The sequence below is a fragment of the Melanotaenia boesemani genome, chromosome 11, assembly GCF_017639745.1.
Source record: "Melanotaenia boesemani isolate fMelBoe1 chromosome 11, fMelBoe1.pri, whole genome shotgun sequence".
Classification (NCBI taxonomy): Eukaryota; Metazoa; Chordata; class Actinopteri; order Atheriniformes; family Melanotaeniidae; genus Melanotaenia; species Melanotaenia boesemani.
Window position 1 is genome coordinate 1,070,032 of NC_055692.1, and position 69,618 is coordinate 1,139,649.

Below are 69,618 nucleotides of genomic sequence, written 5' to 3' on the forward strand. Positions count from 1 at the left end.
ACCCACAACGACTGTGTCGGCCGTGAACTTCTGTACTGAAGTCGGACGTAATGAAACCGTCTCCAGACGCACAGACCAGAAACCTTCTCTAGACATGAGGATCGAGATCTTTTGCAGCAGGACTGTTTTCAGGTTCTGGTTCCTGACCGGTTCCCTGTTGTGGTTCCATGCTCTGGTTTCAGGTTCTGGTTCCAGCTGGTCAGAATCACTTCTTCTCTGCTTTTCAGCTTCTTAAACTTTATCTGACGAGGTTTCCATGACGCCGAGCTGCAGCAGTCATCCGCTGTGGTAATCACACCTCGTTGCTATGGATACAGTCTGTCATCCTGCTCAAGGTCAGGAGTGGGCTGCAGCCCAACATGCAGACAGGCTGCTGAACGCAGATCAGTCAGGTTCTGGTTCCAGGTTCTGGTTCTGGAGAAAGAGGTACAGGATGACGATAATAATGAGGAGGATGGAAATGAGGATGGGAAAAGATGGATAAAGGAGGAAGGGATGGAGAGATGAGTGAGGGGATGGAGGGAGGATAAATGGATGATAGAGATGGAGAATATTGATGGATTAGGAAGAACAGAGGGATGAATGATAAAAGAGGAAGAGGGGTGATGAAGGAAGGGAGGGAGAGAAGATAAAAGGTGGCTGAATGAGGGTGAGGATGGAAGGAAGAAGGGGAGAGGAAGAGGATGGAAGTGAAATGGTGAGGACGGTAAAGGAAGCTGAGCAGGCGCCTCGTTTCTAAAGCTGGCGTACGTACAGAAACCAGCAGTTCTACTCAGCTTCTGGGACTTCTGAAAACCAGAGCTGGTGGGAGAAGGTCCCTCCCTCCACGGCTGCTCTGATCTGCTGTAAACACATCTGGAGAAACAGGAAACTGCGACACCAACGGTCCAGAATAAAACCAGAGATGATGAGACATTTGTTCAGAATCCAGCATTACCTTTCACACCAGGTTAGATATTCAAGCTGTTTGCAGACTCCAATAAAGACGCACATTAGATATTAACTCTCCTATGAGTACACGCTCACATGTACCAGACAGATTAATAATCATTACTATTAAATAACATGGTCGCCATGGAAACCTGCTCCTCAGTCAGGCTACAATCAGGTGTTTCCACCTGTAGCTGCTCAGAACATCGATGGTTGGATATAAAACGGCTCCCCAGAGCGTAAAGACCTACAACGGCTGATCTGGCTCTGCTGGACCACATGGAGCCAGACTCCAGAGGGACCAGGTTTACAGAGACCAGCAAGACTTCCTGCCTGGCTCATGACCCGGTTCCGACTGCCCTGTGCTGTGATGTTGGACCTCTGTGATGCTTTGGGCCCGGTGTTAGGGAGAACACCAGGAGAAACCAGGCCATGCTAGTCCTCTGCTAGTGCTAACTGGGTTTTCTGGCAACCGGCACCTTCCAGACGGACCCGACAGCCAGGTTGGAGATTTCACAGCCGACCTTCAGCCATGTTAGACGGCATCATCGGTTCGTCCCAACTTTACATGAACTTTCCTCTCTGGAGGAGAACAGGAAACAAAACGATGCAGTTTGCAGCAACGTCCGGTTTCTCCGATGGAATCACTGCAGGTGAAGCTTTAAAGCTGCATGAAGAACCAGGACCTGCTGTCATTAACCAAAACATTTTCATTCTCTAAAGGTCCAGATCATGTGTGGCTCATCGACCTGGGTCCACTAACTGAGGCGACTGCTTCATCTGCAGGATCTGCTCTTTATTCCGTTGTTGGAAACGAGGCTTCAGGCGGGTGATGGAAGCACCGGCCCGCTCTAGGTTCTGGTGTCTGCAGACGTCTTTCTGAACCAGTCGTCCAGCATATAGCAGCCAGTAAAAGAACAGGTGGAAAGTAGCTCCGGTCCTTCATTCTAAGGCCCAGCAGAGCGGGACCAGACTGGAGGCTGGAGGTCTAGAAGTGATGCAACGCTTAGGAAACACGTAGAAGAGTTTTTATTTCTCCACAAAGCTTTTTAGTGGCGTCCCAGTTTCCCTCCAGCCTTCATCTCCTGCAGCTCCTTGTCCACCTGGTTAATAGCGGTGATGGTTCCCTCTGCACCTGCAGGACTTCCTCTGAGGACACGGCTTCTCTGTGCTGGGTGGAGTCTCTGGCCTCACCCTCTCCACCCACAGCTGTAGCCCCGCCCACCCAGCTGTAGCCCCGCCCATCCAGCTGGAACACCAGGAACTAGAAAGAAATACTAAATAAACACTAAATAAACTGCTAGCAGTCTCAGGTGTATCTGTACATGTTCGTTTTCTAGATGAAAACAAAGGAATAAATGAGCTGGTCCTCTCTGGCGTGTCTTCCGGCGTTGACAGCATCTCCACCTGCTGCCTCCACCTTTCTGACCTGGTGATGACCACGGTGTCCCCACCAGATAAAACCTGGTCTAGTTTTCCAACGTGGTCCATCAGGACCTCAGTCCCACATTCTGGAGAAATCCTCTTCTTCCCTCTTTTTCCTCCTGAGCCAGCATGGAAATGATGTGATGAATATTTATTACAGGCGGTCACCTGACCTTTTGTAGCACCATGTGGGCGGGGCAAGGCGTTTCCTCACGTGCTCCAACTTTACAGTTGATTCTGATTTATGAACAGATGTGGGACGTGCGTGTATGCTTTTATAAATCTGGAAGTTTTTGTGTTTTCCCTGCGTACGCCTCCTATAGACTGCTTTGCTACGCTCAGGTTTAGACATGAGGACCCTGGAGATTAGAGGTGGAGGTGTGGCCTGTTAACCAGTTAACTAAGTTATTTAAAGTGAATGAATAGCAGTCATGCAGCAGTTTCCTCCCTCCAGGTTTCAGTGTTGTGATGACCCAGAAGGAAGTGTCTCAGATTGTCTTCTGATTGGTGAATACTCTCTGTCTCTTCCTCCTTGCAGGAGCTAAACTTGATCATCTTCAAGCGAAGGTCAGTGAGATGGATGAACCACCAGAGGTTCAGACAGATTGTAATTCCCTGCTGAGAGCCGTCTACCTGAGTCGATTGCGTCTCACCCGGCTGCTCCTGGAGGGCGGGGCTTACATCAACGAGAGTAACGAACATGGAGAAACTCCCCTGATGATCGCCTGCAAGACCCGACACACAGACCCGCAGAGTGTTCCGAAGATCAAGATGGTTCGGTGAGTCCTGGAAAGACAGAAATGCAGCCGAATCGAGTAAAGACGAGTCTCTGTAAAATGTAAATAAAGCAGAATCTCATCATCTTCTATTCCCAGTAGAAGATCAGCAACATGTCAGAGGATGAAACCGAGACGTTTCACCGTGTGATGGAAAATATGAGCTGATAGTGAATCTGATGCAGCAACACGTCTGTAAAAAGTAGTTCCAGGGTGGTGTTCAGCATGGTGTAAAAAGTAGTTCCAGGGTGATGTTCAGCATGGTGTAAAAAGTAGTTCCAGGGTGGTGTTCAGCATGGTGTAAAAAGTAGTTCCAGGGTGATGTTCAGCATGGTGTAAAAAGTAGTTCCAGGGTGATGTTCAGCATGGTGTAAAAAGTAGTTCCAGGGTGATGTTCAGCATGGTGTGAAAAGTAGTTCCAGGGTGATGTTCAGCACGGTGAAAAAAGTAGTTCCAGGGTGGCGTTCGGCATGGTGTAAAAAGTAGTTCCAGGGTGATGTTCGGCATGGTGTAAAAAGTAGTTCCAGGGTGATGTTCGGCATGGTGTAAAAAGTAGTTCCAGGGTGATGTTCAGCATGGTGTGAAAAGTAGTTCCAGGGTGATGTTCAGCACGGTGAAAAAAGTAGTTCCAGGGTGGCGTTCAGCATGGTGTAAAAAGTAGTTCCAGGGTGATGTTCAGCATGGTGTAAAAAGTAGTTCCAGGGTGACGTTCAGCATGGTGTAAAAAGTAGTTCCAGGGTGATGTTCAGCATGGTGTAAAAAGTAGTTCCAGGGTGGTGTTCAGCACGGTGTAAAAAGTAGTTCCAGGGTGATGTTCAGCATGGTGTAAAAAGTAGTTCCAGGGTGGTGTTCAGCATGGTGTAAAAAGTAGTTCCAGGGTGATGTTCAGCATGGTGTAAAAAGTAGTTCCAGGGTGATGTTAAGCATGGTGTAAAAAGTAGTTCCAGGGTGGCGTTCAGCATGGTGTAAAAAGTAGTTCCAGGGTCGTGTTCGGCACGGTGTAAAAAGTAGTTCCAGGGTGATGTTCAGCATGGTGTAAAAAGTAGTTCCAGGGTGGTGTTCAGCGTGGTGTAAAAAGTAGTTCCAGGGTGATGTTCAGCATGGTGTAAAAAGTAGTTCCAGGGTGGTGTTCAGCACGGTGTAAAAAGTAGTTCCAGGGTGGTGTTCAGCATGGTGTAAAAAGTAGTTCCAGGGTGATGTTCAGCACGGTGTAAAAAGTAGTTCCAGGTTGGTGTTCAGCATGGTGTAAAAAGTAGTTCCAGGGTGGTGTTCAGCATGGTGTAAAAAGTAGTTCCAGGGTGGTGTTCAGCATGGTGTAAAAAGTAGTTCCAGGGTGATGTTCAGCACGGTGTAAAAAGTAGTTCCAGGTTGGTGTTCAGCATGGTGTAAAAAGTAGTTCCAGGGTGGTGTTCAGCACGGTGTAAAAAGTAGTTCCAGGGTGGTGTTCAGCATGGTGTAAAAAGTAGTTCCAGGGTGATGTTCAGCACGGTGTAAAAAGTAGTTCCAGGTTGGTGTTCAGCATGGTGTAAAAAGTAGTTCCAGGGTGGTGTTCAGCATGGTGTAAAAAGTAGTTCCAGGGTGGTGTTCAGCATGGTGTAAAAAGTAGTTCCAGGGTGATGTTCAGCACGGTGTAAAAAGTAGTTCCAGGTTGGTGTTCAGCATGGTGTAAAAAGTAGTTCCAGGGTGGTGTTCAGCATGGTGTAAAAAGTAGTTCCAGGGTGGTGTTCAGCATGGTGTAAAAAGTAGTTCCAGGGTGGTGTTCAGCATGGTGTAAAAAGTAGTTCCAGGGTGGTGTTCAGCATAGTGTAGCATCTCTTCTTCTAACATGTCTGGAAACGTCTGGGAAGTGAGGAGACCAGTTGCTGGAGTTTTAGGAGAGGAATGTTGTCCCATTCTGGTCTGATGCAGGATTCTAGCTGCTCTACAGTCCTGGACCTTGGTTGCTGGGTTTCTGCTTCCATGATGGTCCAGATGTTGTGTACTGGTTAAAGGTCTGGACTGCAGGCAGGCCAGTTCAGCAGCCGGACTCTTCTCCTGTGAAGCCATGCTGCTGTGATGGATGCAGGATGTGGTTCAGCATCATCTTGCTGAAATCTGCAAGGTCTTCCCTGAAAGAGACGTTGTCTGGATGGGAGCAGATGTTGCTCTAAAACCTCCATGTACTTTTCAGCATTGATGGAGCTTCACAGATGTGGAAGCTGCCCACGCCATAGGCACTAATGCAGCCCCATCCCATCAGAGATGCAGCTTTTCACCTGTCCACTGATAACAAGCTGGATGCTCCCTCTCCTCTTTAGTCTGCAGGACACGCCGTCCATGTTTCCACAAACTAGTTCACATCTTCATCCAGGTTTCCACTTTGCCTCAGACCATTTTAAATGAGCTTTAGTCCAGAGAAGATGGAAGAAGCTGGTTCTGGATCCTGTTCACATCTGGATTCTTCTCTGCATGATGGAGCTTTAACCTGCGTTTGTGGGTTTCAGGGTGAACTGTGTTCACAGACAGTGGTTTCTGGAAGTCTTCCTGAGTCCATGCAGTGGTTTCCAGTAGAGAATCATGTCTGCTTTTAATGCAGAAGATCACCAGCATCTAGCCTTGTCCCATGCATACAGAGATTCCTCCTGATTCTCTGAATCTTCTGATGATGTTCTACACTGTAGGTGGAGGATCTTCAAAGTCTGAGGAATATTTTTCAGAAATTGTTACAGTTTTAGATCCAGTTTGTCTCAGATTGGTGAAGCTCTGTCCATCTTTCCATCTGAGAGACTCTGCCTCTCTGAAATGCTCCTTTTATACCAGTCATGTTACTGACCTGTTGCCAGGTAACCTGGTTAGTTGTCCAATGCTCCTCCAGGTGTTTCTGGTTTGTACCAGGTACATTTCCAGCCTTTTGTTGCTCCTGTTCCAACTTTTTCCATCAGATTCACTATCAGCTCATATTTTCATCTCATGGTGAAACGTCTCCGTTTCATCCTCTGAGACGTTGTTGTTCTGCTACTGGGAATAAAATATGTTGATGAGGTTTGAGAATCACTGGATTGTGGATTTATTTACATTTTTCACATCGTCGAGCAGTTTTGGAGTTGAAGTACCGACTGTGTCTCCTGAGGATGATCTCTGTTCCCGTCAGGTATCTCCTGGAGAGCGGTGCTGATCCAAACATTCAGGACAAGACGGGGAAAACGGCTCTGATCCATGCATGTCTGGAGCAAAGCGGGTCAGAAGTTCTGTTGCTGCTGCTGAGCAGTGGAGCTGATCCGACTCTGGAGGACCACGCTGGCTTGTCAGCGTTGGTTTACGCGGTCGGTTCGGGAAACCAGGAAGTCCTTAACGTGCTTCTAGATGCCTGTAAGGTGAGAGGGAAAGAGGTCATCATCATTCCTTCCAACAAGATGCCTCCTGGACAACAGAAGACAAAGCAGTACTTCAACGTTCCTCCACCTCCTGATCTGGAGGAACATCTCCATCACACCCCAGCATCCTGCTGCATGTCGCCACTTGAGGCCCAGATGCAGCACTCCTTAGGAACCAGATCTTTTCATTTTGGGGAGTCTACTGAGGTCACATCTCAGCCAGGTTCTCCCACCCAACGTCTGAGTCCTTCACGTGGTTCTGGTGTGGATAAGCAGCTTTATCTCCACAGGATGCCATCAGAACTCGGGTCCAAGAGTCTGACCCAACTGCACCATCAGAAGCAGGTTGCCTCCTCTCCTGAGGAGGAGCTATCTCTCAGAAGTCCTGCTCCATGTGGAAGACCACCAGCTGTCTCCCGTCACCACAGCATAGATGTCCAAGACACTGCAGGGCTCCAGAAAGCTCTGGAGAATATGTCTGTAGCCGAGAACAGAAGAGGAAGGAGAGCGTTCGGTAGGAAGATGTCGTGTGACGGCGCTGCCACTTCTTTACATTCGACTTCACACCCCAGCCTGCACAGAGACAGCCTCCCGGTCCCGAACGGGTCCAGTTCTGTGGATGAGGATCATCTCAAACAGCTGAACATCGAGGAACGTCACCACTACAGCTCCGACTTTCCAGAGAGGCAGAAACTGGTCCACAGCAGACCCTCCATCCTGTTTGGATCCAGGGAGTCCTTGGACAGGTCCGTCCAGCAACGAGGTCCAGCAGGACTGGAGCGAAGAGGTTCAGGAGCTTTTCTTCTGGATCATATCGCCCACACTCGGCCCGGATACCTCCCACCTCTCAATCCCCACGCTCCCATCCCAGATATTGGCTTCAGTTCTGGCTTTTCCTACCCACTCAGTGGCAGTAAAAAAACACTAAGTGGTCTTCTAACTAGCTCCAAACCGGCTCTCCACCAGGACCTGAAAGCTAAGAGGATTCTGTGGAGACGCCACTCCATGCAGAGTGAGCAGATCCAAAAGCTTTGCCACTTCCAGGAAACGTCTGGACTCACGGAATAATCCCAAATGTTAGATAATCTGGGATTAAAGACCTGAAACAGTCTGATCTGAAAATATGATTCGGTTTTATTTTTTTTATCTCCACAATCTTTAGTGTCTCTGACCGACAGATTTTAATTGTTGGTCCAAATATTTCACCAAACTGACAACGAAGGATTTAACTGGGATCTCGAGTGATTTTACCCTTGATTCAGTTTCACAAAAGCAGCCACACATTAGTTACCATGGAGATTTATGCTAGCCTGCTCCAGACCAGGCTAAAACCCAAGCTAACAACCATGCTAACAGTCAGGCTAACAACCAAGCTAACAGCTAAGCTAACAGTCAGGCTAACAGCCATGCTATCAGTCAGACTAACAGCCATGCTAAGAACCAACCAAGCTAACAGTCAGGCTAACAACCAAGCTAACAGCTAAGCTAACAGTCAGGCTAACAGCCATGCTAAGAACCAACCAAGCTAACAGCTAAGCTAACAGTCAGGCTAACATCCATGCTATCAGTCAAGCTAACAACCATGCTAACAGTCAGGCTAACAGCCATGCTAAGAACCAACCAAGCTAACAGTCAGGCTAACAACCAAGCTAACAGCTAAGCTAACAGTCAGGCTAACAGCCATGCTATCAGTCAGACTAACAACCACTCTAACAGTCAGACTATCAGCCAGGCTAAGAGTCATGCTAAGAAACAACCAAGCTAACAGTCTGGCTAACATTGTTTGGTTGATTATTTAGTTCATTGAACAAAGACCATGTACAGCGGCATTGATCACAGAGGAAGATATGCGTTGTGCCCAAGCAGCAACCTCCGCCTGTAAAATGTGAAGCCTATGCAGAAGTACAAATAAACTGCAGTTCCCCCCTCATCCACTAGGGGCTCCAAAACAGAGCAAATCCCCATAGACTCCCATGTTAAAAAGACTTCACAGCAGAAATAAACATGTTTAAAGCCTGGTACAAAAATCCATTTTAGGATTAAAAGGTCAAGTTTATCTTCATGACAACTGTGAGGGGGGTGAATTTTTTTCTAACTCATCTGTTTGGATGTTATTTAATCTTGAAATTCGGCATAATTAGGGGCGTGTCCTTTTGATTGACAGGTATCCAATATCCATGGCAAGAAGGGAGTGCAGCACAACCGCGGTTTTTAGTCGGCTAACAGCGTGTCTTAGCTTTAGCCCGCATACCTCCGTTAGCTGGTTAGCTACTGTTGCTCGGAGTTAGCTCGGTTAGCTCTTAGCTCTAGGCAGCTCGGAGTTTCATAGATGTCAATCATCCACCCCCGCTCACAGTCCCACTCTCAGCTCTGCCACTTTGCCAATTTTTGGACTAACGTCACGCGTGACGCTACCAAGATGGTGACGGTGGGAACGCCCAACGAGCTTCCCTTTGGGTTTCAGAAACCTACGGGTGACACCACAGAGGCTCCGCCCATCTTTTATATACAGTCTATGGTTGTACCAGATTTCCATCTGCAGTCCCTAAAACACACACAGGTATATTACACATAAAAATACAGTAAAATAAATAAATAATATAATATACATGGGTATATCTATATCTATATATATCTATCTATCTAGATAGATAGATAGATAGATAGATAGATAGATAGATAGATAGATAGGCATTTTTTTAATAGTAAAAATCTGATTTTTAATCAGATTCAGATTAAAACCACAACCAGATTATTCCTGTTTATTTGGAACATGTGTAAATCCGGAATATGGTGTTAGCCGTTTTGCCTCCTCTACATTCTCTAACGCGATCCGTGAGCCCACAAACCGAACCTTAGAAGCAGCTCCTGTTTTCCAGACGCCGGTGAAACGTGGTGAGGCCTCCGATGAAACGTGGCGGCTCTGGCGCCTCATTAATCAAAATGTACGTAGCAAACCAAACTACAGGCGGCACAAAAAGCAAATGCTGCACTTCTACTTCCAGATTTATCAAAGCGTGCACACGCACGTCCTGCACCTGTTTCCGTTTATAAACCAGAATCAACTCTAAATTTGGTGCACGGGAGGGAGAGCCTTGCCCCGCCCACATGGTCAGGTGGACACTTGTAATACATATTCATCACATCATTTCCATGACGGCTCGGGAGGGAAAAAGAGGAAAGTGGAATTTTTTGGGGTGTGAGACAGAGATCCTGATGGAGCACGTTGGAAAAAGTAAAAATGTTTAACTGGTGGACACGGCGTGGACGTTACTGGTGTCAGAAAGACAGAATAGTGGCAGCAGGTGGAGACGCTGTCATCACAGAGTCAGAAGGAAGAAACGCCAGAGACGTCGGAACGTACGGATGGATATCTCAGTCGGTAGAACATCCGTCTGCCATGCAGGAGATGGAAGTTTGATTCCCAGAGTGGTGAATTTCTTTGGAGAAAAGCGTCTGCTAAATGACATTAATGATGCCGGTAATTTGTTTTAATTTATAAATTAAATATGTACAGATCTATCTGAGATCGGTAGCAATTTTTTTAGTTCTTTCTAGTTGCTGGGTGCTCCAGCTGGGTGGGCGGGGCTCCAGCTGGGTGGGCGGTGCAGAGGGACACAATCACCGCTATTAACCAGGTGAACAAGGAGTTGCGGGAAATAAAGACGTGTGGACAGAAATGAGGACAAGAATAAAAACATTGTGTAAGAATAAATAAAGGAAATCCTCCTCTTGTGTGTTTCGTTAGCGTAGCATCACTTCTAGACCTCCAGCCTCCAGTCTGGTCCCGCTCTGCTGGACTGAAGGACCAAAGCTACTTTCCACACTGATGCTACATGCTGGCAGCAGACTGGCTCCTTATTTATCTGGATGGTTTTATAACATGAAGTTTTGTTTCACAATGACAGAACATGTTTTAGTGGTTGAGCTTCTTATTAACATCATCTCCCTTTTTCCTGGAAATTCTGTTTTCCCCGAGCGTGGCTCTTAGGAGGATTAATATGGAATGTGTCTTTATTCATTTCTGCAAACAGCTTTAATATCTAACATGTGGTGTGGAAGGTAATAGTGGATTGTGTACAGCTGTCTCACATTTCACATCATTGGTTTTATTCTGGACCGGTGGTGTCACCTTTTCCCGTTTCTCTAGATTTTGTGCGTACGCCTGAGTCAGAGTTGCCGTGGAGGAAGGAACATTTTCCCATCAAGTTTGGTTTTTATAAATCCCAGAAGTTGACTATATTTGGCGTACGCCGGTTTTTGTTCCTACGCCAGCTTTAGAAATGAGGCTCCTGGTCTCCTTCAGGGAAAACCTCACTTCTAAGGTCCAGGAACAGGGACTCCTCCTAGATCCTCAGACCAGGAACCAGGGGGAGTTCATGGAGGACCACAAGAAGTTAAACCTCCATCCAGCAGCTGCTTCCGGTTATTGTCTCACTGCCGTCAGCTGCGTTCTGACAGAATCCGGAAGGTCGTAATAAATCCGGCTCACATCAAACTCTTCCCTGTAGGCCAGCAGGTCCTGAGCTCTGAACTCATCACTGTGTCCGGTCCACACGGTCAGAGAGTATCTGTGGATGAGACACACCTACGTTACACCCAAGGGGTTTCCATGATACAGGATTAAAGGAAAGTCTTGTTTAATTTGATAAATCTGGCTCATCAAGGTGACAGTTTTGGTCCATCATCGTGGTCTCAGCTGAGTTACCACGGTAACTAGAGCTGGAGAAGTCACCACTAGTTACCATGGTAACTAGAGCTGGAGAAGCCACCACTGACTCCCTTACTCTGCAGCATCATCCTCATTATGTTAGTACAACAACACGGTTAGAATCCTTTAACACGACCACTAAGCACCGTGTAGGGTACTGTCCATCCCGGGAACACTCCTGGTATTCCCGGTGACCCCTATGACTGATACTCACCGGTCCGACTGCTGCAGCAGCCAGGACAGCTGGGAGAAAGACTGGGCCAGTAGGGCGGCTCGTACTGGGAAGGTGATTGGATGTCTGAGGTTCCTACACCTCTCCTCCATTAGATGGACCATGTCCCAGCTGTAACCTGGAAAACATCCAGAACAAGAACCTGAAGGTCTTCTCTGCTCCTGAAACTGAATAAACACACCCACTCCCACCAGAGAGCAGACGTCCCATGATGCAATGGGTTCCTCTCCACCCCCACCCAGTCCAAGAAGATGGTAGTCCTTCCTGGCTCTGGTCCTGATGGAGCTTTCCTTCCTGGTTCTAGTCCTAATGGAGGTTTTCCTTCCTGGTTCTGGTCCTGATGGAGGTTTTCCTTCCCGGTTCTAGTCCTGATGGAGGTTTTCCTTCCTGGTTCTGGTCCTAATGGACGTTTTCCTTCCTGGTTCTGGTCCTGATGGAGGTTTTCCTTCCCGGTTCTAGTCCTGATGGAGGTTTTCCTTCCTGGTTTTTTTGCCAGCAGGTTTTAGCTGGATGTTTCAGTTCTAGAAAACCACGTTTTATTTATGAGTTTGATGGAATAGTCAGCTTCGCTGGGGCTCCAGCAGAACTCTGGTGAAACTGTTGGCGGTAATCTGGAGACAATACTGACCTGGGTTTGGTCCTCCAGCAGTCCACCCTGTGGTCCAGCCCAGAGACAGCACGATGTGAGCGGGGAGGGCTGAGACAGCAGAGAGGAACGCTTCGGCCTCCACAGGTCTGGCCTGGCCTCCAGGGCCACAGAGGATGTCTGCATTGATCCACAGAGGCTGGCTCGCACCGTCCAGCCAGTTCACCAGCAGAGCCAGAGAGGGAGACAGCGCCTCCAGGCTGCACGGAGGACAAACATCATCAGCATCATCATCACACTCTGAGGAGGAAGAGGGGCTCCTCTCACCTCTTAAAGTCCAGTTTTAGTCCCTGGTGGTGTGTCTTCACCTCCTCCAGCCACTCCCTCAGGGTGATGTCACTGTCAGTGTCAGGAGGATGAGCCATGATTGGCTCTTTGGGATCGTAACCTCTCATGATGACGTCAGCCTCCATCATATGAGATGATCCTGAGGATGAAGCGTAATCCTGGCTAATAATTATTAATATTTATTACTGAAACCATCCCCAGAGTTCAGCTCAGATCTGTGTGGACAAGCTAGCTGCATGCTAACGTCCTCATCTTTCAGGGATAAAGGCCCCACTAACCCACCAACTAACTACCACCCTACTAACTACCAGCCCACTAACTACCACCCTGCTAACTCCCATCCCACTAACTACCACCCCACAAACAACCACCCCGCAAACTACCACCCTACTAACTACCAGCCCACTAACTACCACCCCACTAACAACCACCCCGCAAACTACCACTCTGCTAACTACCAGCCCACTAACTACCACCCTGCTAACTCCCATCCCACTAACTACCACCCCACTAACAACCACCCCGCAAACTACCACCCTACTAACTACCAGCCCACTAACTACCACCCTGCTAACTCCCATCCCACCAACTACCACCGTGTTAACTACCACCCCACTAACTACCACCCCGCTAACTACCACCCTGCTAACTACCACCCTGCTAACCTCTACCACCAGCCTGACGAGCAGGACATGAGAAGGTCTGTTAGTTTTATGTCAAATAAATGCTCCAACCAGTTAATTAAATTCATTCTTGAGAAAACAGAACAAAAACTATTAAAAGAAAATCTAAATTCAAGAATGAAAAGGAGCAGAAAGAAAATCTCTCAACGGTCCATTTTTTACATAAATTTATACAAGAACAAACATGTTGAATAAAATAAAGTTAATATTCCCACACACATCTACCTGGACCTGAACTAGCAGGTCCTGTCTGGCAGCCACCAGGAAACACCTGAGGATGATTTTACCTGCTCCATCGACCACAGAAAGACCGCGGCGACGTTCACTGATAATCTGATCAAACTGTATTTGAAGTCTGACCGATGATTGGATTATTAGATGTAAAATGACATGTGTTCTTGCAGTAAAGTCAGCCAGGTTTATTATAACAAATGAAAATTAAAAAGGAAATGTTACTTTAGAAATGTTTGTTGCGCCCTGTCAGTTTGGGGTGTCTGAACTGCCCAGCTGCACGTGAAGGCACCGCCCACCTGTTAGAGCCTCGGTGAGCCTCGACCTGCTGTTGACCGCGTGAGACCAGCTCAGCTGGGCGGCGTCTCTCCTCGGTATCCGGTTCTGGTTCAGGAAGTACAGCAGCGTCTGATCCCACATCGTTTCTCTCCGGTTCCACTGTCCAGTTCACTGTCCGGTTCTACTTCCGGTTCCACTGTCCAGTTCACTGTCCGGTTCTACTTCCGGTTCCACTGTCCAGTTCTCTGTCCGGTTCTACCGCCTCAGGACGGCTTAAAAACGGCGAACCGAGCCGGCGTTCCAGCTGGAGAACCGATAATTGTTCGTATTTCTGATTGACCTCATTAATAAACAATCGATCAGCACGCGAGAACAACAGTAAATAATCCGCTTTGGCGAGTTTTTCTTCTTCTGTTACTTCTTCGTGCTGGTTGGGAACTAGCTGGGAGGTGTGTTACCGCCATCTAGTGGACTGGTGTGGAACAGAAAACAAAAGGGAACAATAATTGAACTAAAAGAAATTTTTAAATTATACAAGAAACCACGAAGGAAAAAGAATCGTTTACTATAAAATAAAATAATTAAACTGTTTTTTTCTGTTTGTGGCTTCTTTTTATGATAAAAATTTCACAATGTTTTTACCGTATCGATCCGACTGTGTGAGGGTCTGAGGAAACACCTATAAAAGCGCTAAACAGCCGATATGCAGGCTTCAGAAAAGAGCTATAAGGACAACAAATGAAGCAGGATACAGAAAGCACACAAACCTGCTTTTAAAAAACCAAACAAGCTGAGATTTATGGACTTGGTAAATTTACAGCACAAATAATGTACAAAGCAAGAAATAAAGCAAACATATCCAAGAACGTCCACAGAAAGGAAGGAGGCTGTAATCTACGGGAGATCTGTTTTAAACACAAAGTAAGAAGATTGAAAAGTGTGTGCGTCTCATGCTGTGGGGTGAGTGTGGAACAGTCTGCAGCAGGACACCCAGCAAAGCACAAACATTTAAAAAGCTCTAAAAAATCATTGTGAGAAAGTAAATGTAGGAGGAGGCATAAAAATACATGAGCATGTGGGATAAGTGGATCTGGATATTTATGGCGTCTACATGTGTTTATACACACAAAGAAAACGTGTTTACTTCTTCCCGATCCTTTTTCAAACTTTATATGATAATTTGATGATACAATATTATATATTTTTTCTTTTGGTACCTAGTTTCTCTTTCATCCCTTCCTGAGCCTGCTGGTAGCTCCTGTTATACCTTCAGCCTACGTTTATATTCCTGCACTCTAATAAAATCCACCTAATCCTGCATGTTGCCTCCAGCAGATTCACGGTATCAAACCCTCGGAATCATGTTGCATAACGCTGAGAACAGAGCAGGCTGTGGTACGGGGGGTGGGGGTGGGGCAGCCTGATTAAGCCCCCCATTATAAATACAAGGAGCAGCGTTTGCAGGGCTTAGAAGCAAAGTTTGAAGAAGACAGGTAAGATCAGATCTTTTTCTTCTTAGTTTAGGACATCAGATATATCGATCATATAAAAAGGTGGGCTTTCTTCTTTTGGACCGGACTCTCATCCAGCTGAGCCGACATCTTCATCATCGACCTTCATCTTTAGTTCTGATGGAAGTCCAGCTCCCTCCTGAAGACCAGCTGGTCTCGGAGCTTCTTATTTTCTTGTTCATGGGTTCAGTAGAAGTTGTGAGGATGTAAACATGAGAAGATGCTGAAGGTTTCCTCTTTCTGCTCCTCAGCTTCCAGAACAGCCATGGCCTCCAGGCTTCCTCTCCTCCTGCTGCTCCTCTCCATCGTGGGCTCATCCTGGTCCCAGCTGAGGGTCTACAACCTCCAGGCCAGCGACCTTCCCTCCGACTTGTTCGGAACCACTGACGGCTACGTCAAGGTGTTCAGTGGCTCGTTGTCTCTGGGGAAGACGTCGGTCCGTAACAACAACCCTAACCCCTGGTGGGAGGAGGAGTTCTCCCACTTCAAGGCCAAGCAGGGCGACACCCTGAAGCTGGAGGTCCATGACAAAGACATCCTGTTCGACGACCTGATCGGAGTCTGCTCCCGTCAGATCAAAGAAGGAACCCACAGCCATGACTGCTACCTGAAGAAAGGTGGAACGCTCCACTACAGCTACACCCTGAGCGGGTCCAACTGAGCATCACCAGAACCGGCCTCAGACATCAGCTGAGAACCTCCTCCCAGTCCCTCACCCCTCCATCACGACGTCTGAGCCAAGACATGATCACCGCCGTCAGTACATGACGAAATAAAGATGATGCAAGCAGTTTCCTCTGTGTTCTGTTATCTACTGAATAATAACAATGGGGCAGATTTTTAAACAGAAATATCAAATTAAAAGTGAATAAATTATTTTATTCATAGATACAAAATGATTTAGAAAAGAATAAATTCTTCTGGAAATGAAAAAAATAAATAAAAAAGCTCCATAAAACATTTTATTGGAAATAAAACGAGAAATAATTGAGTTCTGATAAAAAGCTGCAGGTTCAGCAGACCTGCAGGTTTCTGGGAGTTTCCTCCAGAGTCCTCCAGACTCTGCCTCCAGGTTTAGTTCCGACTCTGGGAACAAGAGATAGACCTGACCCGGATGACCTGAGGGATCTGGGTCATAACCAGGGGTTAAACTAAGCCAGTACGATCCGGTACTGGTACCAGGAGACGGAGAGTGGCTGCCTGTTCTTCTGGAAATGAAAAAAACACAAATTTATTTGGAAGAAGCAGCAGAAACATGAAGTTAGGCCTGAAAACATCATCCTGTCTGATCTTCATCCATCCATCCATCCATCAATCCTTCCACCCAACATCCATCCATCCATCCATCCATCCATCCATCCATCCATCCATCCATCCATCCATCAATCCTTCCACCCAACATCCATCCATCCATCCATCCATCCATCCATCCATCAATCCTTCCACCCAACATCCATCCATCCATCCATCCATCCATCAATCCTTCCACCCAACATCCATCCATCCATCAATCCTTCCACCCAACATCCATCCATCCTTCCATCCATCCATCAATCCTTCCACCCAACATCCATCCATCCATCCATCCATCCATCCATCCATCCATCCATCAATCCTTCCACCCAACATCCATCCATCCATCAATCCTTCCACCCAACATCCATCCATCCATCCATCCATCCATCCATCCATCCATCAATCCTTCCACCCAACATCCATCCATCCATCAATCCTTCCACCCAACATCCATCCATCCTTCCATCCATCCATCAATCCTTCCACCCAACATCCATCCATCCATCCATCCATCCATCCATCCATCCATCCATCAATCCTTCCACCCAACATCCATCCATCCATCAATCCTTCCACCCAACATCCATCCATCCTTCCATCCATCCATCAATCCTTCCACCCAACATCCATCCATCCTTCCATCCATCCATCAATCCTTCCACCCAACATCCATCCATCCATCCATCCATCCATCCTTCCACCCAACATCCATCCATCCTTCCATCCATCCATCAATCCTTCCACCCAACATCAATCCATCCATCCATCCATCCATCCATCAATCCTTCCACCCAACATCCATCCATCCTTCCATCCATCCATCAATCCTTCCACCCAACATCCATCCATCCATCCATCCAGCAATCCTTCCACCCAACATCCATCCATCCTTCCATCCATCCATCAATCCTTCCACCCAACATCCATCCATCCATCCATCCATCCATCCATCCATCCATCAATCCTTCCACCCAACATCCATCCATCCTTCCATCCATCCATCAATCCTTCCACCCAACATCCATCCATCCATCCATCCATCCATCCATCCATCCTTCCACCCAACATCCATCCATCCATCAATCCTTCCACCCAACATCAATCCATCCATCCATCCATCCATCCATCCATCAATCCTTCCACCCAACATCCATCCATCCTTCCATCCATCCATCAATCCTTCCACCCAACATCCATCCATCCATCCATCCATCAATCCTTCCACCCAACATCCATCCATCCTTCCATCCATCCATCAATCCTTCCACCCAACATCCATCCATCCATCCATCCATCCATCCATCCATCCATCCATCCATCCATCCTTCCACCCAACATCCATCCATCCTTCCATCCATCCATCAATCCTTCCACCCAACATCCATCCATCCATCCATCCATCCATCCATCCATCCATCCATCCATCATCCATCCATCCATCCATGTTCCTGGTCTTATTGAGGACTGGAACATGAGCGGCAGCATGTAGATGTGGTCCCAGGATTGAGCCTTGGGGAACTCCACACGTTATTTTAGTTCACCCAGACTTATAGTTACCTATAGACACAAACTAGTCCCTGTTTTTACAAGAGGACTTAAACCAGTTAAACCAGAAGGTCCTACCCAGTTTTCCAGCTGGTTTGGTAACATGTCCTCTTGGATCCAGTAAAAGCAGGACTGAAATGTTTCTGTTATCTGTAGGTGTGTTCATGTGGCTTCCTGCTTCTTTATACACTCACTTGCTGCTCTAACTTTGATTTTCATTGATTTTTATTCTGATTTTTTTTTTTCATTTTTTTTTACTTACAAACCACACACAGTAGTTTTTGAATATCTATAAAAAACTGGGACTAAAGTGTTTTAATAGAAACTGCAGCATCTTTCATAGCTCTTTTATCTTCAGCGCTCCGTGTGTGTGGCCTACACACAGCTGAAGCCTGTACATAGCAGTCAGCTAAAGCTAAGTAGCTTGGAAAAGTGCTAACGCTAGGCTAACAAGCAGCAAGCTGTCTTCCATCTCCGCAGAGGACTACCAAGACCTATTTAAGAAGATAACAGTGCTGGAGGCGAATGGACGGCGTGGAAATGAAACAACCTTTGATTCAAAACAGCGGAGATGAGCTGCAGGAGAGGATTCTGGAAGCCGTGGCTGATCACCCAGATGTGAGAACCATGGTTCTACATACAGGGTCACATGATGTGTCCCAGCACCAATCTGAAGTTGTGAACCAGGACTTTACTGGACTGTTAGACCAGCGAGCTCTCTGAAAGCAGCTGTTTTCATCAGTGGACCTGGTCCTCCACCAGAAGAGGAGAGATTCAGTAGATTCCTGCCACTGAATAACTGTCTTATATCCACATGTGCTGACAACAAACTTTTACATGTTTTAAGAACGCAACTTCTTTTTAAAGCAAATGGATTAAATGTGAACAAGTCAGGAGTGAAACTGTTCACCTCCAACCTTTTTACTTCCTCCATCATCCCTCTGCACTCGGTGCCCAGACTGAGATCCAGGAGGAGTTCTCTCCCAGGATAGACCAACCAGAACCCAGAGGAGCTGCATCTGCCCCCACCCAGCCTTCAGAACCCCCCCACCCACCGGAAATTTACTAAGCAGATGATGGAGCAGGTTGATGCTGGACTCAGATCTGCCCCCCACCAGAGCAGCTACAGGGAGGGCACCCAGCCACTCCTGTCCCACCACCAGCTTCATGTTTGGGATGTATGATGTGTGTAGGGGCGAGGCTGCCTGGATAACGGCAGCCATGGTTCCCAGGACCAGCTGGATCCCTGTTTATCAGAAGGTTCCAGAATATCTGGACTGTTTGGTAACAGAAGGAGAAACGCAGCTCTGTCAGAACACAGAGAGCTGCTTTCTAGAAGCTTTCCCAGTACAGTTAACATCCCCTGTGAGCCACAGCTTCCCCAAACATAGGCTAAACTATTCTACACCATCCAGTAGCTTATTAAATGTTAGGTCATTAGCTGGAAGCGTTTTTAATTAATGATTTTATAACTGAGCCCAACCTTGATTTTATGTTTTTAACTGAAACCTGGTTAAACCAAAATAACAGAGCAGCTGCTCTTATCGAACCAACCCCTCAAGGTGAAGGTCGTCTCTGGGAAGGAAAAGTCTCCATGGAGAAATTCCACACTGGTGAAAAATGGAAAAAGAGAGTCAGAAAGCTGAGCGCAGATGGAGAAAAACACATCTACAGGTTCATTATGACATAAAGAGAAACTTCACTCTTATAATTTACACCTGAGGAAAGCAGGAAGTCCTGTTTCTCTGACATTATTAGCAGAAACTATCATAAAACTCATGTCTTCGCTGCTGTCGACAGGTTAACAAACCCTCCTGTGTCAGTAGCACCTGAACTTTATTCCACCAAGGCTGCAATGAGTTCGCCAAATTCTTCACAGACTAAATCCAGAATATCAGACCAGCAGCAGGTTCAGGACACATACTGGTCCATGAAAACCAGTTTAACCACCATGACACAGTTTAATCCATTAACAGCAAAGATCTGGGCGACATCTTACATCAGCGAACTCCTCTTGCTGCTTGGCCATCCTGCCCACAGGTTTCTTCAAAAAGGTCTCAAAGACTCTGGAGCCAGATCTGGTCCAGATGTCAACTGGTCTTTAATTTCAGGCATCTTCCCAGAACTTATAAAAACAGCTGTAAATCAAACCTCTGCTAAAACGGGACAATCCAGACACAAATGAGCAACTACAGACCGATCTCAGATCTTCTGTTTCTAAGTAAGATCATAACAAAGTCGTTTTTCATCAGCTAAACGACTTTTTAACTAAAACAACTGCTACGACGTCTTCCAGTCAGGTTTTAAACGGCACCACAGCACCGAGATGCTCTGACCAAAGTCATTAATGACATATGTTTGAACACAGACGATGGAAAAATGTCAGTCTTTGATACAGTCGACCACAAAATATTACTCCTGACTGGAGAACTGGGTGGCCTCTCTGGCACTGCACTGGTTTAAATCTTATTTAGAGAATAGAAAATACTTTGTGTCAGTAGGTAATTTTACATCTGAACAGACAAGAATTACATGTGGAGTTCCCCAAGGTTCCATCCTGGGGCCTCTTCTGTTTAACATCTACATGCTCCCACTGGCACAGGTCATAAAGAACAACATTAGTTACCATAGCTACGCAGATGACACACAGGTATACATTACAATGTCACCAGGAGACCGAGGCCCCGTACAGGCTCTTGGTAAATGTATTGAGGAGATTAATGACTGGATGTGTCTGAACTTTCTTCAGTTAAACTAAAACAAAACTGAGGTGATGGTTTTTGGAGCCAAAGAGAAACGATTAAAGGTCACCACAGAGTGGGAATCTCCCAGCTGAGACAACAGAACCAACTCCACCTGTAAATCAGCAGAATACTGACACCTGATTGGCTGGACTCCGTCTCGGTTCACACTGACCCCCCTCAGGAAATTTCTACAGGAACCAAAGGTCAAAATGTCCACATGGTTTCATGTTTAACACATTATTTCCAAGGCAGGAGGACAACTTGTTCCATCTGTTCGTTCTTTTTAACTTCATAGAGGTGACTTCAGTTTGTATGATGAGGTGAGTCAGTTCAGCTGGTCAGGATTACTACACACATGTGGAAATGTACACGTATGAACATTTAGAATAACTTCTAGACCTGGAAAAGTTGCTCTGATCAATATGTGGAAAACTGGATCTTCCACTTCCAGACATCTGGAAGTAAATGTTTGTTGGTTTTATGGATTCATGCTGGTCTGGAACTAGAATCAACATGCAAAGATGTGTGTGTGTGTGTACACACACGTACATGTATGTGTATGTAACAAATAAATTAAACTTATATTAAATGTTTTTATATCAATTTCATAAAATCTCTAGGAAACATTGTTTTTATTCATAAAATTGAGAATTCTGTACATTTTAATAAAGTTTCCTTGATAAAAATTTTGGAGCTTAATGTTTTTCTAAAGGCAGGGTGGCCGTGTTCTTTACTAAGATGCTAGAATCCTGGATGTTTTACGTAGCAGCCGGCGCTGCAGGCGACATCACCAGCTCAGCATTCCCAACGCTCCTCCCCTCCTGCAACTAACCTGCCACCAGAAAATAAGTTTCTGGGAGACAGGAAGGCCGTCCCCTCCCCAACGAAGACACGCCGAACCAGGAGCCGTTTCAGAGGACAGCAGTCTGAGCTCCACTGCCAATAAAAGCTACTAAACATTATGAGCTGGTTTTCCAACAGATTCAAAGAGACGTTTCTTCCATCTGAAAATGTTTATTTTCTAGCAGAAAGCAGCACAGAAAGCTTTCACAACAGAAGCAAAGCTGGAGGACGTAGCCTCCTCCCAACTCATCGTCTACATCCTTATTTACACCACTTCTTTTAGCACCTAAACTAAATTAAAAGGCCAACGAGCTGCTTCAGTTACCGTTTAGCCAAAAACAACAAAGTAAAAACCAAAAACACGTTTTTCACAAGAGGAAAAAAAAATCTAATTTCAGCCTTTTTCTCAGGTTTTATGAAAAGAAAGAAAGTTTGTTTTAGCTCAACAACTTGCCGACTCAGAGATTAACGTGAGATGTGAGAAATGCCTCGTCGGTGTTCGTCAGCGGCGCCAAGGTGACATCACAGCGCTAAACATCACCTGCAGTCAGCTGTTCATACAAAACAAAAACAGGAACAACACCGAAGTCTGGATGCAGCCGTCCACATTCCCGCCTCGCCAACCCGGTCGCAACCGCTCGGGGCCGGTTAGATCCAGCTGGAACTGGGCGGATTTGGTCAGATCCAGTCGAGACCGGCCGGAACCACTCAGAGCTGATCTGAACTGTTTGGAACCTGTAGGAACCGGTTAGATCTAGTCAGAACCAGGCAGATCCGGTTGGAACCGTTTGGAACCAGTCTGACATGGAACGGGTCAGAACCAGGCAAATCCGGTTGGAACCGTTTGGAACCGGTCAGAACCAGGCAGATCCGGTTGGAACCGTTTGGAACCAGTCTGACATGGAACCGGTCAGAACCAGGCAGATCCGGCTGGAACCGTTTGGAACCGGTCAGAACCAGGCAGATCCGGTTGCAGCTGTTTGGAACCGGTCTGACATGGAACCGGTCAGAACCAGGCAGATCCAGTTGGAACCGTTTGGAACCAGTCTGACATGGAACCGGTCAGAACCAGGCAGATCCGGCTGGAACCGTTTGGAACAGGTCAGAACCAGGCAGATCCGGTTGCAGCTGTTTGGAACCGGTCTGACATGGAACCGGTCAGAACCAGGCAGATCCGGTTGGAACCGTTTGGAACCGGTCAGAACCAGGCAGATCCGGTTGGAACCGTTTGGAACCGGTCAGAACCAGGCAGATCCGGTTGCAGCTGTTTGGAACCGGTCTGACATGGAACCGGTCAGAACCAGGCAGATCCAGTTGGAACCGTTTGGAACGGGTCAGAACCAGGCAAATCCGGTTGGAACCGTTTGGAACCGGTCAGAACCAGGCAGATCCGGTTGGAACCGTTTGGAACCAGTCTGACATGGAACCGGTCAGAACCAGGCAGATCCGGCTGGAACCGTTTGGAACCGGTCAGAACCAGGCAGATCCGGTTGGAACCGTTTGGAACCGGTCAGAACCAGGCAGATCCGGTTGCAGCTGTTTGGAACCGGTCTGACATGGAACCGGTCAGAACCAGGCAGATCCGGTTGCAGCTGTTTGGAACCGGTCTGACATGGAACCGGTCAGAACCAGGCAGATCCAGTTGGAACCGTTTGGAACGGGTCAGAACCAGGCAAATCCGGTTGGAACCGTTTGGAACCGGTCAGAACCAGGCAGATCCGGTTGGAACCGTTTGGAACCAGTCTGACATGGAACCGGTCAGAACCAGGCAGATCCGGCTGGAACCGTTTGGAACCGGTCAGAACCAGGCAGATCCGGTTGGAACTGGTCAGATTCAGTCAAAGTCATTGGAACCGGTGGAATCCGGTCAAAAACAGTCAGATCCGGTCAGATGAAGTCAGAAAGTGGTCGGAACTGTTCAAAACCAGTCTGATCTGGTTGGATCAAGTGGGAAACCGGTCGGAACCTGTCAGATTGTTCGGAAACAGTCGGAAACTGGTCAGTCAAAGCGGTTGGATCTAGCTGGAACAGTTTGGAACTCGTCAGCTCCAGGTGCAACTGGACGGTTCAGGTTGCACCCGGCCTGAACCGGTTGAAACCAGCTGGAACCGGTCAGAACCACCACTTGTGATGCGAGAAGCTTGTGGGGTAAAACCTGCTTCACCAGGTGGGATTTTATCGAGCAGAGAACTGGCTTTAGGAAATCTACAATTAAAATACACAGATCCACATTTTTCTTTGCGTTACATTTTTCTTTAGCTTGTACGGAAAGAAAATTCCCAACACGGAGACAGGCGAACACGTTTAGTACACATTGGTTACACGTTAGCTTAAATAAGAAGGAAACCCATTAAACGCTGTCGTAATCTTTCTTGTCTTTTTTGCCTTCGCCTTCGAAGCTGTCCGTGCCGTCGCTGTTGTCACGGCGACGCTTGCGGCTGTTGCGGATGTTGAAGCGGGGGTTCATCTGTGGAAGAGGGTCCATGCCCAGAACCTTGTAGATCTGACGGAACGCCAGCAGCCTCAGAGCAAACTGCAAACAAACAAACAAACAGGTTTTCAGCCTGGTTGGTGGAGACAGATGGAAATAAACCAGTTTGAACTGGATTCTCCTCATCAACCAGCTTTCATGCCGTCACCTTTACCAGGTGACCAGAGCCGCAGTTATAACCAGCAGCCGTCGCCCCCAACGTGTCACATTACAATCTGATGAGGAAAATGTAAAGGTGGTAAAGTCAGACTGTACTAACCTGGTTAGTATAACTAACTAGTACAACTATTAGGCCTGAGACTTCCGCTACGCCCTGATTTCATGGCGTTCTCTTAAACTCTGCAGCCTGAATGGAAGTGATTGATGAAACCAGCCTTGTTCCTGGAAGACGAGTTAAAGCTCCGTTCCAGGTCAAATTCATTCATCCGTCACATTTCCACAAGTGGCGCTGCCCAAAGTGCTCCACTACAACAACCAGGTAAATAATACATATTTTATTTATATAACGCTTTCCAGCGGTGCGCAACAATCTAAATAAATCTAAACTCATTCAAATGCACGAGTTCTGTAAGAAACCATTCAAACAATTAAAAACCAGACAGTTAAACTAATTAGACGGTTTCAGTCAGCAGGTCTTTGTAGAGATTTATAGTTCCAGAGTCTGGAAGCTGCTACAGAAACGTCTCCATCTCCTCCAGAGTTTACTTTTGTTCTTGGACCGGATAAAACCAGGGGCAGCGTTCTGGACCGACAGAGATGGACAGAGGCCGGACCAGACCCGGTCCAGAGAGCCGCGTTTAAAGACGACGCCTTCCATACCTTAAACTGGATTTATACTGGCGCGGCGTCAGCTCGGCATGCACCGCTTCCAGACCTGACGTGCACCCTGCTCGCAGCGCTTACGCAGAAGTGCTCCCTCGTGATTGGTCGGTGTGGTTACCGTGGAAGAGATGACGCTGTAACCGTACACTCCAGTATGAGCGCACGTGTCAGCGGCGTCATCGTGCCGATCCGACCGCACGGTGACGCGGTGCAGCCATAAATCCAGCTTCCGGCTGGAACGTCTAACCCTGCTGCAGACCTTTTACATCAGAAACCTTTGTTTCTTTAACCGAACCGTGTTTGACGTGTCGAAGGGAAACTCGACCAACAGAAACTCAGCAGGGAAATAATAAAGCTCATTATATTAGATTTAGTGAATGCATTAGAAATTAACAGCGCTCGGATAACTGAGTTAAGCAGTTTGCTTATTACCTTGTAAAATATATTTTTACATTTTTTATTTTCCTGGTTTTATTTCATTCCTTCTCTCCACGCTGCCTGAGCCAGACCAGGTGATGTCTGTACCTGAGCGCTGGATGTGATGTCCTCCCTCTGCTGCTCCCCCATCAGTACCAAAGTGTCCACTGGCTTCTTCTCACACGGATCCATCAGTCCTGGTCCGCCTGTCCGGAGGAAAACACCCATCTTTTATTTCACCTTTAATAACCCCTGCCCCCCCTTCATCTGAGACCTTTAACCCCATTTATGTTCCAGAATCTGTCAGACCTTAAAAATATACTCAGACTCTAGAACTGATCAGAAGACGTGATGGAACCAGCATCTCTAGGGTCCCATCAGGTCCCGGATCGTACACAGTCGCTCACCATACAGTCTTTGATCGTACAGAGTCAAGAGCAGTGGTTTTCAAACGACCCCCAAGATAAGACGCATTGGTTCTGGCGGCCCCCACGCATCGACTCAGTGATGAATGGTGAGGCGTCTCCTCTGGGTGTCCTGCAGCTTCCTCTAAACAGGAGGCTGGAAAACTGTCAGATCCTCAGAAATAAGGATAAACTGGTTTTTGGTGGTTCACTGGGACAAGACACCTACGTGCCCAAAATCCGCTGCTTCGGCAGAGATAACGTCAAATTCTGAGTTTTAATGTAGCTGTTAAAAAATGTGCTAATTTCAAAGATTTATATCTTCATTATTGGTTTAATTTGGACAGCCCTGCTAAAAAAAAAAAACAAATTTATTTGATAATTGAAGGCTATACATCTTTTTACGTTATCTCATGGCCCCATGGGGGTCCCGGCCCCCACTGGTCTAGAGGACGACCAGGAGAGCATTCATCCTAATTAACAGACGGCACATTTCCCAAAACAGCTGAGCAAGGAAATGTTTAAATCTGCTGCTTCTGGTGTCTTTAGCCTTTCCTCCAGTCCTGTTAGTCGTGTAAATAAGTGACCGGACGGTTCCTCATCACAGTAGAGGAACCAGCAGAACTCAAAGAGCAGCAAAGCATTTACCCACATCAAACATCTGGCTGGAAATACGCTGTAAAAGAGGCTTTTCACTCCCGGTGTTTGCTGGAATAGACATGTTTGGCTTCTCTTTGTGGAACACCTGATGTCTGCTGTTTTAAGGCCTTTAAAAAAATTCAGATGTAGTCATCAGAAACATGGACGCTCCCATTTCTGGCTTCTGTTTAAAGTCGAATCAGCATCTTTTATAACCGTTATAAGCTGCTCCCGTTGCACAGAAGCTCATTGCTCAGCGTGTGTTAAAACAAACAAAACTCTTACCAGAGAGTAAAATCCCAGAAGAAATACATTCAAAGACGCGTCTCAGAGCGTCACCAGGACTGAGGGGAGCAGATGCACTACTGATGGCCTTCTCCACCAGCAGCTCCATCGCCTACACGGGACAGAAAAAAAATCAGAGGATCGTCATCGTCCACAGAAACGAGCTCCACGCCGACACTCACGGTGCCACGCCGGGCGCGGAGGGTCGTCCGCCGACCTCCACGCCGGGCGGGGGAGGGACGGCTGCTACAGAAAACACAAACGCAGTCAAGTGACAGAGCTGGTCCTCAGATTCTTCTCTCCACACGACAACATCTTTGTCTCGTTTCAGACAAAGGAGAAAATCTTTCAGCAGAAACTCTGGTGAAAGTCTAACATGTACGCTCTGAGGACGATACCGAGCATTTCCTGTTGTTTCTCTCATGAAGGGGCAACGGAAGCAGTACCGACAGAAACCAGGGGGCAGTGTAGAGCAGGACAGCTGACGTACGACCAGCATAAGGTACAGAGAAGAAGAAGACTCCGTGACGTGTTTAACGATGCATTTACTGTCCTCTCAGACCACCACGGTGTACCGTGCTGCCTCTTTCTGAGAGTGACCATCATGCTCTCCTCCATCGCTGCCATGTTTGTTATTGACTGGACTCGGTGGTGAACTCTGCACTGCCCCCTGGTGGATGTACTGGCTAACAACTGTGCTAACGTAAGGAAGGCATGAAAGTACGAACGCAGTGATGTTAGAAATGGACGTACCTGTTTACGCACATAACAGAAGCAGAAAGGAGGCAAACCTGACATGTTCAACACGTTGGAACGGCATACGTACCCATCCAGGGAACGACGACCAGGTCGGGACTCGCTGACAGAGGTCTCTCAGGATCCGGATGATGATCACACAGGACTGAAGACCATTGGCTCTAGCCTTTTGATGCAATAAAGTTAGGTTTATGGGGTGACCCAGAGTGACAGGAGATGGACCAAACAGGTGAATCAGTTCCATCATAGAGGTCCAAACACTACTGTGCATAATGGAAGCTCAGTTATAGTCTGGTGTGAATAAGCCATAACAGTTTGCAATCAGCTGCCATTCCCAGTAGTCTTGTACCTCACAGTTAGTAAGGGAGTTCAGAGTTTGCAAGATGCACAAGAAACAGGACCTGTTCTTGCCATCTTCTAAACCCTAAACCCCGTATTTATCGAGGTATCTCACAAACAGGGACTGAGAAGTACCAGTCCGCCAGAGGAGAGAGTGTAGGGACTGAAAGAGTCTTGGAAATCTGATCTACTTTGCCCACGCTTTTGCTTCTGAAGCAAAATCATAGGAAACTACTCAGATACTCCCTTTTCTCTCAATCCCCATTCTACAACAAGTTAAAGAATGAAAACAATATAAAAGTTGGACTAAAGGCGCTTTGCGCTAGTTATTGTGCAGCCTTATGGAATCACATGGACTATAAAGTCCTACTTACAGAAGTCAATGGGGGGATACAAGGATGCCAGTTCAGACTTCTTGTTTTACAAGAGATTGGGGTGAACTCAAGTTTTTATAAATGGATGCATACAATAGACACCAATCAGATCCTTCTTATAACAGGTGGCATCCTTGAATATATGAACATATGTGTTTTGCTTCAAATGGTTTTCATCTTAATTCTAAAATAAAATCAAATGTGTAAAATCACAGATAGAAGAATGAACAAAATGCATCTCATAAGGCTACAATAAGAAAGTAAAATGATGTTCCGAACCTGGAACCACTTAGCGTGGCGCAGAGCAGCCAGAGCGTCAAGGCATTTTTGCCTGTCCAAGACGTCCGCTGGGTCTTTCACCATACCCGAGGTTACATCTAAAAATGGATTTCAAGTGTCAAAATGGTGATGAGGAATGGGTGTTTGACCAGGTCAGCGAGGCTGCCAGAGAGCAAACACATTGCCACACATACCATGACTCCAACTGCTGGCTTTAACTTTGCTGTTTGGTAAAATCAGAAACAATGATATAACCCAGCTGCACATGAACACACCATCAATGTAAACTGATAATAAAATTCTTTAAATGGACATAAATCCACCAACTCTAATTTGGGTTTTAGGGCCAACACCGTTTTATCAGGTGATTATTATGATTACCTTCAGAGCAAATCATGGCTGCTTAGATTTTCTGTTGCTTCGTGTTAGACGAGGGATCCCATGGCTAGTGATCGTTAGCGTGACCTGATAAAAAGTGGCATGGCAGTAAATAGTAGGTGTGGCAAAGTTTTTGGGATGAGAGAAAACCTTGGTCAAAAATCCTTCCGAAACTGTTGGGCCCTGATCTGAAGGAAAACATACAGGGTTTGTGTGTCTGTGTGTGTGTGCATGGGCTGATGGGATCAGGAAGTCTTTGTGCTGAACTGCATGTTTATACGACCCCAGAGCAGGAAAAGTCGGGACTTTATGACAGTAGGAAAAAACACTGATTCTCACTTTGACACATCATTAGGTCGTCTCCTCGCTGCCGAGCAGCCGGCTTCTCATTAACCAGCCAACCAGGGCGATGGCCTTCAGACAGACCGGCCGGTTTACAGCCAAAGTGTAGCAGCTAGAGACTAGAATTCAGTACAAGAAGTAGTTGTCCTGACAGGAAGCAAAGCTAGGGTATGGGCTGACCAGTTCAAGAAATGGACTAAACATGGTTCTGCTGCATTGAGGAGCTGTAGTCTCTAAACGGGGCGACCGTCCCGCCGCGCTGGCTAAACTCCGCCCCACAGCCGGAAATTCTTTTATCACCGATTTTATAGAAACACCACCAGGAACCAGACCGACGAAGAAACTGAATTATAACTGGATCATTTGATCCTGAACCCCGTACCGTCACAGGACCCTGATCCAGAACCCCGTACCGTCACAGGACCCTGATCCTGAACCCCGTACAGTCACAGGACCCTGATCCAGAACCCCGTACCGTCACAGGACCCTGATCCAGAACCCCGTACCGTCACAGGACCCTGATCCAGAACCCCGTACCGTCACAGGACCCTGATCCAGAACGCCGTACCGTCACAGGACCCTGATCCAGAACCCCGTACCGTCACAGGACCCTGATCCTGAACCCCGTACCGTCACAGGACCCTGATCCAGAACCCCGTACCGTCACAGGACCCTGATCCTGAACCCCGTACAGTCACAGGACCCTGATCCAGAACCCCGTACCGTCACAGGACCCTGATCCAGAACCCCGTACCGTCACAGGACCCTGATCCAGAACCCCGTACCGTCACAGGACCCTGATCCAGAACGCCGTACCGTCACAGGACCCTGATCCAGAACCCCGTACCGTCACAGGACCCTGATCCAGAACGCCGTACCGTCACAGGACCCTGATCCAGAACCCCGTACCGTCACAGGACCCTGATCCAGAACGCCGTACCGTCACAGGACCCTGATCCAGAACCCCGTACCGTCACAGGACCCTGATCCAGAACCCCGTACCGTCACAGGACCCTGATCCAGAACGCCGTACCGTCACAGGACCCTGATCCAGAACGCCGTACCGTCACAGGACTGGGCTTTTGGACCCGTTGCTGCCAAAAGGCTGGATGCTCCTTTTGCTTCTTTCCCAACAAAGATCTGAAATCCCTTCTGGTCTGACAGAGTCCAGATCAGGGGCCTCACTAATCAAACTGTGTGTAGCAAAGCAAACTACAGACGGCGTCTGAGGCGCGAAAAGGAAATGCTGCACTTCTTTCTGATTTATCGAAGCGTGCGCGCACACACATCTTACACCTGTTTCCGTTTATAAATCAAAATCAACTCTAAAGCGGGCGCACATGAGTTTTTTTCTAGTTGCTGGGTGCTCCAGCTGGGTGGGCGGGGCTCTAGCTGGGTGGGTGGGGCAGAGGGATACGATAACCGCTATAAACCAGGTGGACAAGGAGTTGCAGGAAATAAAGACGTGTGGACAGAAATGAGGACAATAATAAAAACATTGTGTAGGAATAAATAAAGGAAATCCTCCTCTTGTGTGTTTCGTTAGCGTAGCATCACTTCTAGACCTCCAGCCTCCAGTCTGGTCCCGCTCTGCTGGAACGAAGGACCAAAGCTACTTTCCACACTGGCTGCTACATGCTGGCAGCAGACTGGCTCCTTATTTATCTGGATGGTTTTATAACATGAAGTTTTGTTTTACAACGACAGAACATGTTTTAGTGGTTGAGCTTCTTATTAACATCATCTCCCTTTTCCTGGAAATCCTGTTCTAACATGTATCTAATAGGGTTGTCACGGTACTCGGTACTTCGGTACCAAGTCGGTACCAGCACTGCTGTCGTACTGTCGGTACTTGTATTTTCATGGTACCGGTAGTACCGATGGTACCGAAGGAAACGGACGTAAGAGATGTTTACATCCGCCCGCTGCTAGCTAAACAGTTGGGTGGAGATGGCTACATCGAGTGCAGCGGGAGCGGCTGCTCCGCCTCAGCTCGTTGAAAAAAAGGGAACCAGGAGCCACATATGGAAGTACTTTGGCTTCAGGCCAAACGACAAAGGGGACATAATAAATCCCCAAAACCCAATTTGCCGAAGATGTGGAAAGGGATTCAATACGAAAGGAGGAAACACGTCCAATCTAGCAAAGCACCTTAAAGACAGGCACCCGGATCTATACAAAGAATTCAAGGTGAGCAGAACTTTACGAAGTTTTTGCTAGCGGACCACAACGGAGCCTTACCGAGGCACATTTTAATTTGACATTTATCTGGTAATTTGTATATAACTAACTCAGGACAAGCCCGTACAATGGAGTGTTTAAAATTTTGTCCATGATTACATTTCTGACTGGCTGCTGGGATTTATAATGCTGTTCTTGCATTAAGCACAATATTGTTCATTTCTGTTAAATACTTGAGGGCATGCCATTATAGAAATATTTTTTTAATTATTATTCTTATTTCTTTTTTATTTATTTGTTTGTTCTTTAGTGAAAAAAAACACAATCTTTGTGTAAATACTTGAAGGGAAAACACCAAGGTATATATTTTATTATTATTTATCTGTTCAAGTTTCTACAATGTAAACAGATTAATATTTTAATAAAGATGCTGGATATCTTGAATAAATTAGTCTTTTTATTTTTTTGCCGTGGTATCGAATTAGGTATCGAGTATTGTGTAACTTCACTGGTATTGGTATCGACTACTGAATTTCTGGTATCGTGACAACCCTAGTATCTAACATGTGGAAGGTGATAGTGGATTGTGTACAAATGTCTCACATTTCACATCATTTCCTTGGTTTTATGCTGGACCGTTAGGTGTACACACAAAATCGAGAAATATAGGAAATGGCGACACCGAGTCAGAGTTGCCGTGGAGGAAGGAACATTTTATAAATCCCAGAAATTGACTATATTTGGCGTAAGCCGGTTTATGGTTCTACACCATTTTAAGAAATGAGGCCCCGGATTGGTGTGATGGTCCATCCCAGACGTGTCTGACTCAGCTATGTTTGCAGGTATGGTCCATTATCACATAAATGTAGGTACGCTGAAGCACAAGTCAAAGTAGATGCAGGAATCACTGCTTTTTTATTTAAACCTTTCATACTGTCCAGATTTTTCCTCTGATTTGGGGTGGTGTGTGTGTGAGTGTGTGTGTGTGAGCATGGAAATGTGTGTGCATTGATCTACTCAAACATGAGGAAAGGAGGAAGCAATGGTTGCTGAAGAGAAAATAATGACAAATACCAGAAATCAAAGTGTTAGATATCACCGCATGCATACCTAACATCAGTAGGTTGGAATCAGACCCCAGCAGTCATTGCTTACAAAAGGCTGTGCTCAGGTGCAACCCAACGTTCCTCTGCAGTTACCTTATTCACACACCCTAACTAGACTCCCCCAAGACGAATTTGGTGCAATCCAAATTATTTCTCATCTTTCCACTGTGAGTGAAAGAAAAGACAAAAAGTTGTCTGAATTTAGAGGCAGCGGTCTGAATGAAATGATGGGCCAATAGGAAGCAGGGATGCCAGGCCTCAGGGGAGCAGTTTGGATCAGGGGACTTCAGCACGGTGACGGTCACCCGTACACAAAAGATTTGTTTCCTGTGGGAAAGTTGCGTCTGATTTCAGAAAAGGTTGCAAAATTCAAGCTCTTTTGCACAATTACTGTCAAATTCAACGAGATAATGATGTGCCTCCTCTAATTATCCATGTCTGTGGAAACTGTCTTTTGTCCTCAACAAAAAAATAAATTAAAAAAAGAAGAAATACGAAGGAAAGATGTAATGAGGATCTTCCATTATTACAACCAAAGTGACTCCTCGAACACAGGAAACAAAATAGTCTCACCTGGGAATAACTAGACTGAACACAATGCAACACGGATCATGCTTTGTTCAGAGATGAAATACAGCATCTGAGGTAGGAGTTACAGAGCAACACTGCTGGCACCGCGGGTCTCTACACCACTTTTAATGCCCTAAATCTAGAACGCAATTGACAAAACAAAACAAACTTGAATTAATAATGATGGTCGGACTTGTTTAAATAAAGATGCAAACCCTGAAGGAAAAAGCCAAACTATTGTCAGACTGTCCTGGACCATTTCTGGAAATAATCGCAGACAAAGAGCCCAACCACGGGTGTGTGGCGTGCCAGCAGGACGATGCTCTTCAGGGTATCCACCAACATACTGAAGCTGATTTTATAGAGACAGCAGAAAGACAAGAAAGAAGGAGCAAAGGAAAAGGTTGTGATGGATTTCCCAACCTCCATCCCGACTATTTTCCTCTCGGATGACCGGTGAAGTCAGTGTGATAGTCACTTGCATCTTTGGCTCGCTACAGGATGTCAGAATGATTGCGGCCTCCTGGACCGATCCCTTAACCTCATACTTTTCTGGAGTTACCACCTGGGGATAGAAGAAGAAAGAGGTGAGGGCACCAACAAAGTCCAGCTCACGTGCAGCTAAGGGGCAACATCTGGTCTGGTCATCTCTGAAGCCTCCAACACTGGAGGGTCCAGCTCATACAGCCCATCTCCATCTGCGGCAGTTCGGACCAGTACTGGCACCGCCACCCACATCTGCGGCAGTTCGGACCAGTACTGGCACCGCCACCCACATCTGCGGCAGTTCGGACCAGTACCGGCACCGCCACCCACATCTGCGACGGGTCGGACCAGTACTGTCACCGCCACCCACATCTGCGGCGGGTCGGACCAGTACTTTCACCGCCACCCACATCTGCAGCGGGTTGGACCAGTACTTTCACCGCCACCCACATCTGCAGCGGGTTGGACCAGTACTTTCACCGCCACCCACATCTGCGGCGGGTCAGACCAGTACTGGCACCGCCACCCACATCTGCGGGGGGTCGGACCACTACCACCACCGCCACCCACATCTGCGGCGGGTCGGACCACTACCACCACCCACATCTGCGGCGGGTCGGACCACTACCACCACCGCCACCCACATCTGCGGCGGGTCAGACCAGTACTGGCACCGCCACCCACATCTGCGGAGGGTTTTTACTTACAAGTTTTATTTATTTAATAATATTGGTACTAATTTCCTATAAAATGATATATAAAAACTAAATTGTTTATATATGTACACATATTTAAAAGATAGCGTATATTACATATATTTTTTATATATTTTAATTTTAAGACCCACTCTGGTGAAAATCATGTCGTTCATGTACATGTGACACTTATCTGACACTAGAGGACAGATCTTGTGAAAATTTTGATCAAAATGGTTTTTTGGAGTATTTTTCTGCATTTAAATCATTGTGAACCAATGGCGGGCAGAAAAAAGCGAGCTCAGACAGACCCTCATTAACATGTCATAAACCAACAGGGCGGGGCCACAAGCTCCTGCCCCGCCCCCTCTCTCATTCCGCCCACCAATCAGAAGCAGAGTCCTGGAACAAACACAGGTTCTGTGATTTTTGCCAAAAACTTCATAACAATTTAAAGACCACTGAAAATATTTTGAATACTTCCAAAAAAGCGCCAGAGTGGGTCTTTAATATGTTTTACCATTTTTATTATAAAATTTATACATTAACTTTCTAAACAAAAAATGTAGTTTTCATTAAACATTTTATATATTTTAGTTACTTTTATTATAATTGACGTTACTTATTTTCGTAATTGAAATATTAGTTACTTTCATTAAAATATAAGTTACTTTCAATATTCGTTACTTTTATTGAAATATTTGTTCTATTATGAGGTACTTTTATTAAAATATTAGTTACTTTAATATTAGTAACTTTAATTAAAATATTATAGTTAATATCTTCTGTGCCAAATTGATCCTGTGATCCAGATTGGAGCTTTTGGTGGGCTTGTTTTGGCCCCCGGGCCACATGTTTGGCACCGCTGCTCTGCCGGTGAAGCGGCGTGTGTGCTGTACGTGGAGGAAACAAGTGGAAGGACAGTACTGTCAGCTGCTTGGGCAGGTGCTCCACGATGCAGGTGAGGAGGCTCTTAGTCGGCTTCTCGGAGCAGAGCAGCACCAGGTTGACGTTCTTGTCTCCACGAAGCAGCAAGCCTTTAGCCAGGACGCCGACCCTCATCACTCCCTTCAGGGCTCTGGAAAGAAGAGGAGGGAAATAAGGTCTAATTTCCCCCATCAACATCAGACCAGCTGAAGAAGACAGCAGCGCTGACCTTTCTTTGGTCGGCTCTTTCTTCTCTTTGTCGTCCTCGCTGTCGTCCTCCTGGTCGGTGATTATGTCCGACACCAGCTTCAGGGCGCGCTCAGTGATGGAGACGATCTTCTGGATGGACTGGAGCTCATCTTCCGACGGATAAATGGCCGCATGCTTGGTCATGACGTAGCGATCGTCGGAGGAATCGGGACGACGGGGAGGCTGAAAGGCACCAGAAAAGATCCGGATGTTTTACTTCTTTACAAACACACCGTCACACTCAGTCATATGGTCACTCTGATTGGCTGGAATATCTTGGCCTGATGGACCAGCTGGTCTAACAAAAGAGGATTGCTGCTCTAATACATGCTTCATTTTTAAAAAACTGTACAGCACATGTCGGAGAAAGTCCTGGTAGGTGCTGTGGGAATGGAAAAGTGCGTGTGGGTTGTTATTTTACGTTTGACCTCTACATGTGATTCAAAGAGAAACCCTGCAGAAGAGGCACTAAAACCCACCATGGGGCCCTGAGGCTGCAGACCAGGCATGCCAGGCCGGACTCCGAGTAGACCCGGAGGGCCAGTAGGTCCTTGTGGGTAGCCTCCATCTGGCATACGCCGCCGGTCATCCCAGTGGTGCTGCTCCTCCTCCATCCGTCTCCAGTACATGTCTTCTTCATAACGCCTGAAAACAAAGCAGTTCATCCCTGAAACTTGTCTGTGCTTCACCAGGTCCACGTTCAAACCGCTCAAACTTTCATTCAGCTGACTGGTGCAAACATATACCAACAATAAACCATCATCATCATCATCATGATATACACATTAAACTGTGTTTTTACGAATTTATTATTGACATGAAATCAGTAAAAAGGAAACTGGATCCAGAACTGTGACCATGTGAAGAATCTAGTCCTGCTTCAGTCCTTCATCTCTTCTGCATCGCTCTGTCTCATCTCATCTTCCTCTTGGCAACGCTCCATAGAGTTCAGGTCTACGGGGTTCAGGTCTGAAGAGTCTGCTGGCCAGCCCAGCCCAGTAATCCTTGGTCCTTGAACCAGGTTCTTGTGGCAGTGTGGGCAGGTGCCGAGTCCTGCTGGAAAATGAAGTCTGCATCTCCACAAAGGATGTGTGAAGACCTCCTAAGACCTCCTGGTAGATGCTGCGTGGACTCTGGACTTAGTAAAGCCTGGTGGACCAGCACCAGAGGACACGGGTCTCACATCACCACCCACTGTGGAAACTTCAAGCTGCACTTTAAGGGTCTTGGATTGTTGCCTCTCCAGTCTTCCTCCAGACTCTGGGACCTGGATTTCCATGAGATGTAGAACTTGCTCATTAGAAAAGACCCTTTGGACCACTGCTCACAGACCAGGTCCTGGTTTCTTTAGTCCAGGTCAGACGCTGCTGACGTTGCGTTCAGGAGCAGCTGGACTTGAGGACTACGACATGAAGTCCAGGTCCAGGATCCGTCTGTGTGGTGGCTCTGGAAGCTCTAACTCCAGCCTCAGTCCAGTCCTGGTGAAGCTTTTCCTGACCGTCCTCTCCAGCTGCTCCATCCTGCTGCTTGTTCCAGCTTCTCCTTCCTCTCAGCTTCTTCTTGATGAGCTTTGATGCAGCACTTTGATCATCCAGCTTCTTCTGCAGCCGCCTGCTGAGGCTTTTCCTCCTGGTGGAGGGAGGTGATGGTTTCTGTCCAGCTGTCAGGTCCGCAACCTTCCCCATGATGCTGGACTCTACTGGAACAGACTGAGACCATCTAGATGCTCAGGAGGCCTCTGCAGGTGTTTGGATGGATCAGCTGGTCAGAGTGTAGAACTGAACCTTTTCACTATGTTCTCATTTCTGAGATTTAGATTGTTGGGTTTCCATCAGCTGCAAACCAGAATCATGAGAATTATAACGGACTGATGCTGGAAGAGTCTCACGTTGCTCACGAGTCGTTATTTTAGTTCCTTTTTAAGCTGAACCACTGAAATAAATCCAGTTTGAGAGATATTCTAATGTTTGGACTTTCACCTGTGAAGGATGCTTCCTACCTCATCTCCATCCTCCAGCGCTCCTCCTCCTCTCTTCTTCTCCAGTATTCTTCTTTCTGCATCTGTTTCCTCATCTTCTCTTCCTGGATCTTTCTGGCTCGGATGCTGGGCTTCACCTCCACCTGCAGATCTGGGTTCACCTTTTTCTGAAAACAAAGCCCAAACAAAAAGCTAAATACCAGTTTTCATCAACGACGTTGGCACTGGTTTCCTGAAACAGGTCAGCTCTGCATCCCGTCAGAGTTTGAAGCTGAAAACGTTTAAAAGCAGGAGAAAATCTTTAAACAAGTAAACTCGTTCAACAGTTCAGCTACAGGAAGAACCGCTACAGAAAGACGAGATGGGTCAGATTTTTTTAAAGAGATTTCGTTAAATGTCAGATACGGAACTAAAATAAACACGCGTGGCGACTCACAGGTGAGAGCGCCACCGTTTTATTCTGTGAGGCTTTTTGGTTGAACCTCAGTTTAACTACAAAGCTGGAGAACTGAAGGAAAACTCATCGTTTACATATTGGTTAAAATTACAGGAAACTCTGATGTATGAAGATCAGCTTTATTAAGCTCCTCTACAGCTGAACCAGCCCTGGACGGGATTAGACGGTGGACACGACAGGACCAGACTGGACCCTGGACCCAACCTCCAGGTCTAACAGCTTGTATGGGAAGGGCAGCTCCAGACCTTGTACTGCAGGCGGTGCCTCCGACCTTTCAGGTGCATCTCTTTAGCGTTTGGATCGTTGAAGCTACATTCACACAGCTTGCAGTGGAAACGGATGACCTTTCCTTCATCGTTCCTGACCTGGAGAATCAAACATGGACGTTACACGCGGGACATGAAGACAAGTTCGGTTGTAAACCTGCTCAAGCTGAGGGGCTCTCACTTCTTCAACGTAGTCATGACCAACAGGCTGGACGTCGCTCTGCAGAGCCGCCAGCGCAGACGTGGACAACGCATCAGAAACATCCGTCTTGGCGTCCTGGGAACCCGAAGCTGGCGTCGCGGGTTTGGACGAGTCCGCTTTGACCTCCGCTCGAGTCTCGTCCATCTTCCCTGATGTCTGCAGTTTATTCCCACCTGATTAGACCAAATCAACTCTTCAGACTTCCAGACAAAACTGCAAACATCACCCATTTCTTTCTGCCGCTGTCATGACGACCATATAAGTTCTACTCCCATCATGTGACTACTAACCAACAAAGTTGATCTTGGGGGCGTTGACTTTCTTCCCGGCGGCGGCGGAGAGGCTGCTGTTCAGCGGGCTCTTCACGCCGCCGCTGACGAGGCTGACCGGTTTCAGGTAGGGAGCGCTGAGGCTGGAGGAGGTGGAGGAGCTGGAGGACAGACACAGCGAGCTGGAGGAGCTGGAACTGTTGGGGGTGGCCGTGGTGGTCTTACTGGGAGCTGCTGTGGTGAAGGAGGATGTCTGGGTGATCATACTGGGCTCTGTGGAGGGAATGGGCTTTCCAAGTTTGGTGTGAAGCTTCACAACCTGAAGAAGAATCAAAACAGGAAAATTATTTTCAGTAACATGAACGAGAGCTGAGTTTAAAACTAAACTAATCCGTTTCAATCTATTCAAATTTAATTAATCCAAAATGGATTCATAAAACTCTGGAGATGGATTTTTTAAAATGTTTAAAATAGAACTTGTACTATCTTCCTTTCTAGACACATGATGATAAAGACTCTAAACGTAAAGCTCATCAAAAATGTCGCCTTTTTCCGAGTTGTTAATAATTACATAGTCACGGCGAGCTTGTGGTTAATCGTTACCACCAGAACTGGCTGCTGCTCTCATGGCGACACATTAACGGATCTGTGACTTTCTACTTTTACACGGTGTTTGTAGATTCTCACAAACTGGCTGCTTTGGAGGCGTTCATTCCCTCCGAGCTGATGCTGCTGGAACGCCGGCTACCTGGTAATGACGTTACCAACCCTCAACCGCTTGGAATTCTCAGACACCTGAACGCACCATAACAAACGTCTTGGGAGGGATTTCTGTTTGGGGGCTGCGCCGCGCCCTTTATAAAACGGAGGGAAACACTAACACCGTGGTGTGTAATGAGGTTTTTATACACTCATCATAAAAAGTTGGTGAATTCTATATGTAATCAGCTGGCTGAGCAGAGTCTCCACCTCAGCCTGCAACGAGCTCGGTCAGGTCTCTCAGGTCAGCAGATTGGTGATCTGGACCACCAGGATCAGAGGGTTTAGAGCTCTGCTTGCAGGACTTTTCAAATCTGAAGTTCTTCACTCAGGTATAATTTGCAATCCACTGTGATGCTGTTCATCGTTTTTACCCACAAATTCAAAATGACAGACATCTGCGGCATGTTTATCTGTCCCAGACAGATTATTTGAAGAAGCAGAAACAAACTGGTCTGGTTGGGTTGGGGTGCGGACCTTCTGGTGCTTGGCTCCTCGGATGTGAGCAGCGTAGGCATCGGCACCGGTGCAGGAGACGTCGCAGAGCTCACAGCGGAGCTGGTTCTGAGCGTTCCGAGCCAGCGAGCCGCCACCAGAACTGCTGCTGCTGCTGCTGCTGCTGCTCTGAGACACTTTGAGCGCTGCCTCCTTCTTCTTGTGCTTCTGACCTTCCAGGTGTTCTTTGTAGGTCTGAAACATTCAGCGTTGCAGGGTTCACTTAAACACAACTTTAATCATGAGTTGGTAGAAGTGTTTAAGCAACAATCACAGTTATAAAAAAGCTGCAGCGCAGCTCAAATATGCAGAAAACGAGACTCTGCCTGATAAAATAAAAAAGTCAATTAAACTGAGAATTAAATAAACGGTCGAGAATAAAATAAAAATCCTGCTGGCAGAACTGGACTCACCTGGGGACCTGCACAGCTGATCTTGCACACATCGCAGTAGTGTATCTGGGGGGGCTTGGGTGGTTGCTTGGGCCGGAGCTGCTTACTCTGGAAGGGGGGTTTCTTGGTGAAGGTGTTCCCCGTCCAGGCTGCAGATGCTGCCACAGCGGCAACCGCTTGCTTCTGCTGCTGCTGCTGCTGGTGCTGGTAGTAGCTGGAGGCTGCAGAGTACACTGCTGCCTCGTAGCCGGAGTACGAAGGTCCTGGAAGAGAAACCCACACACCCGCTCTGGGATGAGGTTTACGGGCAGGAAGGACGAGAAAGGGCTCCAGATTAGTTCAGTAGTTACCAGAGTAGGTGACAGCACTGGTGCTGTATGTGGGGCTTTGAGAGTAAGACGGGACGACAGACGCTGCAGCAGCGACAGGCTGGACGGTGGATGTCACCGGGTAGATGGAGAAGGTGGAAGAAGCTGGACTGGGAGCAGCCGGCTTTATCACAGTCACCTGCCGAGTCTGCTGGCTCTGTGTGTATGATGTTACGCCCTGGCTGTAGCCCGATTTGGGAGCTGAAACACACACACACAAAAAAACATGTAAAGAATCAGTTCTCAGGATCTACTGGATCATTCGGCTTCAACTGCCTCAAACAGAAAATCTGACCTGTACCTTAAATGTACCTGAAATGTACATACGTGTGCATCTCCACATGATCCTGACTCACCTCGTCACACAACCTGAAGTTACATCTATGATGGAACAAGTTCTCCTGCCTTGGAAATGTTTTACATTTAAACAGAAAACATGAAACCTCACCTGGACGCGTTAGAGATTACAGTTACTTTGATTACAGGTGATATCGTTATGAAAGTCGTACATTTAATCGATCCATCCTGCGGGCCACACCGAACCCTGTGGCGTCTGGTTTTGGTCTTGAGCTGGATGAAGACGTTCTTAAACTGTGTGTTTTCATTAATAATCTTTTATTAAGATGAAGCTAAAGTTGGTTGAAAAACAAATCTGTTAATCATCAAGTTTATTTTTTTAATTCTGTAGTTATTTCAGATCGTGTGTGTGTGTTTTCTATGAAGGTAAAAATGTGCCAAAATGAACAAACTTGTAGATTTGATGTGAAAACTTGTAGAATAAAATGTGAGAAGTTGAGCATCAAAGGGCTTAACGGGGGCTTTAACCAATCAGAGTGAATGGTTGTGAGAACAACGTCTCCAGAGCTTCTCTTGTTGGACCTCTTGGCAGCTATCGCTATGGCGCACCAACCTGCGGTAAGTTACTTCATTAACCATCGTTTTGACTACCCCACTGTGTGTTTTAGGAGTAAACGAACATATGCTCTAACAACATGTACTTTCAAATGTAAGTCGCTTTGGATAAAAGCGTCTGCTAAATGACTGTAGAATAGAATAGAATGTATAAAGAATTATATTAAGATCAAGTGAATACACTCTTTGGTGTGTATGAAAGGTGACTGCTGGCTAGCTGAACAAATCTGAACAGTTCTAACTTATAAATTACCAAAAACTAGCCCTGTAACTTCAAATTCAGTTCACGTGTGTGTGAGTTTTCTTTACAGCAGAAAATTTTGACATACAAGTTCAGATTTTTGATGCTAAACTTCTCACATTTTATTCTACAAGTTTTCACATCAAATCTACAAGTTTGTTCATTTTGGCACATTTTTACCTTCATAGTTTTCAGGCGTAAACACGACTGCGTGTGTGTGGCTGGAAGTGAAATGAATGGACGGTGCATTCAGGGTACCTGTCTGGTAGTAGGAATCTGCCACGCTGGGCTGCGGTTGTGCAGCAGCAACGGCTGCGGTGGCGGTGGGCTGCTGGTAGTACTGTTTACTGTCATAAGCCACAGCTGTTGCCGTCGAGCGCACGTAGGAGTAAGAGTCCTGCAAAGAAAGCAGAGTCTGAGGCAGACCGGTTCTCCAGCTCCCATCTAGACGTCAGCAGATCCCGTCATGTTTTCATGGTTACACTGACTAGTTCAGACTTGTTATACCTGCGCTAGTTAACTTAGAGGTTTCTCATGAACAGATCTTCAGGCCTGACATGTAAAACATGGAGTACCTGGTAGTTCTGGGAGGTGACCGGAGGTGGCGGTGGAGGGACCTCGGCCTGCCGCTGTGCGTAGCCGTAATCCGTGGTCGGGTGAGTCGGCTGGTAACCTCCGTAAGCTGCAGCAGTAGCAGCCGCTGCCACGGCAACGGGCGCAGGCCTCGCCACGGCAACGGTAGCTGCGGTGGGTGCGTAAGCTGCTGCCACGGTGTGTGCTGCCACAGGTGCTTGATGAACAGTGTAACTGGCCACTGTGGTGGGATGAGTGTATGCTAACCCAGCAGTGGGCTGCTGGCTGTTACAGAAAGGAGAAAACGTCTGAGATTAGCTGGACAGAGAAGTCTGCCAACGTCCCCTGAAAACCTCTGGATACAGGAACTACTTCGTGTTGGATGGAAACTCAAATGGTAAATCTACTCCAAGATGGCGTCCCCCAAGGCTCCATGTTGGACCCCCTATTGTTCAGTTTGTGCCCCAGGTAAAGCAAAACCTCCAGAAGTTTAAGAAATATAGAAATCTAAAACGACTGTCCTTGAGCACATCAAAGATTAGCGTCCAACTTCAGTCGGTCATGTTAAGGTGAAGTAAAAACACAGTATCATCATCACATGTTCAGGGATTTATTTCTTCCTCAACACGTCTTCTTTTAGACTGACGCATGTGCAGCCAAATCTGTTCAAAATGAAGATTACACCCACGAAGAGCAGCTGTAGTTACCCGTAGTGTTCGGTCTCTTCTGAAAGCTCCGTCTTTCCTGAACCACGGTGACGGATAAACCAGTCTTACCATGTGTCAGTTCTGATGTGGGATAAGATGCTCTGCTTCGTTGTTTTTGTGATTTCGACTGGATCTCATGTCTGTAAATGCTGTTTTACAACAAAAATGTGTTCTTTAAAACTTTAAAGAACTCCCTCCTCCCTGAGCCGCCACCTTATCGTGGTGGAGGAGTTTGTGCGTCATGACGATCCTAGCAGCTATGTTGTCGGGGGCTCATGCCCCTGGTAGGGTCACCCATGGCAAACAGGTGTCTAGCAAGGTTATAATAGTTTTGGATTTTTTATTAGTTTTAGTTTTTATTTCATTTTGACTTTTTATTTTCAAACTCAGTTTTAATTAGTTTTTAGAGCAAAATTTCTATTAGTTTTCATTTTTTAAAAATGCTTAGTTTTAGTTTAGTTTTTATTAGTTTTAGTGTTAGTTTTAGTTTTTTTGTTTGTTTTTTTCTGAATTAGGGTATTTGCCAGGTGCAAAATTCAAAATAATCAGAATAAGCACTGTATAATAAAAACCTAAGATACACTTTTTAAAAACTGTATCAGGAGAAAACATGAACAGCCAACGACAAATCAAAAACAGCCCATAAGACAAAAGCCTTAAGTAAAAAAAAAAAGTGCAATGCTGCTTCTGAGATAGTGTGCTAGCTAAAACTCAACATACCCTACTTACTAAAGACACACAACAACATAACATGAATCCATTCAAGAGACCGTTTACAGTTCTTGGCAGCCAGGAGTCTGAAGGAGATAAATCTGACTCATCATGAACAACCTGAAAAACCCATTTTTTAATTAACTACATAAAGAATTGAACTAGAGGTGCAGCAACTTTAACAGGACTTCCCAGTAAGACCAGTAAACATCTGCAGCTCATCCAAAACGCTGCTGCTGGAGTTTTAACCAGGACTAAGAGATCTGAACACATCACACCAGTTTTTAAATCTTTACACTGGTTTCCAGTCAGTCACAGAATAGATTTTAAAACCTTTCTGCTTGTTTACTAATCCCAGAATGGTTTAGGCCCAGAATACATCTGTGATATGTTCAGAGAATATAAACCTAGCAGAACTCTTAGATCCAAAGACTCTGGTCAACTAGTCCAGACCAGAGTCCAGACCAGAGACCAGACCAGGGTCCAAACCAGAGTCCAGACTAAACATGGAGAAGCAGCATTTAGCTGTTATGCTGCAAACAAGTGGAACAAACTGCCAGTGGAGATTAAACTTTCACCAAATGTAGACATTTTTAAATCCAGGTTAAAAACATTTCTTTTCTCATGAAATCTGCATGTTAGCTTTTTAACTCATTTTTAACTCATCGTGCGTTTAATAATTTTAATGTAATTTATTATTTTATTGTGATTCTTGCTATGTGTTGATGTCTTTTACTATTTCTAAATATCTGTAATGCTTTTGTTTTATGTAAAGCACTTTGAATTGTCCTGTACATGAAATGTGTTGTACATATAAACAGCCTTTCCTAATGCTAAACGTACATAACCTGCTGTCCAAAACTGTAAACAAAAACTAATTTAAGCCTCTCAAATTCAGCTTTTCAAGATTTTGTGTGTGACTGTGTGTGTAGGTCTGTTTGCATATGTGTGTGTGTGTGTGTAACTGACAGTGTGTCTGTGACTCATGTTCCCTCCCCATGCTGCTTGGCCTGGCTGAAGCTTATCTCTCCGGGGAGGAGGGCAGAGAGGCTACCTGGTCCAGGTGCTCCTGGTTAACCTTCATGTGCAGCTTATTAAATGGACTTTCAGATTTGTGGTTTTTCTTTCCACATATTCAAACCACCTGCTTCTTCTTATAACGAAAGAAATCCCAAATAGGACTCTCCTCGCTTTCTCCGTAGCATCACACAAGCGGCGCGGGCGGATACGCTGTTGACACGCGACGTCACAGCTGTACGACGCAGACACCTGGCGCAAATCCGGCAGAGCCAAGTAAATAGATTTCATATCAAACCCAAGGCCTTGTGTATGAAATAAATTTACAAAAAAACAAAAATGAAGGACATTATTGCTTTAATTTTAGTTCGTTTTAGTTCGTTTTGTAAACACACAATAACAGTTTCAGTTAGTTTTCGTTTTTTTAAAAACTCTCGTTTTTATTTTTATTTCAGTTAACGAGAATGTTTTTTTAATTTCAGTTTTCGTTTTTTTGTTAGTTTTCGTTAACTATAATAACCTTGGTGTCTAGGGGAGGGACCAGACGAAGTGCGCTTTAAATCACCCCTATGATGGAAAGAAAACAGGGACCAAGGTTCCCCTTGCCCGGACGTAGGTCGCCGGGGTCGGGTGCAGTTTGAGCTGGACGGCTGCCAGAGGCGGGGACCCTGGCAGTCTGATCCTCGGCTGCAGAAGCTAGCTCTAGGGACGTGGAATGTCACCTCTGTGGCGGGGAAGGAGCCTGAGCTGGTGCGCGAGGTTGAGCAGTTCTGGCTAGATATAGTTGGACTCACCTCGATGCACGGCTTGGGCTCCGGAATCACTGTCCTTGAGAGGAGCTGGACCCTCTTCCATTCTGGAAATGCTCCCGGTGAGAGGCGCCGAGCAGGTGTGGGCATGCTCATTGTCCCCCGACTTGGTGCCTGTACGTTGGGGTTTACCCCGGTGGACGAAGGGTAGCTTCTGTGCTCATCATGGACTGTCCATAACGAACACCTTGTTCAGACATAAGAGCGTCCACATGTGTACTTGGTACCAGGACACTCTAGGCCTCAGTTCAATGATCGACTTCGTAGTCGTATCGTCGGACATGCGGCCGCATGTCCTTGACACTCGGGTGAAGAGAGGGGTGGAGAAAGAGTTTCAACTCCCATCTCCATCAACCATGGTTAAAAAGCTTCTCGGTGGCAAGGCCCCTGGGGTGGATGAGGTCCGCCCAGAGTTCCTTAAGGCTCTGGATGCTGTAGGACTGTCTTGGCTGACACGCCTCTACAGAACCGCGTGGACATCGGGGACAGTTCCCCTGGACTGGCAGACTGGGGTGGTGGTCCCCCTCTTCAAAAAGGGGGACTGGAGGGTGTGCTCCAACTACAGGGGGAACAAACTCCTCAGCCTCCCCGGTAAGGTCTATTCAGGGGTGCTGGAGAGGAGGGTCCGTCGGATAGTTGAACCTCGGATTGAGGAGGAGCAGTGTGGTTTTCGTCCTGGTCGTGGAAGAGTGGACCAGCTCTACACCCTCTTCGGGGTCTTTGAGGGGGCATGGGAGTTTGTTAAACCTGTCTACATTTGCTTTGTGGACTTGGAGAAGGCGTTCGACCGTGTTCCCCGGGGACTCCTGTGGGGGTACTCCGGGAGGATGGAGTGCCGGACCCGCTTGTACGAGCGGTCCGGTCCCTGTACGACCGGTGTCAGAGCTTGGTCCACATTGCCGGCAGTAAATCAGAATCGTTTCCAGTGCGGATTGGACTCCACCAAGGCCGCCCTCTGTCACCGATTCTGTTCATAACTTTTATGGACAGAATTTCTAGGCGCAGCCGAGGTGTTGAGGGGATCCGGTTCGGTGGCCTAAGGATTGGGTCTCTGCTCTTTGCGGATGATGTGGTTCTGTTGGCTTCATTGGGACGTGATCTTCAGCTCTCACTGGAGTGATTCGCAACCGAGTGTTAAGCGGCTGGGATGAGAATCAGCACCTCCAAGTCCGACACCATGGTCCTCAGGAGGAAAAGGGTGGAGTGCTCTCTCCGGGTCTGCGATAGGGTCCTGCCCCAAGTGGAGGAGTTCACGTATGTCGAGGTCTTGTTCAGAAGTGAGGAAAGGATGAAGCAGGAGATCGACAGGCGGATGGGTGCGGCGTCTGCAGTGATGTGGACTCTGCATCGGTCTGTTGTGGTGAAGAAGGAGCTGAGCCAAAAGGCAAAGCTCTCGATTTACCGGTGGGTGGATGGATGGATGGATGGATGGATGGATGGGTGGGTGGGTGGGTGGATGGTTTCCGGACACTCTGGGTCAAAATTCTCCACTTCAGCAGAACTTCCAGACACCAAACGTTGCAATTACTCTGTCTGCATTTCTACTTCTTTTACAGACCTCCTGACTTTTAGAACGCTTCATGCCAAAATCATGGCAAAAAAAAAAAAACAACCTTTTGGTCACTTACAGTTATTTTACATTTGTGAAGTGATACATGGATACATTTAATCCACTAATAACTAAATATAATAAAAGAAACGTTAAATTTCAGGTGCATGTGTCACAACTGTTTACCAGCGTGCAGCATACGGGACATCCGGCTGAGTCCAGGAAGCCAGTCTGTAGCTACGAACAACAGAGGCTGCTTTCAGAGATCTTACCAAAGACCATTGTGTGGAAATCCTGGTTTTATAAACACTGATCTGCATCTGGCAACACCGTCAAACTCAGCTGCCGATATTAAAACAAACCATTTTCATGGAAAAAGAGAGCAAGACAGTGATCTGGGAGGATAAACGACTCCCTGCTCCGCTTCTTTACAGATATTCAGGATACAGGAAGCTTGAGACGGGAGATGGAAAACACGTTTAAAGTGATGCAGCTCTTTAAGGGAGCTCGAGCAACTAGTTCCAGCACCACTTCGGTTCGGTAAAATACATGCTGGAACGGGACGGAAACAGACCTGGACCTTTAAAAGCATGTAAAGCACATTAAATACCACAATAAATTGATCATAAATGTCTCCATCACCCTGATTCTCCATGTGTGAACCATGTGATCAGATCAGGAAGGTAAACAACACGCGTGTTACTGCTTCCGTGTTGTTGTGGGGAAGTTTTCCCTCCAAACTAAAGGATGAAATCCTCCTGGTGGGGTGAAACATGAGGCACGTCTCCGGCTGGAAAGCAGGACAGGAAACAGGAAGTCCGTCCAGCATGTTTCACCTCCTGCAGGAGAACCAGCAGCTTGGAGCACGAAGGTTCAGCAGCTGCTTCATGTTTAACTCTGACATTAAATGTTCTCCTGGAATATTTTTGTAAGAAAAGAAACCGTATTAATTCCAGATGTGTGGTCCAGGTTCTTCGTTTCTGCTGTTCCAGGATTATTTGTCAGTGAGGGCTCCAGACTGCGACTGTATTTTGCAACTAAAATGTGAGACTGTGTGAGTGAATTTTTCATCTACTCTTCAACGGCGACGATACATTCGGTCTTTTTCTTGTAGTTGTTATAACTGAATTTATTTACTTTCTAACAAACTTCTGCTCCCTCTTCAGCCCAGTAGTTCACAGTAAAAACAAATTAGCTGCTGGTTTGTCGACTCAAACTTCAATATGAGAAAAGGAGACGAACACCAACGATGAAGACGACAGCCAATGTGAGTGTGAGCGAGGACGAACGAGCACTGTGATTGGCTAATGTGTGGAAAGAGGCGGGTCTTGTGGGAATTTATTATTCCTCAGCGTAGCGACTTTGTGGTTGTATTTAGCGAGTTTTCAGACCCTCTGGCGAGTTTTTCTGGTGTTATTGGAGACTTTTGGAGACGGAGGTGAATGAAGGGAGTTTATCTTCCCAACGAGGAGCGGTGCTGGTCAGACCCTCTCATACGAGGCTTGGTCTTCTCGCAGCAGCAGCTGCTGCATTCAGACGACGTTCAGCTCTGTTTCATGACCAGGCTGGAAATGAAACGTAAAAGCTGCTGCTGGAGGATCCTGCTGGTTTACCGTCACAGTAACGTCTGTTAATGAAGAGTGTGGAGGAAATGTTTAACAGAGTCATGCTCCAGACTCTTAATTTAAAAAACAAAAAAACAAAATACAAGTAAAAAAACTGAACTAAAAAAGAAAATATTGACATAATTATTATTTTATATATTTATTTAATTTAGCTGTTTTGAACATTTTAGGTTGTCTTTTTTATCAATGTTTGCCTTTCATCCCTCTCTATGGCAGCATCCATTACAGCTTTATGTACCAGGCGGATTATGCTAATTTTAGGACAGCCAATAGCTGCTGTTCTTACTGAGGAGTGGGAACAGCGGCTGGAGGAGCATCAGTCCCTGAAGCTGTTTATTACCAGGAAGTACATGGACCAGTCGTACCATGTCCTGTGGGGGATGACGGGGACAAAGATGTCGTTCTGCTTCAACGACAAAGTGAAAATCAAATCATCAAATCTGATTTGATTTGTTCTATGTCTACTTGTTTTGTAATACTTCGGTCAGTAACATGTTTTTTATATTAACTGCTGCACAATAAAATGTGAACTGTAAACATTGTAATTTCTGAATTTATTGTTCAGGTTGTTAATAACTAACACAGTGAAAATGAGAGGAAATGTGAATATTTGCTTTGCAAGGTGATTTCAGTGTGCGCCCCTAAATTTTCTGCTTGCTCTCCTAAAAATTTAAGTTTGGGGCTGCCGTGGTCCCCGTAAAAAGTTAGTCCTGAGTCCTGTCAAACAGCAGCTGGAAGTCAGAGCTGGCCAGATGTTTTCCTGCTGTTTTAAAGCATTTTTAATCTAGTTTCCAAAGGAGGCCTCCTGAGTCCAGGTAGAGGTCCTGGTCCAGGTAGCCTTTCCCCTCTATCTGTTTTCTCTGAGAAAAATCTGCAGTTAAAACTTGGGATTTATTTATTCTGCACAGCAGAGGAGATTAAGATAGAATTTACTTTATAATGCTGGCATTAAAAGATAAAAATAAATAAAACTTAAAGACCTATAAAAGGAGCGTTCATGTGGTTTTACACATTTATAGTGTGGGAAATTAATTAAAGACACACTACAGAACTTTTCTGGTTACATAATGCATCTTTAATGCAGAATAATCTGATTATTTCTCTGATAACCATGAAAAAAATCGATAGTCACGACATCCCTGATGTAAATATTCGATTTTGACCAAACTTGGAGTTTAATGAGCTTCATTAATCCAAACTTCTGTTTGACTGTGAAATGTCTGAAATGTTATGAAACGGCAGATTATGTCTGTGACTCACAAATAAAGCTGAATTGAAGTGAATAGTGTGGTTAGGGGTGAACTGGATGCGCTGCGTGTGTTTAACCACACGGGAGAACATTTCATTTTCTAAACAGGCTTTTCTGTGTGTACAGTGGTACAAGCGTCACTATAAGTGCTCTCCTATGTCAGGCCCGCAGCGTTTACGTCAGCCTGAACTTCGGCTTAATCCCACTTCAACAGCCGCCCCCTCCCCCAGTCCGAGCAACCGCAGCAGCAGGGCGCAGACAGACTGAACGCCCCCTCCATAAGCAACACACTCCAGTGTTTCACACCAAAAAAACAAAATACAGCATCCCGTAGCCACACAGCTCAACATCAAGTCCCATTACCTGTACTGAGCGGCGGCACCATGGGTAAATCCAAAGTAGTTGCCGGTAGCCATTTTGGCATCTTCACCAAGCCGGCTGGGCACTGCGGAGGACAGATACAGAGGATAACGCTAAGCTAACCGTTAGCAAGAGGACAGATACAGAGGATAACGCTAAGCTAACCGTTAGCAAGAGGACAGATACAGAGGATAACGCTATGCTAACCGTTAGCAAGAGGACATATACAGAGGATAACGCTATGCTAACCGTTAGCAAGAGGAAATATACAGAGGATAACGCTATGCTAACCGTTAGCAAGAGGACAGATACAGAGGATAAAACCGTTAGCAAGAGGAAATATACAGAGGATAACGCCAAGCTAACCGTTAGCAAGAGGACAGATACAGAGGATAACGCTAAGCTAACTGTTAGCAAGAGGACAGATACAGAGGATAACGCTATGCTAACCGTTAGCAAGAGGACAGATACAGAGGATAACGCTATGCTAACCGTTAGCAAGAGGACATATACAGAGGATAACGCTAAGCTAACCGTTAGCAGGAAGCTCGATCAAGCGGTCCAAGGACTGCGTGTTAGCCAAAATACTGACGCTAAACTTACGCTTTTAAAGATGCCTGAAAATCTGTCAGATGAAAGGCAAATAATCTGCGGAATTTTAATGATACTCACCATAGGTGAAGGAGACAACTGGACATATGGGAATCATTGGTTTCCAATGTTCTGTCGATGCTCAAGAGTACACCAGTCTGTTAATATTACATGTCTGACCCGGAAATGCTGTTTGTTCCGGCGCATGCGCTGAAGTGTCGATAGGGCGGCAGGGTGCGGTCAGTAGTCAGGGTCAGGTCGCGTGCATGTACACCATCAACTTTTAGACCACAATTGTAATGTATTTAGTTACTTATTTTATTTTTACGTCTTTTAATAAATTAACTATTTTAATAATTTAGTTAATTAAAACAAATAATTAACCAGACTGCTGCTGGACATGAACCCTTACCGTCCCAGCTGTTGGTTGTTCTTACACGTATATTGTGTTGTTTTTTTTTTTGTTTTGTTTTGTTTTTGTAGGAGTATTTTGTTTTTATTGCGTGCCCGTGTAGCCTTATATTAAAGTCTTCATTATCATTTATTTTATTTCCCTTACCCCCCGTACGCCTACGGGTTTTTGAGGGCGCACGTGACCCTGGTCTATGTGCCATGTTGCATCCTGCACCAAGAAAAAAAATCAGTTTTTCTGGGAAGAAAAAGAGAAGTCTGTGAAACTTTCACTGACAATGGCAGAGGGCCACTTGCAGCTCCGGAGCCGCAGGTTGAACACCCTTGATTTAGTGTTTGTAACCCAGAATTTATGACATTTCCTCCATTTAGCAGTAGGTATTCTTGTAAAAGAAAAGGACATTTCACGCCTAACAAGGTGATTAATCACACTTAAAACTTTTAATAGTTGTTCATTTTTCTCTGGAAATTTCAGGTTCATAATATTTTCTTACAGGATGGTTTGTTAAATGTGAACATCTTGATCATCAACTCGTTCTTCTTTGTCCTCAAACAAAGGGAAATGTGTAGAACGGGTTATTTACTGCTCCAACCACCGGAGATGAAACTGGACTCAGATGAGTTTGACTCCTGAAATAAGGATGCTTTAATTGGATGATAATTAAACTGACTTGTAATTGGACAAGAATAATCTGGACTGTAAACATACTTTGAAAGCAAAAGAGGCGTTCAGTGTCAGCGACGCAGCATCGTTACCCAGAACGCCGCCCTGTATCTAAGATTTATAATAAACACCGACAGCAGCCAGCTGATCGGTGCTTCCTGTGGGGAACGTCAGTTACGTTTTTATGTTCATGACAGCAAACAAGATTTTAATTCCACAGATTTAATGAAGCGATTACACATATTTGAGCTTAGAGATGCACATCAGACGTCCTCCGTGTGCTGCTCGTGTCCATGTCGGGGTTCTGCAGGCCTCACCACCAGCTGACTCTCATCCAGCTACTTGGCAGGTCCACCGTAGCCTCTCGCCAGGTTGTCGCTGGTTTCCGCCGCCTCCTTCAGGACCTGCATCAGCATCGCGTTCCTCTGCCTCGTCTCTTCCATCCTCATCGGGTTAGACTCAGGAAGGTTCTGGAGGACAGAGCAGGGTTCACATGGGATCAATAACTCGCTTTAAGTGGTTTTAGTTTCAGAAACATGAAGAGCTCCTGCAGGTGGTTCACGGGTACGACTGCTTTTTATGTTTTCATGTATAGACATGGTGGGAATAAGAGCGGACACGTAGCGCGAGCATGTGAAAACTGACACGAATGTACCAGAATTACATGTAAAAGCAGGTAAAACAACAATAATCACGACAAAAACATAATCTTGTCCTAACAAAATACAAAAATGAGAAAAAATATATAAAAATCATAAAAGCATCAAAATGTAAAAACCTAACAGAGAAAATACAAATAATAACAACCTGTCCACACTGGTAAATAAAACATAGTATTATAATAACAAAAACTATCACACAGTCCTAAAACTCAAAAACTAAAAATACTCATCAGTATTTTATACACTTATAATAAAATAAGTTAACTTTGTCAGGACATATCTGGGAAACACAGCGATCTTCATCTGCATTCAACCCATCCAGGCTGTCAGGAGCAGCGGGCGGCCAGATCCCGGCCCGGGGACTCGAACCCAGGTTCTCCAGACCCAAATCTGTCCTTATAATAAGATTAAATTCCTCCCTGGGGAAGCACCAGCACTGGAACCCCCAGGGGACCACGTTACCCCCTTTCTCCTCCCGCTGTACATCAGACTTGCTCCAGGTCTCCATCCCGCCTCGTAGAAGAATACTCGGATGAACAACTGTGGCGGCTGGCGTGGAGGGAGGGGACGAGGGACACAGGAGGGTCCTCTTGGTCTTCACACACTGGTGCAGGTGCAGTGGACTCATCCTCAATACGTCTAAAACAGAGGAGATGCTGGTGGACGGAGGACGTGGTCCAGGCTGGGTGTCCACCTGGATCAGCTGGACTGGTCGATGCATGCGGGAAGAAAAGGACAGTCGTCCTTCTCAAGAAGCTGAAATGGTGTGAAGTCTGCCGTGAAGTGCTGAAGCTGTCTCCAGCGCTGGATTTCTGGAGGACCTGCATGGCGGCCAGAGAAGGAAACTGGTCAGGAAAGTGTGTGTCCGTGATGGGGAGGGGGCGGGCCTTGTTGGAGAACTGGTGGAGAAGCAGATTAGGAGCAAGATGCAGGATATCCTCAGGACCAGTAGCCCCCCCTGCATGGCTCCTTTCCATAAGCTGCAGGACTAGGCCGGTCCATCCTTCACGAGAAGCCAGAACTTTCTTCTTATTCTCGAAGCCGCGAGAAAAAAATGAGGTCATTTTGTTCTGGCGGACGTGAACGGGAACAGTTCTCGACACATCGGCCGAGCAGAACGTCCTTCTCATGCTGTTGTTAGAGTGGCGCTCTGTAACCTTCTGACCGATGACTCAGCATTCCTGACTCGTCTGATGGCACGCTGACTTTTATGATGCTCATTTTTGGAGTCGTGGCGGCCCAGCAGCAACACCAAGCCGAGAAGCGCGACGCTGCAGCCTCACACCGTGTACCGGGACATGTATGCCACCCCAAAATAACCACAACTCCATCCTGACCCCCCCAGTGGAAGTCTTCTGGCTCCGCCACTGCAGCCTGGAGAACAAGAACAAAGTTCTGGTCTGGAGGAGCGTGTAGTTCTGGTTTTGTAGGGTAGTAAGAGGGCGTGGTTAAGAAGGTAAACAGATGCTGCTGGACACCTGGGGGGTATTTTCCACAAAGCTGGATGAAGGGAAAGCCGGGTTTATCTTGATAAATCTCGCTCATTTAATCCAGACTTCTGTTCCATCAACGTGGTTTATTTGAATGCCCTGAGTAACCATGGTAACTGATGCACCATAACCAGCCTGCTCGGGGCAGGCTAACGTTTAGCTTAGCTGTGTCTCAAAGCTCTGATACAGACTCCCTAAAGAAAGCTCCACCTGGTAGAGCTGCTCCACCTCATTCTGGTTTAAAATAAGAAACAGCTGTTATTACATCATAAATCTGTCAGCGGCAGTTTAACTAAAGAAACACGACAATACACTAAACATGAAATTAAATGAAAAAGAACATGGTTTTCATTAAAACTAATTAACACCTTATTAACCCTCCCCAGGTTCAGGAACCCGACCTCCACTGTCTCTGGTTGGCTAACAGTAAAACTGGGATCAGCTGAGCCCCGTCCATACAGGCCGAGGTGTTTAAAGAGAGAGAGAGAGAAAGCTGGTCTAAAGAGATGGACGGAGAAAGATAGAGATAGATAGAGACAGGGTTTCTTTCTGGTTACCATGGCTTGGTCTTTTATTAATGACCCTGCAGAGGGCGCACGCTTCATTCAAAGCTCATTCAGACCACCAGACCCACAGTTTTCAGGGGGAGGACCACCAGTAGCAGTGGTCTCTGACGTTGTCTCGGTCTCTGACGTTGTCTCGGTCTCTGACGTTGTCTTGGTATCTACAGAGCAACATGTTTACAGCTCAACACGTTTAGAACAAACATTTCTTTAAAGATACCTCCCACTCTGAGACATGTTCTGGTTCTTTATTTCCACCTGCTGCAGGTTCGCTTTGCTGGTAAGATGCTGCTGCTGGTGGAACAGAGTTAATGTAGATCACACACACACACACACACACACGATGATATAGACACAAACTGCATATTGATTATTGGGTTATTAATAAACTGAGCAGGGCCAGTACATACAGAGACAATCAGCTGTTTTATGTAAACAGATTTATAACAAGAGGAACCAGAAATAAACCAGGACGGTGAATCAGCAGCTGACAGCAGACGTGCGTCAGGAGAGAAAAAAGTACATAAAATAAATATGAATATTTCCACTGATCTGTGTTAAAATGCATTTTCAGTATGACTCTACACAAAAATCTCTGAATGTGAGGATTTCATGATCAGATTCAGGACAGAAATCCCGGGTGAGGCCGTGGTGAGCCGGACCTCCTCTGACTGGTGATCCAGTACAAACTGGGTTCATGACGTGTTTCTGGTCCTCAGCATATCCAACATGAACGTTACAGAAATGTGTGTTCTACACCATGACTCTCCACCGTGTGTGTAACGTCTTTAATGTGTGTGTGAGAGAATTATTCCTGCTGATCTACAATAAAGTGCAGAGAAAAGTCAGCAGGTGAGGCAGCAGTACTCTGTCTCACCACCAGGGGGCGTAGTTTCATGCTGGTGGATGAATAGTGAAATAAGAAGCTCTTTTTGTTCTTACAAAGTAAATCTGACTCCAGAGGAGTTCAGGCGAGGCTTTCCCGATACAGCCTGGCTTCCTGTAAGACCCCCTGATGTCCCTGCTGGAAATGAATAAAGTTTCTCTTATAAACACATTTGTTGTTGTGAATGACCACGTGACTGATCACGTGAGCACTCAACATATCAAATAAAACCTTTAATTTTTAGTTGGCATCTAATTCATTTAGTTTTTGGAGCGCGCGACTGATGCAAGCATTTAAATCTAAATATGTAAACATGGTGCACGTGCTACTTGAATCTAGAGTTGAAAACAGAGCGCGAGACACAATCACCTTCAACATCTCTCTCCGCCTCTCTTCGCTCGGAGAGATCACCGACCACATCACGTAGCCGACCCCCAGGGCTCCGACCGCCACCATGGAGGCCACCATCGTCCGCAAGCCGCTCATGCCGAGGACCGGGGAGACCACCGACTGTCCGCTGCTGACGTGCCCGGCTGAAGCCACCTATCCGGCGGCGTTCAGCGTGCCCGGTTCGGTAACTTCTGACACAGGAACAGCGGTGCAGGCTGGGATTGTCTTCTTCTGCCGCCATCACGAGGACCAGCGGCGCTGCTGCCCCCTGCTGGTGACATCTGGCACACATGCGCAGTAGCGACGAGCAGCGCGCCGAGGCCCCTCTTTTATTTTTATTTTTTATTGATAGATGAAGATAATTTACAAAAACATATGAAGAAGGAAACGTTTATGCCGGCGGATGTAACATACAGAGATACTTACACAGTTAAGAAAAAAGAAAATTAAGTAGAGAATTGCAGATTTCTAATTTCTCAAAAACTGAATTCATCCTTTTTTAATTTTTAATATTTCCCTGTTGTTTGAGTTCTTGATGAAAATGTTCAAATTTGGGTTTTGAGTTTGACCATCTCTTCTTGTATGGAGTTATTTTTGTCTTTTCATTAAATGGAAAAAAAAAAGTGATCTGAGAGTGGAAAAATTATCTGAAAGGAAAAAAATATATTTGATATAAATATTTTTTACATTGATAGCAAAAGATAATAATATTTGAGACTAAAATAAGTTTTGAGATAAAGTATCTTGTTACAGCACATTTAAAAAATAATTTGATAAAGATAAATGGTCACAAATATGTTTAAACACCTTTAAAATGACTAAGAATTCAAATATGCAACTAATACAATTCAAAATTCTGCATAGAACTCATTATACAGGACAAAGGATGTTCAGGATGGGTCTGTCATAATCAAACATCTGCCCACACTGCAATGAAAACACACCTGATAACTATCTCCATGCCTTGTGGTCCTGCACACCTGTCTGCAGGTTCTGGCTTCAGGTATGTGTGGACATGTCAACATGGTTTAAATGTAATATTCCTACAATCCCTGCACTATGTCTACTAGGTGACTTGGGTGACATTAATATGGCAATTAACTCTGCACACATGATACACACAGCATTATGCAACGCAAAGAAAACTATCCTTGTGAACTGGAAAAACAAAAATAATCTGTGTATTCAGCAGTTTAGGAATCTCTTAGTTGACCACAGCAGTAGTGAGACAATGTCTGCCTCCTCAGAGAACCATGTAGCTGGATCTCATTCCTTCTGGTCCCCTGTGCTTAGTTCCATCACTTAGTGTAGGTGGAGGACTGTGACCTCGTTGCTATGGGGGTTTGGAAAATGGCCAGGAGTGACTGGTGGTTGGGGGTTCTTTGTGGTTGCCCGTGGTGCAGTACCAGCCTGCTCTGCGGTGGGGGTGGCTCTGGGTCTGGCACCGTCGGGGGCTGTGGGGGCCAGCGGTTGGAGTCGCCTCATGGTGGGGGGGTGAGGCCACTGGTGGTGCCTGGGTTGCCGGGCGGCCGGGCTATTCCTGGGGGTGGTGGGCCGTGGGTCTGCCGCTGTCCCCATCCTCTCATTCCCCGTTAGGGGTGTGTGGGTACTTTCTAGGTTTGGTGACGGCTGTGGTCCCTGAGTGGCCCGGTCGTGGGGGGCGGCCTCTCCTGGCCTGTCTTGCCCTGGGGGGCCTCCTGGGGAGCGGGGGTGCCTAATGCCACTAGAGGCTCATCATCCAGAGGGAAGTTTGCTTCCCTCTGGACGTACATCCCCGGATCCCTCTTACTTCCCGCTCTCGCTGTCTCACACACACACACACACACACACACACACACACGTAGGGAGTTGGGAGGCGTGGAGCCATGCGGGGTGGAACAGAGAAGACCATTCAGTGGTCTCCTTGGATGCACCCCGTGGCGACTCGCCTCTCAGTTTTAATTGCACCGAGACACCAAAACACAAGAAACACAACACACAAACAACACCTGGGGGGCATGGCATGTGGTGTATGTCGGGCGGGGCCACTTAGGTGGCCCGGCTCCTGGCTCATTGCGGTCACTGCCCCTCAATTTTAATTGCACACAACACACACTACATAAACAGTCAGGAGCGGGGAGGGAGAGGGTATTGGGGACCTCTCACACCCCTGTTCCCCCTGTGTGTGGCCGGGGGCAGGCGGGGGGAGGTGGTTGCCCCGGGGCCGGGTCCCGGGGTGTCTGCGCTGGTGGGCTGCTGGCTCTGTGGGTGTTGGGTCAAGGGGGGGGTGCTTGGGGCTCGCTGTCCTCTGGTCCGACTGGGGTGTCCCCCACGGGGCATGGTGGGTGGGTTGTGTGTGGCGTGACTGTGTGGTGGTGAGTGATTGTGGGTGCGGCGTGGGGGAGGGTGTGAGTGTGGGGTTATATAGGGTGCAGGTGGGGGGTCGGGGGAGGGGGCCCATAGAACCCTGGTTCCCGGGGTGTGTGGCTGGAACATCGGGGTGTGTGCTGGCCTGCGCCGGGTGGCTGTCTGGGGGGGCCTGGTCCTCCTAGGCATGTTGCGGGCCCTCTGCCTTTGGGGGGTGGGGCGGCCGCCTCTGGGCTCCTGGGGCCCTGGACCCTTCGCTTGGGCTGCCCTGGATAGCCGGTCCCTGGCGGGGCCGGTGGCTGCTGATCTTGGCCCACTGGGACCTGTGCCCTGGGACCGTGGGGGGCTCTTGCTGGGGCTCTCCTCTGCCGCCCTTCGGGTGGGGCTGGAGTCATCTTCGTGGTGGGGTGGCTTGGGCTGGTGCTTCGGGTCTGCTGCTGAGGGCCCGGGTCTCTGGCCCTGGTCTGCCTCTGGCCTCCGTGGAGGCGTGGTCGCATTTGCATGATCTCACTCACCACTCTTCATCACTAATCACTCCTTGTTTCTCATGCTCTGCATGCTGACACAGTCATTGAGGTGTCTAGTGGGTTTTAATACTAAGCGATAATTATTTTTTTTTATTTTTCCTGTGAGTTAGTATCTGGTCGCTGTTATGTCTTTTTGATTTGGTTATTATTTACAAACTCTTAATGACTATTTTTTTTTCTGTGTGTGTGTTTCTGCTTTTGTAAAAGTTGTAGGAAATGTTCTGGTGTGTTCATGTACAGGTGTAACAGTTTGTTGTCTGGTGATGGTGTGGATTGTAGGGTCGTTTTCCTTCTGTCTGTGATCTTTTTGTCTCCTTTCTTCTTTCCCTTTTGCTCTTTTTGCTATTTTCCATCTTTTTCTGTCCCCTCCGGTCAGGTCCAGCAAGATTACATAGATTCCATGATTCAAAGTAAATAAATAAATAAATGAATCAGATTATCAAGAAGAGCCTTACCCATAGGCCTCCCTTTGGCAGAGCAAATTTGTTCAGCACGATACAACAACCAGATTATCATTTTGCTGCTATGATGCTGGACAGGACAAGTTAAAAAAAAAAAAAAGAAAAATGTCAAGCAGAGCCCACCAAAAATACGTTGTTAATATAGTACACACGATATTTACTTTAAACTTTTAAAAATTATTTCTGAAATGTTTAGTATGCAGCAGAACCTGTCAAACTGTCATAATAAATAAAAATAAACAGGACTGTGGGGATTTTTTAAAATGATGAATAACTGGAAGAAATGTTGAAGCGGCGATATTTTCTTATTATGAGAAGAAATAATCTCTCTCCACCTCTTCCCCCCTCCCTCATAATCCCTCCATCCATCCATCCATCCCTCCCTCATCCTCATCATTTTTTATTGTTTAGATGTAAAACATCTGTTTTCTCATGGTCTATAATTGTGTTTCTTTAGCTGGTCGATCAGCTGATTAAATGATGCTAAAATATTTCAGACCCTCATGAAACCTTTGAAAAAAAAAACAGAAGTTTTGCTTAAAAAAGGAAAAAGTTTAAAATACAACAAAAGGACTAAAACAAACGCATAAGCAACCTTGCAGGGTTGGGATTTTTCAGAGAGTCACCGAATGTAATCTGCTGAGAAGGAAAATGATTTTAGCTGGATAATAAAATAAAGACGTGTTCAGCATGACATTCAGCGTGATGTTCAGCATGATATTCAGCATGACGTTCAGCGTGACGTTCAACGTGATGTTCAGCGTGATATTCAGCAGCGTGACGTTCAGCGTGATATTCAGCAGTGTGACATTCAGCGTGAAGTTCAGTGTGATGTTCAGCAGCGTGATGTTCAGCGTGATGTTCAGCATGATATTCAGTGTGAGGTTCAGCGTGATGTTCAGAGTGACGTTCAGCAGCGTGACGTTCAGCAGCCTGGTGTTCAGCGTGATATTCAGCGTGACGTTCAGCGTGATGTTCAGCATGATATTCAGCGTGACGTTTACCAGCGTGATGTTCAGCGTGATGTTCAGGGTGACGTTCAGCATGATGTTCAGCGTGATGTTCAGTGTGATGTTCAGCAGCGTGATGTTCAGAGTGACGTTCAGCGTGATATTCAGTGTGATGTTCAGCATGATTGTCAGCATGATATTCAGCGTGACGTTCTGCAACCTGGCGTTCAGCATGATGTTCAGCGTGATATTCAGTGTGACGTTTAGCAGCGTGATGTTCAGCGTGATGTTCAGCGTGATGTTTAGTGTGATGTTCAGCAGCGTGATGTTCAGCGTGATGTTCAGCGTGACGTTCAGCATGATGTTCAGCGTGATGTTCAGTGTGATGTTCAGCAGCGTGATGTTCAGCGTGATGTTCAGCGTGATATTCAGTGTGACGTTTAGCAGCGTGATGTTCAGCGTGATGTTCAGTGTGATGTTCAGCAGCGTGATGTTCAACGTGATGTTCAGTGTGACGTTCAGCATGATGTTCAGCGTGATGTTCAGTGTGACGTTCAGCATGATGTTCAGCGTGATGCTCAGTGTGATGTTCAGCAGCGTGATGTTCAGCGTGATGTTCAGCGTGATATTCAGTGTGACGTTTAGCAGCGTGATGTTCAGCGTGATGTTCAGTATGACGTTCAGCGTGATGTTCAGTGTGATGTTCAGCAGCGTGATGTTCAGCATGATGTTCAGCGTGATGTTCAGTGTGATGTTCAGCAGCGTGATGTTCAGCGTGATGTTCAGCGTGATATTCAGTGTGACGTTTAGCAGCGTGATGTTCAGTATGACGTTCAGCATGATGTTCAGGGTGATGTTTAGTGTGATGTTCAGCAGCGTGATGTTCAGCGTGATGTTCAGCGTGACTTTCAGCATGATGTTCAGCGTGATATTCAGTGTGATTTTCAGCAGTGTGATGTTCAGCGTGATGTTCAGCGTGATATTCAGTGTGACGTTTAGCAGCATGATGTTCAGCGTGATGTTCAGTGTGACGTTCAGCATGATGTTCAGCGTGATGTTCAGTGTGACGTTCAGCATGATGTTCAGCGTGATGTTCAGTGTGATGTTTAGCAGCGTGATGTTCAGCTTGATGTTCAGCATGATGTTCAGCATGATATTAAGCGTGATGTTCAGCAGCATGATGTTCAGCAGCATGATGTTCAGTGTGACGTTCAGCGTGACATTCAGCATGACGTACAGCTTGATGTTCAGCATGATATTCAGCGTGATGTTCAGCATGATATTCAGCGTGACGTTCAGCGTGATGTTCAGCAGTGTAATGTTCAGTGTGACGTTCAGCATGATATTAAGCGTGACGTTCAGCATGATATTCAGCGTGATGTTCAGCAGCCTAATGTTCAGCATGATGTTCAGCAGCCTGATGTTCAGCATGATGTTCAGCGTGACTCCCCAACACCTACCTCCCAGCATGCCTGTGGGAGACGTCCCCAGTATGAGGACAGTGAGACAGATTCTGGGTCCAGTCGGGGGTTAGGGGTCTTGCTCAGGGACCATCCCAGGTACTTGAGCCCAGGTTTTCCATACCTAAGCCCTACTTTGTAACCACTAGGCTACCACGCCCACTCTGGGTCCCGGCCCCCGGGGCAACCACCTCCCTCTGCCCGCCCCCAGCGGCACCCAGGGGAACAAGGAGGGGTGTGAAAGGTCCCCATTGCCCTCACCCTCCCTGCTCATGACTGTTTGTGAAGTGTGTTTTGTCTGTAATTAAAACTGAGGGGCAGTGACTGCATCGTGCTGGGAGTGAGGCCACCTTAATAGCCCCGCCCACCATGCACTGCATGACACGCCCCCCAGAAGTTGTTTGTGTTGTGTTTCTTGTGTTTTGGTTTGTAAGTGTAATTAAAACTGAGAGGTGAGTCGCCACGGGGTGGAGCAGAGGAGACCACCACATGGCCCCTCCGCTCCACCCAGCATGGTGTCTTCTACCCTTTCAACAGCATGTGACTTGGCATCAGTGTTTTTTCCTCCTCCTGTTTCCCCTCTGTCTGAGCAAAGAAAAGGCATGAGGTAAGCTGAGATGCAGAATGAAAGAAGTTGTGGAGAAAGAGAAGAAATGTCAAAACGTGTGCTTTCTGTTCAGCCTCACTGTGGCCAGACTGGTTACCAATGGATGCTCCATCCTCTGCAAATGGTTTAAACTGGTGTTCTGCTCACTGACGCTCTGTAAGCTTGTTAGCATAATGCTGCTGTATAGCTGACATTTATGCTATAAACTAACCAAGAAAAGTTTAATAGACATCAAAGATCTGGGTTCAGGGCCCATCCTTGTGTTATACTTGATATGATGAAGCATCCTTACACAGGACAGCTTATCTCCACCTGCCTCTGGTTGTTAATGTTTGACTGAATGCAGATTATTTTTAGAGAAAAGCTTTGCTGTCAGTTATTTGAAGTCTCTTTGGGCAAAATAATGAACCCCACTTTGCCCTCTTTCATTGGTGCGTGGATAGGGATTAAAACGTGTTTGGAGTAGTGAACAAGACGGTCCATTAGCCAGTTTACTTCATACGTCATGATATGTAAAGCTTTTAGAGACCAAGCTCCACTAAAACAAAGATTTCATGGTTCATTATTTTTCCAACAGAGGGCTTCACTCTCAGGCTGCAGGTTTACTGGTGGTTTCACAAATTTCTGAAAGTAGAATGGGGGGCAGAACCTTCAGTCATCAGGCACCTCTCTGTGGAACCAGCTCCCAGTTTGGGTTCAGGAAGCAGCCACCTTTGTTACCTTTAAGATGAGTTTTAAAACCTTTCTGTTTGGTAAGGCTTATATTAGGGATGGTTTGGTTGATTTCCACCGGGTGTGTGTGCAGCACGTTACGGCAACGCCGCAGCCTCTGCTGCTATTTGCAGCCGTTTCAGTCAACTGTGATTCCCACCGGGTGCGCCGCAGTGCGTATCAGAAGCGGCCCAGAAGCGCCTTGTTCCAGCGCTCTACTAAATTTACACGTTGAGTCTATTTTTGATGGAGCATGCACCCAGAATGACCCCTCCTCTATACCGGGAGCGTGTGCGCCACGTTAAGGCTGCGCCACGTTAAGGCTGCGCCACAGTTTTGTTCTATGCCGGGAGCGTGTCAGGTGTGGAGTGCCTGCGAGTGCGGTCCACGTAGCAGGATCCGCAAGATCACAAAATCACAAAATCACAGGAGAATCACAAGATTCTCCACTTCCAGGATAAACGTCTTATAGTCTTGGGAGCTCCTGATTCGCACTGCAGCGCACCCGGTATAAAACAAACCATTGACTAAAACGGCTGCGAACAGGAGCGGAGGCTGCGGCGCAGCCGTAAAGGCGAATTATACCTCTAAGTTAACAATTAACAACTTATTAACTTACACCTGCAACCTTGGTGCTTTCACATCATGTGAGTGTATATTAACAAAGCCTCTGTGTATCTCTTTGGACTTACTCAGCCAGAGCTGTTTGACTGTGACTCTCTTTGCTGTTCAGCTCTTAATAAAATACTTTGTCTGATTCTCATTTACTGTGTGGTCTTTGATAATAAAATTTCCACTAAAACCTCCCACCGGAAAGAGGCCCCGGGGAAGACCCAGGACACGCTGGACGGACTACATCTCTCGGCTGGCCTGGGAACGCCTCAGGATGCCCCGGATGAGTTGGTGAATGTGGCCGGGGAGAGGGAAGTCTGGGTTTCCCTGCTTAGGCAGCTGCCCCCGCGACCCGACTCCGGATAAGCAGAAGAAAATGGATGGATGGATGGATGATGGATGGATGGATGATGGATGGATGGATGGATGGATGGATGGATGGATGGATGGATGGGTGGATGGATGGATGGATGGATGGATGATGGATGGATGGATGGATGGATGGATGGATGGATGGATGGATGGGTGGATGGGAGGATGGATGGATGGATGGGTGGGTGGGTGGGTGGATGGGAGGATGGGTGGGTGGGTGGATGGATGGATGATGGATGGATGGATGGATGGATGGGTGGATGGGAGGATGGGTGGGTGGGTGGATGGATGGATGGATGGATGGATGGGTGGATGGATGGATGGATGGGTGGATGGGAGGATGGGTGGGTGGGTGGATGGATGGATGGATGGATGGATGGATGGATGGATGGGTGGATTGTTGAGTCCGCATACAGGGCTGAGGTGGAGAAGCTGGCTGGGTGGTGCAGAGAGAACAACCTGCTCCTTAACACATGAAAGACCAAGGAGCTGATCATGGACTTCAGGAGGAAGAAAACAGACATTCCACCACGGCTCCTCAGCGGGTTCTTCACCAACTTCTCAACCTCTGAGATGCGTTCTAGCTGCAGCTCCCGTGAGTTGAGTGAATAAAAATTACTCAGTAGTTCAGGGGCGGACTGGGACAAAAAGTCAGGCTGGGAGTTGTACACTCAGCCAGGACGCACTAATTCATATACTGCACACACACACACACACGCACGCACACACACACACACACACACACACACACACACACACACACACACACACACACACACACCCACACACACACACACACACACACATATATAAATATGTTGCAGCAGCTGTTTTGGATGCAGGGGAAGCCAGTCCGGCTCTGCTTGCTGGCTGTTTGCCGAGCGAAGCAGCAACACAGCAGCAGATTTTGCTGACTGAAGGTCACCCAGAGAAGAACCGAAGCTGCACTTTGAAGGTCCCTGAAGGTCCCTGAAGGTCTCTGAAGGTCCCTGAAGGTCCCTGAAGGGCGAGTCAGACCTCAGTTTGGCTGAGAGAGCGGTTCTGATGGGGGAGGATGGACGTCTGTCCACTTTTACTAGGACAGAGAGCTCATCAAGCAGGAGTTATAGATTTCATTTGTGAAGTTTATTAAATCAACCGTACATAAATGTACTTTTAAATTCTTTATTATGTGGTTTTAAACTTTTTATGTATTTCATAACTTGATTTTTTCTTTTCAACTTTTTAGGCTGCAACCATGAGATGATGGATTTTCTGCTGTAGATTATAAAACGTGTTTTAATTATAGCATCACAGTTTGAAATAAATCACATTTAAAAGACTTAAATTAAACAATGGTTTCTTCACCTCAGTGTTTCTACACCTCTGGTCATCACCTGGATTTACCTGAGCCGACAGTACGAGCCTCCCACTGGATGATTCCTGCATGGATGAGCAGGTGTTTAACCCCAACTGATGCAGGGAGCAGCTTCCTGTTTCTTAAACATCATGTGGAAAGACATTAATGATGCTTGTCTGTTTAAGAAGGGCCAGATCTCCGGCATCAGTCTGATATCTGAATAAAAGTGGAGTAAACCTGGAACTCTGCTACAGGTGAGACCCTAACAAGTCCCAGCGTCTCGTTAGTGAACGTTGGTGAAACAGGACGAGCTTCTGCATATTAATGAGTGAAAGCTGAAGGTGGGGTTTGGCTCCGTCTGGACTCTGCTGGTGTTCTGGTGAAACCTCCCACCCAGACATGAAGGAAGTCAGCGGTTTGATTCCTACGGGACTCTCCTTAGCTGCCATGTTTCTTCCTCCGAGCCGCTGATGAACGTGGCCCTGCTGGCCCCTCGGCCCATCTGCTCGCTCTCCTTGTGTCCTCTGATTCAGCTGTTCCCCTCAACCTGACGTTTGTCTCAGCTTTGCTAATAAGTTGAACGGATGCTAATTATTCATGAATATTCATGAACTGGAACACATCTAGGACGACGGCGGGGAGACGCGATGTCATTGGAAGACAAGTTCAAGTAAACTTTAGGATAAAAAGAAGAATTCATGTGAATGTTTATATAAAAAATTCAGTTGAATGAGTTTGGTTTTGTGCCATTCAGCTTCAGGTCAGATGGCTGACCTACTGCCTGCCCCTACCCCACACCCTACCTACCCCACAAATCAAATATTTAATCAATCCCACTCAGGGAAATCAGGACACATAGCATAAATAAATAATTCCACCACAAAAGCCAGTAAAAACTAATAAAAATCCAAAGAATCAAGGTTAAAAAGAGTGATTAGAAGCCAAAGAGACGTGATGAAAACCAAGGCAAGTTTATCTGTACAACACATTTCATGTACAAGACAATTCAAAGTGCTTTACATAAAACATCACAGCATCTCAGCAGGAAGCATTAAATACAAACTTTAAAAGAATTAAATAAAAACAAGAAAAAAGCTCAAATAAAATGGATAAAATAGAAATAAAGTTCCAGTGTGGGGAATTAACAGCTGTTCTGATAAAAGATCCTGAATGGATTCTGGTCCCAAACCATTCCGGTCTTTGTAAACTAGCAGCAGGAAGCCAGTGTAAAGATCTGAGGACTGGAGGTCTAGGATCTACTTTCATGGTCTAAGTGACTGATGAGTGTTTCAGCTGATCTGAGGCTTTCTGGGAGTTTGTTCCAGACATGTGGAGCATAGAAGCTGAATGCAGCTTCTCCATGTCTGGTTCTGACTCTGGGAACTGATAAGAACCTGGATCCAGATGACCTGAGGGTTCTGGTAGGTTCATACTGGGTCAAGAGGTCTCTGATGTATGTTGGTCTTAAACCATTCAGATCTTTCTAGACCAGCAGCAGAACTTTAAAGTCTATCCTCTGACGGACCGGCAGCCAGTGTAAAACCCTCAGAGCTGGACTGATGTGGTCCACTTTCTTGGTCTTAGTGAGGACTGGAGCAGCAGAGTTCTGGATCAGCTGCAGGAGTCTGACTGATGTTTTAGGTAGAACCTGTAAAAACTCTGTTACAATAATCAAGCCGACTAAAGATGGAAGCTGGACTAGTTTTTCCAGGTCCTGCTGAGACATCACATCTTTTACCCTTGATATGTTCTTAAGCTGATAGTAGGCTGACTTTGTGGTTCCCTTCACGTGGTTCTCAAAGTTTAGGTCTGAGTCCATCACTACACCCAGATTTCTGGTCTGGTTGGTGGTTTTTAGGTCTGAGTCCATCACTAGACCAGATTTCTGGTCTGGTTGGTGGTTTTTAGGTCTGAGTCCATCACTAGACCAGATTTCTGGTCTGGTTGGTGGTTTTTTAGGTCTGAGTCCATCACTAGACCAGATTTCTGGCCTGGTTGGTGGTTTTTAGGTCTGAGTCCATCACTAGACCAGATTTCTGGCCTGGTTGGTGGTTTTTAGGTCTGAGTCCATCACTAGACCAGATTTCTGGCCTGGTTGGTGGTTTTTAGGTCTGAGTCCATCACTAGACCAGATTTCTGGCCTGGTTGGTGGTTTTTAGGCCTGAGTCCATCACTAGACCAGATTTCTGGCCTGGTTGGTGGTTTTTAGGTCTGAGTCCATCACTAGACCAGATTTCTGGTCTGGTTGGTGGTTTTTAGGTCTGAGTCCATCACTAGACCAGATTTCTGGCCTGGTTGGTGGTTTTTAGGTCTGAGTCCATCACTAGACCAGATTTCTGGCCTGGTTGGTGGTTTTTAGGTCTGAGTCCATCACTAGACCAGATTTCTGGCCTGGTTGGTGGTTTTTAGGTCTGAGTCCATCACTAGACCAGATTTCTGGCCTGGTTGGTGGTTTTTAGGCCTGAGTCCATCACTAGACCAGATTTCTGGCCTGGTTGGTGGTTTTTAGGTCTGAGTCCATCACTAGACCAGATTTCTGGCCTGGTTGGTGGTTTTTAGGTCTGAGTCCATCACTAGACCAGATTTCTGGCCTGGTTGGTGGTTTTTAGGTCTGAGTCCATCAGTAGACCAGATTTCTGGCCTGGTTGGTGGTTTTTAGGTCTAAGTCCATCACTAGACCCAGATTTCTGGCCTGGTTGGTGGTTTTTTAGGTCTGAGTCCATCACTAGACCAGATTTCTGGCCTGGTTGGTGGTTTTTAGGTCTGAGTCCATCAGTATACCAGATTTCTGGCCTGGTTGGTGGTTTTTAGGTCTGAGTCCATCACTAGACCCAGATTTCTGGCCTGGTTGGTGGTATTTAGGTCTGAGTCCATAACTACACCCAGATTTCTGGGCTGGTTGGTGGTTTTTAGGTCTGAGACCATCAGTAGACCCAGATTTCTGGCCTGGTTGGTGGTTTTTAGGTCTGAGTCCATCACTAGACCCAGATTTCTGGCCTGGTTGGTGGTTTTTAGGTCTGAGTCCATCACTAGACCCAGATTTCTGGCCTGGTTGGTGGTTTTTAGGTCTGAGACCATCAGTAGACCCAGATTTCTGGCCTGGTTGGCTGTTTCAGCGTCAGAGTCCATCATTGCCTCTCTGAGGCATCACTTCATACCTCCTGTAACACTTGAGAGCCTCTAAAAATTCAGTTAAATCCAAGCTTCTTTTCACCCTGGTGGATGGAGACAGGTCCGTCCATGCAGCAGTAATCCTCGCTGCAGCATCAGTGTTTGAACTGTTTGCTGGTGTTAGTGGGGCAGAACAGGCGAGGAGGAGGAGGATGTGGAGAGATGAAGAGTCCGGCGCTCTTAGTCCTCCATATAAAGGCAGGAACAGAGATGCTCTCGGTTCGCTTCACTGGAGACGAGCTGAGATATTACCTGAAAAAGCCTTTTTCTTTTTCCAGAAGTGGGGTCAGAGCGTCAGAGGGGAGTCCAAACCATCAAGGAGAAATCTTTTACTTTCATTATTAATAATCAGGCTGGTACTTTCTCCGGTGGGGGGGGGGGGGGGGGGGGGTCCAAACCGGAAAACAAGTCAATCTTCATCCGAAATGATTTTCTTCTGATTTCATGAACAGGGAGCGGCAGGTTCTGGACATGGTGAGGCTGTCTGGGTTGACATCCAGGATCCAGACTGGACCGGTGAGATCAGATAACTCTTCTCATTATGTTGGAAAGGAGGTTCTGACCAGCAGAGCTTCTTCATCCAGGTTGTAGACCAGACAGATCTGATGCTGAGGGTCACATGGGGGCATCCAGTCTACATGTAAAGAGGTGGGTCCACATCCTTGTTTAAAGTGGATTATTTAACATTTGGACTCCACCAGGGCTCATCCTGGTCTCCGATCCTGGTCTCTGGTCCTGCTTGTGTTCTTCATGGTGTAACTGAGGAACGGATGTAGATGGGAACCTCATCTCTGCTCTTTGTGGATGATCCAGCTGGAGGCCAGAGCTACTGATGCAGGACGGGACACCAGATATCCCTCAACACTGAGGCCTTTCTTTTTAACAACTCCAGGTTAAGTCTGGGGACCAAATCAACGTTGTTCCAATCCACTGTTTGGCCTGAACACACTCACTGAGCAATCGTTCATGAACTCGCTCATGTTCTGGGTGAAGGTGGACTGAACAAACTCTATTTCTGCCTGATGACGGGTATTGTGAGCAGTGTTCTCTCACAGCTGAACTTCCAGAGAGTTCCAGATTTCCATGGAGCCTTAAAGCAAAATCCCGGCTAAAACACATCATAAACAGGCCTTGATAAATAGGTGAAAACACCAAATCTGGCAACACCAGCCACCACACAGCCGCACCGCACATGCGTCATCACACTGAGAAACATGAAGGCAAAATCCAGCT

The 69,618-nt window shown here is 46.6% G+C and overlaps 5 protein-coding genes and 1 long non-coding RNA gene across 13 annotated transcripts; 2 read left to right on the forward strand and 4 right to left on the reverse strand.

Moving 5' to 3' along the window:
• Positions 1-218: 218 nt before the first annotated feature.
• fam151b (family with sequence similarity 151 member B) lies at positions 219-14,029 on the reverse strand. 4 transcript variants are annotated; one of them, XM_041999089.1, is made up of 7 exons: positions 13,861-13,881; positions 13,765-13,818; positions 13,575-13,702; positions 12,341-12,500; positions 12,056-12,273; positions 11,410-11,545; positions 10,495-11,055 (listed from the first exon to the last, which is right to left on the reverse strand). In XM_041999089.1, exons 3-7 carry the CDS (start codon positions 13,693-13,695, stop codon positions 10,911-10,913), a joined length of 780 nt encoding a protein of 259 aa, XP_041855023.1. In that variant the 5' UTR covers positions 13,696-13,702; positions 13,765-13,818; positions 13,861-13,881; the 3' UTR covers positions 10,495-10,910. The 4 variants fall into 4 exon arrangements, 3 of the variants coding, with proteins under 3 accessions (XP_041855023.1, XP_041855022.1, XP_041855021.1); XR_006012029.1 differs by adding an exon at positions 219-414 and having other exon boundaries at positions 10,803-11,055; positions 13,575-14,028; XM_041999088.1 differs by having other exon boundaries at positions 13,765-14,029.
• ankrd34bb (ankyrin repeat domain 34Bb) lies at positions 2,932-7,552 on the forward strand. Its single transcript, XM_041998703.1, has 2 exons — positions 2,932-3,134; positions 6,262-7,552. The coding sequence occupies exons 1-2, from the start codon at positions 2,932-2,934 to the stop codon at positions 7,550-7,552; spliced, it is 1,494 nt and encodes a 497-aa protein (XP_041854637.1).
• A 932-nt stretch (positions 14,030-14,961) lies between the features above and the next one.
• Positions 14,962-15,855, forward strand: LOC121648760 (perforin-1-like). Its single transcript, XM_041999092.1, has 2 exons — positions 14,962-15,047; positions 15,317-15,855. Exon 2 carries the CDS (start codon positions 15,331-15,333, stop codon positions 15,724-15,726), a length of 396 nt encoding a protein of 131 aa, XP_041855026.1. The 5' UTR covers positions 14,962-15,047; positions 15,317-15,330; the 3' UTR covers positions 15,727-15,855.
• Positions 15,856-21,892: 6,037 nt separating this feature from the next.
• On the reverse strand, positions 21,893-51,005 carry zfr (zinc finger RNA binding protein). Of its 4 annotated transcripts, none has more exons than XR_006012026.1 (21): positions 50,845-50,996; positions 50,176-50,257; positions 42,148-42,430; positions 41,831-41,969; positions 40,402-40,620; positions 40,073-40,314; positions 39,642-39,854; positions 38,427-38,724; positions 38,116-38,309; positions 37,914-38,033; positions 37,233-37,378; positions 35,713-35,878; positions 35,214-35,416; positions 34,985-35,135; positions 33,300-33,441; positions 28,300-28,397; positions 27,378-27,473; positions 26,552-26,663; positions 25,332-25,429; positions 22,642-24,026; positions 22,482-22,575 (listed from the first exon to the last, which is right to left on the reverse strand). XR_006012026.1 is itself a non-coding variant. In XM_041999084.1 (20 exons), the coding sequence occupies exons 1-20, from the start codon at positions 50,879-50,881 to the stop codon at positions 23,844-23,846; spliced, it is 3,222 nt and encodes a 1,073-aa protein (XP_041855018.1). In that variant the 5' UTR covers positions 50,882-50,996; the 3' UTR covers positions 21,893-23,843. The 4 variants fall into 4 exon arrangements, 1 of the variants encoding a protein (XP_041855018.1); XR_006012027.1 differs by lacking the exon at positions 22,482-22,575 and having other exon boundaries at positions 22,856-22,943; positions 23,050-24,026; XM_041999084.1 differs by having other exon boundaries at positions 21,893-24,026.
• Positions 51,006-51,599: 594 nt separating this feature from the next.
• LOC121649588 lies at positions 51,600-51,950 on the reverse strand. Its single transcript, XR_006012136.1, has 2 exons — positions 51,884-51,950; positions 51,600-51,804 (listed from the first exon to the last, which is right to left on the reverse strand). It is a non-coding gene; the product is annotated as an uncharacterized LOC121649588 (long non-coding RNA).
• Positions 51,951-51,978: 28 nt separating this feature from the next.
• LOC121649587 (ubiquinol-cytochrome-c reductase complex assembly factor 3) lies at positions 51,979-56,073 on the reverse strand. 2 transcript variants are annotated; one of them, XM_042000532.1, is made up of 3 exons: positions 55,809-56,073; positions 52,156-52,308; positions 51,979-51,996 (listed from the first exon to the last, which is right to left on the reverse strand). In XM_042000532.1, the coding sequence occupies exons 1-2, from the start codon at positions 55,923-55,925 to the stop codon at positions 52,177-52,179; spliced, it is 249 nt and encodes an 82-aa protein (XP_041856466.1). In that variant the 5' UTR covers positions 55,926-56,073; the 3' UTR covers positions 51,979-51,996; positions 52,156-52,176. The 2 variants fall into 2 exon arrangements, with proteins under 2 accessions (XP_041856466.1, XP_041856465.1); XM_042000531.1 differs by lacking the exon at positions 51,979-51,996 and having other exon boundaries at positions 52,045-52,308; positions 55,809-56,072.
• Positions 56,074-69,618: the final 13,545 nt, after the last annotated feature.

Coding starts and splice junctions, on each gene's coding strand:
- LOC121649587 (XM_042000532.1), bottom strand. CDS start 55,925: ATGAGCGGCTTGCGGACGATGGTGGCCTCCATGGTGGCGGTCGGAGCC. Junction 52,309..55,808: donor GGCGGAGAGAGATGTTGAAG/GTGATTGTGTCT, acceptor TCTGTCCTCCAG/AACCTTCCTGAGTCTAACCC.
- LOC121648760 (XM_041999092.1), top strand. CDS start 15,331: ATGGCCTCCAGGCTTCCTCTCCTCCTGCTGCTCCTCTCCATCGTGGGC.
- ankrd34bb (XM_041998703.1), top strand. CDS start 2,932: ATGGATGAACCACCAGAGGTTCAGACAGATTGTAATTCCCTGCTGAGA. Junction 3,135..6,261: donor CCGAAGATCAAGATGGTTCG/GTGAGTCCTGGA, acceptor TGTTCCCGTCAG/GTATCTCCTGGAGAGCGGTG.
- fam151b (XM_041999088.1), bottom strand. CDS start 13,695: ATGTGGGATCAGACGCTGCTGTACTTCCTGAACCAGAACCGGATACCG. Junction 12,501..13,574: donor GCTCACCGAGGCTCTAACAG/GTGGGCGGTGCC, acceptor CTTCATCCTCAG/GATCATCTCATATGATGGAG. Junction 12,274..12,340: donor CTAAAACTGGACTTTAAGAG/GTGAGAGGAGCC, acceptor TCCTCCGTGCAG/CCTGGAGGCGCTGTCTCCCT.
- zfr (XM_041999084.1), bottom strand. CDS start 50,881: ATGATTCCCATATGTCCAGTTGTCTCCTTCACCTATG. Junction 40,621..41,830: donor AGATTCCTACTACCAGACAG/GTACCCTGAATG, acceptor TGTGTGTTTCAG/CTCCCAAATCGGGCTACAGC. Junction 25,430..26,551: donor TTCTGGGATTTTACTCTCTG/GTAAGAGTTTTG, acceptor TCCTCCGGACAG/GCGGACCAGGACTGATGGAT.